Source organism: Cygnus atratus, chromosome 3, assembly GCF_013377495.2.
Source record: "Cygnus atratus isolate AKBS03 ecotype Queensland, Australia chromosome 3, CAtr_DNAZoo_HiC_assembly, whole genome shotgun sequence".
NCBI lineage: Eukaryota > Metazoa > Chordata > Aves > Anseriformes > Anatidae > Cygnus > Cygnus atratus.
The window spans coordinates 67,508,824-67,580,912 of NC_066364.1; the positions used below are offsets into that span (position 1 = coordinate 67,508,824).

A 72,089-nucleotide genomic window follows, 5' to 3' on the forward strand; every position below is an offset into this window, starting at 1 on the left:
AATTTCTTTTGTACCTTGAAAGAATAAAACTTTTGTATTTTATAATCTCAAAGGAGGCAAGCAGCCCTTGTGATCCAAGACAGCCTCCATTAAACTCTTGTAATGCGTACTAATGCAATTTTCCTAAGGGAATGCTGTAGTGATATTTATACTCGGCCTGCCTGCTAAGAAAACCACTGCCAAGGAGGAGAGCAGGCATCTGTATACATGGCTGAGTGGCATTTTTATGCTAGCAGATATTGGAAAGCTCTGAAAAGACTCAGTAGGAATTGAATATGAGAGAAACACCTGAGGAAAGGGCATTTGGCTTTTTTTTTTTTTTTTGAGTTTGGAGACATAATTTGACATTTAATATAATAAAACCATCTGTAAAACCATGCCTTGTCCAGGAGTTCCATTATGACAAGTCAAACTCTTCCAGATTAGATGAAAAAGCAAGTTAATTGTGATCTTAATAGATTTCCCAGGTGCTTGCTGTAATCAGACCTACCTTTTTAACAGCTTTCGTTGCTCATTAATTACATTTCCTCTCTTAATTTCTCTATTTCTTTCCTATTCCTTGAGGAGTACGGAAACTGGTACAACTAATCACCTCTGAATTATGCATGTGAACCATCCCAGAAACACGTAGTTGAGATCTTTCTCTAAGTCAAGAGGCTACTTCCGATACAGAATAATTTCTCATCTAATGGTAGGAACTTACTGTGAACTTCAATACAGCCAGAGGCTGTGTGTAACAACTAGTTTTGAGGCAGGAATTTTCATTCTAAACTAATTAACATGTCCTAAATCCTAAAATACTGTAAATGAGAAATAATTTGAGATGACTGACTCACCTGACAATTCTCTTTCTTATTAAATGTTTTGAAATTCTTTGAGAGCTCTGTCAACTGGACTTCAATTAACACCCTGACTGTTATGATTAGGTACTATCAGGATATTGCTTTTCTCTATACCATGTCATATTACCACATAAGTCTCAAGTTTAAACATTTTACTTGGCGCAATATATTATTCATATATGGTGTGATTGCAATGGAGTTGTGACATGCAAATGAGAATAAAATTAAAAGCAGAATGTGTCTAAAACCGGTACCTGCTTTTTTTTAATATACTGTTTCGATACAGTTTAGCAAATGTTTCATGTACAGCACCCTACTTTCAGCATGTCAAAACAGCACATTTATACATTTCTGTCCTGATCCACAGGCTTTTTGTTGTTGTTGTTTTGAATAAGATTCGGTTCATTTTTTCTCCCCATATAGGCCTTTCTTTGGCCTACCTGTGAAAACAGTGGTATATTCTATCTTCGTATCTATTCCCATTTCCTAACTGTGAGATTTTTTGGCCTAATATGAAAAATATCGTGGGTGATCATGATATATCTTCATTTTACTAGACCTAAAGGGCCAGTCATATATTCTTTGTGTACCTACAACTGCGACCTTGCAAGAATGTGGAACTTGTGAAGTCTACGGAGAACCCAGGCCTTGACTGTTACTTTCTTTTCTGTGGAACACAAAAGGAAAAGGAAAAGGAAAAGGAAAAGGAAAAGGAAAAGGAAAAGGAAAAGGAAAAGGAAAAGAATTGCATTTCTTTATAAGAAATTTTCTAAAGAGTATTGAGAGGTGAATTTCAGTGATGTAGTAACCCTGAAGGAAGCAGAAAATAAAGCTTACATTAACAGTGTTTATATATTATGCTGCAGGGTTCTTATCTGAATGTAATTTCCACTGGAATGTCCAAGATTTGCCAAGAATTAGAAAAACAGTTTTGTATGCAAGTGTGGGGGGAAATATGCAAATGCGTGTTGTTATATACATTGAATGAGTTAATAATAAACATGCAATAAAGTACAATTTCCCAATGGTATTTGATTTATCATGCAAGTAACATTGAAAATGGTACTACCAGGAAATATAAGAAATCATTATGTCCACAATACTTGTATGTACCTTCATACAATAATTTGCTACATAAACAATTACAGTGCCTTCCAACCAAGATGTGGCCACACAGATTGCGTGACTGAAGAAGGGGTCACATTTGTTTATTTTCTGTGTCCATAATAAAATTAATAACTCCAAAATTCTCTATGGTGTTTGTTACAAGTTCTCAGATTGTGTCTTGCCTTGACATATGTCAAAGGTAAAAATAGCTGCAACAACTATAGGCTGTGCATGATAAAAATTAAAATAAAAACAGTGTGCTTGTTGGCATCACAGTCAAATTTGACCATACAGTAGAAAGAAGTCAAATTAGAAAGATAAAAGTGGAGTTTTCTTTCCCAGCAGATAAAGGAATGATTGGGGTGAAGAAAAAAATAATAAAAAAAAAGTAATAATAACAAGTTGCTGACTCAAAGCCTATCTCTGAGAATAATTTCAGTTAATTTTGTTTCTAGCTTTTTATTCTACAGGGGAACGTAGAGTCCACTTCCCTTCCTCCTGCTTCCTTATTCTTGAATAAGTACTTACTGCAGAAGATGGAAAGAAGGAAACACTGCATATACCCTGGCTCCTGTGTTGTCAACTACCTACATTTTAATAAGCTATTGAAAACAATGAGTCTAGAATCATCAGAGAAGTATCACATGCCCTTGACAGTCTGTGCATGCAGTGTTTAAACGTGCATGCTACAATAATTCAGAGAAGTCATGGAAATGTATGGTCCTTCATTAAAGTAGAAAGAAAATGATGAATATGGGAAATACTTTGCTTGCAACACATTCGCCAAATATTTTCTAGACTGGAGATGGGTGACTGAGTAATTAAATAAATCATCTCCTAACCAAATAGAGTTATTTTGTAGTTCTTGTTTTCTGGCAGTCAATACAAGCAAAGGAAAAATAAAAATAAAATAAAATAAAAATAAAATAAAAATAAAATAAAAATAAAAAAAAAAAACATTTCTTCTGGGTTTCAGTGCAATCAGATTTAAGAAATCTAAATAAGTGTGTATGTGTTCAAACAACTTATTTTAAAATATTATGCCACTAACAAGTATAAATAAAGCATATGCTATTTTTCTGTTTACCTTTATTTGTTTTTATGTTGTTTTCTTGTAAAAAATCATTAGCAGTTTGTTCCAGTTCAAGTTTTTATCAAAGCTGCAGACAGCTAAGGACAAATGACATCTAGAAAAGCTATCCTTGTAACTTAATATTTGTATAATTTACTTAAAAATGAAATTCTTTAATCAATACAATTGTAAAAATCCATAATAGAAGATACAGTTTAAAAAGCAATAATAAAATTATGGATTTTTTTCCTTTTAGTTTTGTCATATCTAGGTAATTATTCCAGAAGTTGTATGATGTGTATTTAACATTACTACATGTAAACATAAAAACAACAACAAAACACAGAAGCTTTTCTGCAACACTTGATCTGGAAACCTCAGAAAACTAGATGTGGACAAACCTCTGTTTCTGAAGATGATGATATGAAAACTGGATACAATATCTTAATGTTAAACAATTATCAAATTAAGTAACAAATTTTATTTTTTTTTTAAGGACTTGAATTACTCTTTTTTCTTCAATAACAGATTCTCCAACAATGAATAACATTCCTCACATATTTTTGTTCCAACTACTGTAGTGTGATTTTATTCAGATAAATTGCAATGAGATACTCTTTTAAATTCCTTTCAAAGTCCATTAATACAAAGAAGCCTAAAATAATAATAGGTACTGAGGGAGATCCCTGAATATAAAGAAGTTCTCAACCAGTGCAGAGGAAGCTAAAAAAAAAAAAAAAAAAAAAAAAAACACAAACTTTATAAGCTTTGATATGTTTGTCATGTGGGCTGAATTTGGAAGACTGTAGTTCCCGAACCTCCTGGAGCTCCTCTATTAAGAGCACAGCTCTTAAAAATTGCAATCAAACAACCTAGATTACTGCAGACTAAATCTTCTTTAAAGCCAGTGTAGGGGTCCTTGAAACCATAATCTTTTCCACTGTGGCTGACCATTGCAGCAATGGAGAGTAAAGCTAGGGCAGAAGACCTTCTCCTTCAATTATGTTTTTTCACTTTTTAATAGAAAATAATTTGATAATCTGTATGCATTGTAATTATGTAGCATGCTGTTTTTACACTAAAGCATATCATTCACCAAACATAATATTAGTATAAAACACCATGTTTTTGAAACCAAATTTCTGATAGATTTCCTTTAGAGAACTGTTAAGCAGTAATGTAATTAGAAATGTAAAAGAGCACATTTATGTGGATTAGTCCTTATTACAAAGATAACTTGTCTATTGTCCATGTACTTATTTATTAATCATACCCTGAAAACATATTTTAAACAAATAGCCAAGAAAAAGTCCTATTGAAATGTCATTCTGTTTTTACCAGGTGAAGTTCTGTTTGTTCCATCGTTGAAAAGCAACCTAATTAACTCATATATTATTCCATTCCACTTCAGAATGTCACAAACGTGCAAAAGCTATTCAACTGTGCTAAGGCCGGGGAAATGAAATTTTGAATTAGCCATTCTTTGGGAAAATACGTTCAAATAGAGCCTAAAAGTTTGAGAACCTGCAATGCCGATTAAATTTGATCTTTACAGAATCAAACCCCTTCTCTATGAAAGAAGGGCACATTAAGCATTTGTATTCTCACCTGTACGGAACGAAGAATGAATCATAAATCAAAGAGCGATGGCCCAAGTAGTCCACCCAGATGGATTTCTTTATTCCTGCACAGCAGCAGACTAATAATACAGAAGGTAATCGCTGCAGTAATCCCTTTAGCTATGGATAAAAGGAGACCCTCAGCCCCTCGTCATCACTAGCACTGAACTTTGGCATAATATTTTTATACACATGACATAAACACACAAGTGAGTGCTTTCATGGCTCTCCTTCCTTCATCCTTTTGAAGCATTAACACTGGTGAGAGGCCAGTGTGTCACCTATACCACACATTACTCACAGAACAAGTCAAAGAACATAGAGCTCTCTTTATATTAGTCTCCTTGATAACCTGGTAGGGTTTTGCTGTGAATTGACATCTCCTCATTTCTCCTTCCTTAAGTTGGCAAAAGCCAGCAAAGGGCCATGGGTGCTCCAGCCCTTGGCCAGCTGCCCCATACTGCAGATGATGGAATGGCAGCATAAGGGTTGCATTCTTTGCCTCCTGCAACTGCAGGATTAAAAAAAAAAAAAAAAGTGAAATCAAAATGTAGGCTATAGCCACATAAAAGGATGCATTCAGAGATCTAGGTGAAACCACCTAACAACTTGGGCATCTGCCTGTTTAAGAATCCAGTTTTACTTTACAAGCATTTTAGGTTGGATTGAGTTTTTCTCCTTCTACCTGTCCCAGAAAAGCTGTCATATTTCACACCACTGGTGATTCCGTTTGGAAACCTGGAAGTGTTTGAGGAGCAACAAAATTTCCCGTCTGAAAAATCAACTCTTCCACAGCCCTCAGGAGAGGCCCTCAAAATTGCTGGTCACATCAATAGAGAAGTGACATTCAAAGCCATTTGATAACTTTGAAAGTGAAGCTGCATCTGTAAAACTGTATTTTAGGAGTGTTGAGCTCCAGCCATGGGGCTCTGTGAAATGCAGAGCTATTTGCGAGATGAGACTAGGTGGACTTTGTTTCTTTGGCCTAACAAAGCAAAGGCTGGGAAGTGAATGCAGTCTATAAATTCATCAAAGAATAAAACTCTCTGAGAAGAGTAATGGTACTCTTACGATGAGGATGTTAGGATAGTAATAAATGGTTTGTAAGGCATTTGTCAAACATCCAGGCATTGATTGGAATGAGGTTCCCAACAAGTACAGCCACTAGAATCAGAAAAAGCAGAAGGATGAGACAAACAACTAAACTGTGTTCCTGGTGTAGTTTAGGTTAATGAATGGACTTGCGTGATCTAGGTCCTCTGACTGCAAAAGCTCACTCTCTTTATTCTTAAAGCAAGAGTCTTATATCTACGGGAAACAAAAAGCCATATATGAACTAGGTTTAATATTAGGTACTTTTTTGAAGAGACACTCTCTATATTGTCTGCGATATTTCAATGCTTACTATGTCTTTTTTCTCTTTTTCACATGGCTCAGTTCTCAAGAAGAAAGCACCTACCTTCTGGAACCTGTATGCTTTGCCCGCAAGCTTTTTAAGCAGAATGTGAAGTACTGCTCTCAAAGAAATCACCAGCCAAGACTGATATCACCAGCACCAAATCTAGAATTTTTCAAACCTTTTAACCAAGATTCATTCTTTTGCGTAAATGGTATACCCTCAGCTTTGTCATGAACAATCTTCCTAGAATATAGCAGTTTTCTTTCTATACTCCCTAATAAGAGGCAGAATAGCTTACTTAAAGCTGTGTGCAGATGTTCTGACTGTGATTAAGAGAAGGGGGGTTGGCTGAAAGACAATGATAAAGAGCTGTGTTAGAATAGCAGCAAATGGCAATAAGGCATCTGTTAAACATACTTGTGAACACTTCAAGAAAAAACCGCTCAGTAGTATATGAAATAAGCAAACAGCTAGCAACCATCCAGACTCCATGCAGCTGATTTCTGCTCTATGAAAAGCTGATGTGCCTGACACCTCCTACTGTTTGGTAAGGCACCAACACTAACAGGTAATTTTACAAGCACAACTAGAGAAAATTCTGTCTTTGTCCTACCCAATGAATAGCCTGTCTATTTTATATGCCATTGGAAAAAAAAAAAAAAAGAAAAAAAAAACTGCTCTGTTTACATAGAGAAGTTTTCACTGATCCAGTAATCTAATAATAGGAGAAAGTGACCGTTTCTAGCTTCAATTCTCCTTTGCCCCCATGCCAAAAAGAGGATATGTGTTGTACATGAACAAATTTCTAACTTGACAGCTATAAAACAGTAAGATCAACATTAAAAAAAAAAAATAAATAATAATTTATATCCTGTGTTTGGAAGCAACTTAGTTTCCTAGGTGCTATCGTCTCACTGAAAGCAAATGTGAAATAAGGTTTTTAAATGTCCAGGCCAGTTCTGAAAATGTATCTTAGACAACAAACTCATGCACAAATATCTTCATATTATCCTATGAAAAACTGCATCTATGATCAAATAGATCATTCACTCAGTGGGAGAGGACAAGATCTTTTTTATTTTTTTTTCCTTCATTGTTGAAACATTCCCCATTTTTTTCCCCAAACCATGCTCTATGGAGGATATTATTCTCACCACAAAATTTCAATAAAAGAAACTTCTTTTTTTCCACAGTAGAATAATGATGCATGCAACTTTCAGCTTAATTTTTGAATAATAATATTTGTGTTTATTTCATATTTTTATTTATAGATATGTATTTAATATTTTGAACAATTGCTATTGAAAATACTTATGATAATGAGGGAAAGTTTTCCCCCTTCCTAATAAGTGACCTGCATATATCTGTGTATAAAACTGAAGAAAAAAATCCCTCTTTGTTTACTTCAGAAGTAGAAGACACATCAAATTATTTTTCAAGTGTTTTAAAAGGCTGATGTAAACAAGCAGTATCTAGTTTTCTACTTCTAATCCTAAACCAGCTTGTCAATCTGGCAAGTGATGTATTTGTGACTGTTCCAAAGCAGAATGGAGAAAAGTTGAAAATATTGCAGTTGCCTAAGCCAGCAGGAGAGGCAGGAGGCTACCCATCCTGTTTGATGTATCCAAGGAAAGGTCAGCCTTCTGCGTCAGTCACAAACCAAATGGAAAACCTCCAGTGGGAAGTAAGGGCAAGCAAGTAAAGTGTTCCTGCATACACACACCTTTTCCCAAAAGAAATCCCATATGCATGAAGTCGTATCTATGCTTAGGACCCAAGCTACGCATTTTCACATTTTTAAACAGAAATTTTGTCTGAGATTTTCAGGTGTAGAAGAAATTTTCATTAGTCCCTCAAGTCCATTTAAAATATTGGAGGAGTTCTTAACATTACGTATATTTAAACAAAAATCTCTGTGTATGAAGACATTGCACAGTTTTTTTTTTTTCTTGTTTTTTTTTGTCATTAAGATTTTATAATACATGTTAACACAGAAATCCTAACAAAATTCAAACTACACCAAAGAAAATTCTCAGTTAAATACTACTACACCATCCATCTATTAGTGTGCTTCAAGTGTCTTCAGAGGCAATTTTCCACTCAAATTTTCATAATGAGATAAGAAGTGAGAGTGGACAACCATTAGAAGACCAGTTTTCGAGACAAGGCTTTAAAATTGTATGTCTAACTTTTGAGAACCATTCACTAGTTTAAACTAAAATTAGTTCAGTCAACACTAGGTGGAAACAGCCATAATAATATCTGATCTGTGCAAATTGGTTTTCACTTGATGTATATATGCCAATATTCAAAAAAATTGTAAACCAGAAGGCTGCAAATTTATGAGAACTAGTCCCCATAAATTTAAAATTTTATCATGTGTGAAGCTTCCTTTTAAATGAGAGCAGTAAACTTGTAAGTGAAACTTGTAAATCATTTTGATCACTATCTGTTCCATATGTGTGATATATAAATATACTTGAAAGTCCACATTGAACTTTGTAGGTAGGTCTGAATTTTTTTTACTTCAATTTTTGTCTCATTTTAGGATATGGGAGGGTGTTCATAGGAACTCTAGTATCATACATGAATATGCATTTCATAACTTGTGTATGCAGTGCTGCAGTGCTGCTTTACATACTGCAGGAAGTAAATAATTCTTTAGGAAATGATCCAACTACTTAAATCTAGAATCTTTACAAAATACAACTGAATTCTGATTCATAGCAACTGTGAATCAGCTTCAAATTTCCAGTTTCTTACTAAGATATGTTTCTATAAAGCTTACTTGCTTTGTGTTTTTAATTTAACAAAACAATATTTATAGCATACCTCAGTGTATAAATATCTTCCTCTACTAATATAGTAGAGACAGAACTAACTGGGACCTCTACCCTTTTTCAGATAACTGTAGCACTGATTCAAACCAATAAGTTTGCCATGATAACAAAAAGATTTATTGTCTGCATATTTTGTAAGTTACATTCATTCTGAAAAAATAGTAAAGTTTCTTCAGATATTTTTTTATATATAAGGAATAGTTTCATCATCAAAGCTACAAACAACCAAATGTAGAATAACCAGTGACTTTAGACATCAAACAAGAAAAGGGACTGTGTTTTTCTCTGTATGCTTTGGCAGTTCCAAAGTATTGCATTCAAAACACCACTAAAAACATGGGATACATTTCTGGTTCTAATATAAATTGTATATCGTGAACTATTAAAAATGTGAGTAAAAAGGAAAGATGCAGTCGAAGGTCAAAGAATTTGTAATACTTTTTTTTTTTTCTCTGATTGGCAAGCTGCTATTAAAAAACATACTCTTTTGCTCAGTAGTAAACTTCAGATTTTTTTATAATGCAATTTTAGACCCTTCGCACATTCTTTTCCTCACATTTTCACACTTGTTTATGAAGCTGTCTGCACATGTATCCGTCTTATCATACAGTCTTATCTGACTTTGTACCACACCTAAAATAAGCCAATTGACTAGTAATGATGGGCTCTTTTCAGCTGCACGCTCTTTTTCAAATGAATTTATTGAAGTAAAGGATTTACAGCATATGGACTCACAGACTTCTCATAATTTTAACTGGCATCCATATGTACAGCTTTCAGTAGAGAACTCTAGAGTAGTATTTACAATGTAAATATCAACTTTTATTACATAAGAAACAAATATATCACAACTTTCACTTCACAACATATTTGTTCTGGTTTGATGACTAAAGTCGTCTCTTTGAAATACTACATGGAACTCAAAAATAACGTGTTCTTGTTGTAGACTTTACCAGGTGCCTTTCAGAGGTCCTGAAATGCAAAGGAGAAATATGTTTTAAAAATCATTTTGGTAAGCAATTGCATCATGAGGTATATAAAAGCAGACAGGAGACAAGAATTAACAATGGTAAAAAACAGCCACTGTTTTTAGGACTCAGAAGGGGCTCTTCGCAGGAGCTTCGTGGTCATTACAACTGGCAGACAAGGTTGTAGGACCAAGAATAAAGGTTGAAGATTTATTGTAAAATTGTTACTGCACATTGTCCTACAGTGCTGAACAGCTCACTTTGAAAATATCTGTATCCTTCAGACAGATTGAATTCAGGCTGCTTGATAAACACTGTCAAGAACTGGGCACTATGACGAAATGACCAATAACAGCCAATATTAAGTAAACTTTTCATCTGTAGGAAGATCTGAATCAGCAGTACAGTCGATAAAAAAGGAAAGGACCAAAAATATTTCCAAGTGAATACGATCAACCCACTGCATAATCCAGAAGCAGATATTTTTTGAATAACATTGTCCAGAAAGAATCTTTTCTGAATCCCATCAAATAGAAATAATTCTGTTCCTTCAAGCATAAGCCATTATTGTCCTTTCTAATATTTGGGGGCCTTTAGAGGAATAGCCAAATTTGTGGAAAAGAAAAAAAAATTTCTTTCATTCTCTGAAATAAATAACAGTTTGGAGAAAATTGTTTTTTATTTCCCTGAAAATATTATCTTCAGAATTATAGTTTTCATCTTACTTGTAGCTCTGACACAGCTGAATGGCAAAAAATAACACCCAAAAGAACAACAACAAAACTATCAACAATTTCTTAACACAATTTTAAGAATAACAAGCCTGATAAGTTTTTACATTACCCTTTCAATTTTATGTCCCTGCAAGTGCTGTGATGTAAAAGGATTTACGTCTAAGTAAATCAAAGAAATGTTTGTGAATGAGCTTTGAAAAATAGTAACAGCTAAATGGAAAACAGTAACTGCAATATTTGCCTGCCCAACGATCCATCTACACCACATTTCAGATGGGAGCCAAGAACTTCCTTAACGCTTAGGGTTCACATTTCTGATTCTCTTAGTTCTAGGGGCAACTGAGGTAGATGATGTTAAACAAAATGGGTAGTTTTTTTTTTTTTTTTTTAATTAAAAGAAGTATCACTGAGTTTGTTCTCTGAAGAAATAATAATCTTTATAATTAAAAATGAGTCAATTCTGATTTTATGCCATGGTGCATACAGGTTGAAACACCCAAGTGAGTTAGGTACATTATTAACAGTGCCGTTTAATCAGGAACTTTCAATAACAGCAATCATGGGATAGTTTAATTATTCTTATTAAAATGATTATTATATTCACACACAATCCCTATAGAAAGAAGTAGCATTTTATGGAACATGGCTTTTTATGCTTTTCTGATGTGCCACATTTCATGTATGACTGATCTCGCTTTATGAGTAAAGTTAGCTAACAGCATAAGGAAAGAAAATCTGGGCATACCAGGGGGAGGTGGCTCAGCAGCTCATCTACAGAAACATCATCATAGTTTTCTGAAAAGGAAGGTTCAAGAATTTCTGCTTCATCACGAAGTTTAGAGGGGTTTAGCTCTTCCTGGCTGTTGTGGATCAAAAACAAGTTTTATTGCCTTCAGAAGAAAAAGCAAACAAGAAGCAAAGCCTTGTTCTGACTTTATCTATTGTACATTTTGTTAAACTTATACAGAAGTGTTATGAATAACATGAATTAGCACATTTAGAAGAGGTGAAGAGACAAGATATTTAGAAGAGGTTGTCTGAGTGAATATACAAGAGAATAAGCCCTAAAAAACATACTGGTACTTCTCACCTATACTGATTAGGACATATGATCTTTAGGGGACTTCTGAATTTTTTGTATTTACTTAAAGATAGATTTTCATCAAATAATGTGTTTCCCTTAAAAAAAAAAAAAAAAGTTGTTGATGTTCCATAGCTATGTGATTTCTTCTTTAAGAGGCTTTTTTTACACATAAAATCAATTTAAGAATATGTCAGAAGCTTTTTAAGATTACTAGATGCTATCTCCTCGTTATTCTTTTACTCTAATCTGATTGTAGCCTCTGTTTCAGAATTGAAGAAAATGCTGTATGTATTTGAAAGTCATGTTATAAACTATGTTAAAAAGTCATTAATGTTCATTGTCATTTGTTTGTCCTCTTTACATATGTATATATAAGTGGTCATAAATTTTTTATGTTTAGTACTATACATCTATGGAAATAAATATGTTTTCTTTATTGTAGTACCTTCTTTTTCCAGTTAAAACTGAGTTTAAATATTTCTTCACAGCCATTTGCTTCCGAAAGCGGCTGTAGTTGTCGGTGAAGACAGCATCAGAGTGGCGTTTGACAGGACTGTCCTGGGAACTGGCAACATACAACAATCATGAAGGAAAAATTAATAGACAATAACAGTTTAAAAGAAGATACTATTAAATAGGTAAAATAAACTTTACAATGTTGAGCTAAATAAAATCTAATTTTCATTTCGGCTTTCATTTACAGCTATGACTTTGGATCTTTCTGCACTTGAAAAGTCATTGCCTCTATTGCTTTATTTGTATCGTAATATCAAGGACCGATTTCTCAATTCTCAATGACTTCCAGAGCTCCTGTCACAGGAGGTCTGCAGGATCAAGTGGCTGTGCAAGAATTTTACAATTTTGTCCTATGTGTTCTCATAGCCCCCATTACTCTTTAACAAACCGACTTTATTCTGTTTTCTTTCATTTGCTTAAATACATTTTAGTCCAATACCAAGGTGAAGACTAGTTTAAGTCAGAGTAACCTCTTAAAAGGCCTGGTCTCTGTTCACGTTTAACTCAGTGAGGACTGAGCCTGCCTCTGAGGAAAGGGAGAGCGTAACATTACATATATAGCTGCAAAAGTTTGTTTTAAGGAAGTATCAGAAGAATAAAACACAATTTGTGAAATCCAAACTTGAAGGTGTATTTTTCATGCATGGTCTTGGGACACCTCAGGGTGTTCTGATTTCAGTGATCTATGTTACTTTATAGCATAAGAGAAACTGGCCCTATAAGTTCTGGAACAAAGGCAGCATTGACATAAATAGGTCAAAATGGAGGACCTAATTTTCACTCAGCTTTTAAGCAGTAAGTAGGCATTAATAGGAACTGTCATATTGGTTCAGACCAAAGTATCTTATTATTCTGTTCCCAAGAATGCCCAATAGCTGCTGCCTAGGGATACTGAAAGAAAGAGAAGTACAGGGTGATCCTTCTCAGCACCCTGAGACCATTCGTTCACGAACTCCCTGCTCTGAAAATTGCATCCAGACCCCTTGTCTACAGATTTGCCTCATTCTTTTTTGAATCCTTCTACAATGCAGATCTCCCAAAGTGCTCTGGCAATGGTTTCTACAGTAGCAAAAATATCATCCCTTTTTGTTGTCACTGTAAACCAGTTGTTTCTTAACTTCATTGAATATCCCCCTGTTGTTACATAAGTATTGAGTAATCATTCAGCTTTTGTTTGCTTTTTCCAGTCATTCACCAAGCCAGTAAAATCATTATCAAAAAAAAAAAAAAAAGCAAATTTGGCATGGTAATCATTATACTATTACCAGTATTTATTAACAGCTATGTGCAGTGCCTGTTGCTATATCCCTCACAGGTGTATCAGAAATAAATAGTAATGTATGCATTCAGTAACAAAACCCACTAAGTTATCATATAGGATTTTTGACTCCCCCATTATTATATCAATTGCCCTTTCATTACCTCTCAATTACAAAAATGAGAACTTAGGTACAGAAGGGTGAAAAATTGCCAATGAAGCCAGCTAGGAAAAAACTCTACCTAATGCAAGTGTCACCTCACCTAACTCGTTTTCTAATAAGCGAATGCAGATATCTCTTCACAGCAAGTTTAGCCAAAAGATGGCTGTAGACACTGGTGAAAATTCCATCAGCATGCCTTGCATTTCTGAAATGGACAATAAATAAACTCTACAATACAACCTGGGTTTATATCATTTTGATAATGTTCATTTTGTAAACATACTGCTTTCCTTAAGTTATCTCTTGCACATATTAAATTAAGCTAGTTTCATAAAACACCTTCCAGATTTTCACAATATGTATATATATATTTTTACCCTTCCTGGGAAGTGAATGAACTCATCATGCCAGAAAGGCAATGCAATCAACATTTCTGCAGACATTCCTACTGCTACAAGTATTCAACCAGAGCGTGTGTGTTGTTTTTTCAATACTTGATTCTTCCTTTCCTATATCTGTTTGAAAAATGTAACAGATCTTTTGACATAAGTCAAGCAATGCATCACCATTTGCATTTATGACAATAAAGAAACTCACCTATCAATAATTCTGGACAGATCAAAATAGAATTTCTCATTTTCAGGTAGTGTGTTCTGCAAAATGTCTGATTCAGACTTTAAAGACCCATGGGCACGGTCAGGTTCACTGGCTGCATCAAATGGCATTCTGTTTCCCAATCTGTTGGAGAAGAAAACCACATGAAGTGCAGTTGACTGAGGATATGCAACATTTCATTGTAACTTAGCATTCTGTTTTGTGGTAAAAAAAATCTCTACCTACTTCTTTAATCTGTAAGCCATTTTAAAGTAGTCTGGATAAAACAAAAATCATTTTCACGTTTAATCCATGCTCAGTGATAAAGTAACTAGCCTAACAGATCTCCTTTCTCTGTAATGCGTGCATTTGAGAAATATGTTGTCATTGCACACAATTAACTCCAGTGAACAGTGCATAATGTATGGCAATTCCAGCTCAAGTGGCAAACACTTTTCATAACAGCTATATTTTATATGAACAAGGAATGAAATTGCCCACTTTTGCCCATGCAAATTGAAAAGAGTTCCTGTAAAGTACTTACCTTCCAATTAAGACTTAAACACTGAAGTGCATATGAAACAGTTCTTAGGCCTCTTCTATAGGAAGGCAAACACACCCTCCAGAACTTCAAACCAAATACGAAGTGCAGTCACATAACTCTAATGCTTTTTTATTGTCCTCCATTTAAATTAATTTACTAGTTGCAAGTTAAAAACTGTTCACAAACCTTTCAAATGTATCACTGCAAGTGCTCTGTATAAACCGATTTACATTTACTTCCCATTCTTGTAAACTGCTGTTTCTTATGATGTGTCATATTTTATCGAGGACAACCTGACTGAATAGCAGTAGTTTGGCATCAGATGTTTTGTCTATCTGCTGTTGTGTTCTGTGGCAGCCTACCATTCCTATGGTAAACCCATGCGTGTGGTGATGTGAAAAAAGCACATGTGAAAAATGAAAAAGATAAATTTCCTCGCGAGCTTACAGTTATTATAGCTATTAGTAAGACTTACATACTTGAGGCTTGTAAGACCTCTCTGGTTAAAATAAATAAATAAATAAATAAATAAATAAAGTTGTTGCTGTGTAAAGCAAACTAACTCAAGTCTTGGAAATAAATCACTGTGCTGTATTCATATATCTTTTTTCTGTATTGTTTTCACACTTTATGTTCCTCCAACCCACATGTGAAACACTATAACACCTGATTTAATTTAGTTAGATAACTAATAAAAAATTCAGCAATTCAAAACATGTAGCGGTACAAAACCTATATATCGATCCATACAGACCACATCCCCTCATTCATGATTTGGGAATTTTTAATCTATTTATTTATTTATTTATTTACTTTTCTCCTATGGATATCTATGCTTTTGAAAAGAAAAAAGACAGCAGTTCAGCTATCCACTTAGCCGACCTGTGGAAATGAAGGGGCTTTCCCACAAGAAAAGCAGAGTGTTTTGCTGGACACCCACTATTCCCCAGAGCGCATTTTAGCATATATCCTCTACGCCTTTCACAAGTACAGCGGTCACCGCTATTCGGTTCATGGGGCGGCATTGTCAACAGTGCCTCTGAGGATGCGTGCTTGCCTCGGGGGCTTTTAAAGACGGGGCGAGACCGGGCTTCCCCAGCCACGTTTTACCAAAGCCTCAGTTCCGAGCGCGCCCCCGGTGACCTCTCGGGGTCCCATCCCCGAGCAAGCAGAGCAGCCCCCCAGCCGCCCTCGGTCCTTACCGCGGCACGGCAGGGAAGGCGGCCCCCCGGGGGGGCAGCGCCCTTGCCCGCCAGCAGAGAGCGCTGAGGAGGGCGAGGGCGAGGAGGAGCGGGGAGGCTCCGCGGTGCTCCATGGCCGCCACCTGCGGAGGGAAGAGCGCAGCCGTCACCGCACCGCTCCGCACAGCGCGGGGTCCGCGAGGGGAGAGGGATGCTGCCAGCAGCAGCGTCGACGGGGCGGAGGAGATGCCAGAGGGGAAGGGAGAGGAAGAAGCCCTCGAAGCTGCAGAGGGCAGTGGTTCCCGGGACGTAGCAGTTAAAGCTTAAATATATAAGGTGTATGGTAAAGACAGAAGGGCATCTCCCCGGCTACCCAGGGCGGTCAGAGCCACTCTCCGCCGCTTCCCTAAAGGGCCGGGAGGGCAGAAGGAGACTGGTGCCGGGGCCACCCTCCTCACCCGCTGGGAAGTTGCCGCTGCGGTGGAGGGAAAGTTACTCACGGAGCCGCGAGTCCGTCGGTGGGGCTGGCTGGGCTGGCAAGGGGTGCTGCGCTGCGCTGCGCTGCTGGGGACGGCGGCCTGCGCCCTGCCCCGCTGCCGGGCTGAGAGGCTGCAGGAGACGGCGGCGGAGGGCGAGGAGGACGAGGAGGAGGAGAAGAGGAGAGCTCCGTCCCGCCGCACGATCTGAGCTGCCCGCCGCTCCGCCGCGTTTTATAGCGTTTACACGTTTCTGCTTCCGAAGAAGCAATCACGTTACTGGGGAGACGTCACCCTTCCCAAGGGGACGGTCGCTTTGTTCAGGACAGTCAGAGACTTATATTTAATTCATGAGCAGACGCGCACCCTGCCTCCCCCCTCATCCCCCTCTTCCATTATTTGATTTATATTAATGAGTTAGTTTTGCGGGGAGCAGGGCCCCGTCGGCAGCCTGATTCCTCCTCGCAAGGCAGGAGAGCAGGCGGCCAGTGGCTGCTCCGGGAGGGGGGAGCTGGGAACCGCCACCCCCGGGGCCCTTCCCTCCCCGCCGAGTCTCCCCCTTGCCCCTCCATCCCATAGCCGGCGCTTTTAGGCTCACCCGGTCCCTTTCTGCCCCCAGCAGGTCCCCATCCCCGCCGGGGTGCGTGCCCGGGGCGCGCCGTCGGATGATCTTTCTTATTTATTTATTTATTTATTCATTCATTCTTTCATCGATTGATTTATTTTAAGCGGGGTGTTCGCCAGCCTTTGCTTTTTCGTTGAAGCTGTGTGTGTTCCCGGGTAAAAAATCGCCCCCCCATAAGCAAGCAGCGAGGGCGCTTGCGACGTTTCGGCGGCTCCCAGCGCGGGCACCCCGGGGGCTAATTCCCAGGGGCTTGGGTCACTGCCACAGCCGAGGGTTTCGACATGGAGCTCTCCCTGCCTCAAAGAGATCCGTGGGCAGCGGGGAAAGAAACGCGGGGAAGGTGGGCGTGGGACCCGCGGGTTCCTGCGAGCACCTCTTCGGTGTCTCACCAAGCCCTGCCCTGAAGTACCTGCCAAAGAATCACGGCAAGAACTGGATCGAAGAACGCCATTACCCTCTTTTCCTCCCCCCTCCCCACCTGTTTTTCCTTGGGCTTTTCTGTGCCTCTGGTCCTCCTGCTCAGAAGTTAACGATTGTACCCAGTCCTTGCAGACGGTTTCACTATTTCCTCTTACTTCTAACAAGTTTCTTTGTTCCATGTTTCGCTAAAGGTTAGGCAGGCTCAACGGCGAAGATTCTGCGATGCTTAATCACATTTTCTAATCCAGTTACATAAAAATTAAGTGAATTAGATTAAAAATGCCTGGAAATTTGTTTCTCGGATGACAGCCGTGACTAAAACCAGAGTTCCTGCAGTAGTCTAATTTCAGGAAATTTTCCCCTTGTTACTACATAACTAGAGGTCGAGGAAGCAATTCAGTTCTGGAATGGCGAGATGAGCATCAATAGCACCGTAATCCCCTCACCCCCGAAATATCCATCCAAGGTGTTTCGGCGTCGTGCTGCGTGCACGACCTGCTGGACTTCACCGAAGTGCCTGAGAGACGAGAGGGGAGGCGAAATCTGTCTCCTGGGTGTTGAAGAGCAGAACAGAGAAGCGGAGCTCTGCCCCTGCAAAGGCTGCGGCTGCTCAGCCTCCCGGCTGGGGGGAGCGGGCAGGGGGCTCAGGGCACTCCCCGGCCCCGCTCCTTCACCCCGTCACTGCCGAGGATGAGGCCGCGCTCTGCCATGGGAAAAGCCCAAGGGCAGCCGGAGGCAGGAGCCGGAGGGAAAAAAAAGACATTGCCTTTCAGCTTGTTCATTTTAGCTGATGCAGGAGAGCGGGGCGTAGTGGCAGGCTGTGGGCCCTGGGAAGGAGGGGGGGAGCTGCGGGCTGCTCGCCCCTAAGGGGTGCGGGAAACGCAAGCCGGCTGTCAGTCGCTACGTACGTGCTGTATGGGAGGCTGCATAGAAAACGTGTATAGTTTTCACTGCCAAAAAAATGAGGATCACTGGTACTTTTTTAGTACTTTTTAACCATACCATACCATACCCACTTATTTACTGTATCTGGTAAATCTGGTTTGTCATATAATTTTTTTTTTCCTTTTTGACAGATAATAAAAAATCACCTGTTCACTGGAACAGGTTGCCCAGAGAAGCTGCGGATGCCCCATCCCTGGAGGTGTTCAAGGCCAGGTTGTATGGGGCTTTGGGCAACATGATCTAGTGGGTGGCATCCCTAACCATGGCAGGAGGGTTGAAACTACATGATCTTTAAGGTGTCTTCCAAGCCAAGCCATTCTATGATTGTACGCATAAAATAGATTGGAGAAGTGAGAAACATTCTGCACGGTTGGATAAAATGGCCTTCAGAACCACTCTATAGATGGCAGTATTCCTGAAAAAAATATATAAATAAAAATAAATAAAACAAAATAAAATAAAATAAAATAAAATAATAAAATAAAAATAAAATAAAATAAAATAAAGTAAAATAAAATAAAATAAAATAAAATAAAATAAAAATAAAATAAAATAAAATAAAATAAAGTAAAGTAAAATAAAATAAAATAAAATAATAAAATAAAAAAATAAAATAAAATAAAATTAAATTAAAATAAAATAAAATAAAAAAACACCTCTGTAGCCTCTTTTTCATGATTTAAGCTACCTTCAGCATATTCATTCTTAGCACATCAACTATTTTTGCTATTCTATAGACAGGAAACTGAGTCACAGGGAGATCAAGTGGATTTCCCATGTTTATGCAGGAAATCTGTAGCAGAGCCTTGGAATGACCCCAGACACTTTTCAATTGCAATAACAATTGTTCCTTTAACACCCTGTTGTACTTGCCATCTCCTCCTCCTCGGGAATCAAAGTAAGCTGAAGAGGAGGAGATGCTACCTCCTTCTTTTTTTTAGTTCTCCCTCTCATTTCCCAAGACAATTTTCACAGAAGGAGGTTTTGAGATGACTGAGAAGGGTGTGGGGTGACAATCCAAATTCTAGTCACTTCCTTTTTTTGTTTGTTTTTTTTGTTTGTTTGTTTTAATGAAATACTGTATTAGTTCTGCATCATTTTGAGATGTTTTGACAGGAGCAAGTCATTAAAAAAGAAAATAAGATCTTCATAAAGAAACAGATGGAGGAAAGCCTACTTTCTAAAATAGTCCTAAGTGAATGCTCTAAGATCTAGGCAAATTGACCCTTTTACAATGGTAAATCTTACTGTCCCCTACTGAAAGAAAGTCTATCCTTTCAGAAAACTGTCCCTTGGACAACAATACCACGTCGGAGCTTCTTAATTAAAATATTTATTAATATTTAGACATAGGCAACTTTCAGATAGTCAAGTATTTTGCAGTGGCTGTTGCAGGAATCCTGATGTATAACAGCTGCACATTGACTGAACCTTTATCTTTAGTTTATGTTATCAAGCATCTTTTAGTTATTCTTCCTTCAAACTTTATTTTCCACTTAACAAATCCAAGATTATGACTGTAAAATGTGCAATACTTAGGAATGATGGAAACTCCATTATACATGATTGAACAAAGAGGAGTAGAAGCTGTCTGAAAACTCATCTTACTTACCATTTGTATATAAACTTGTGTGTTGCATGTTGTAGATCAAGTATGATCTAAAATGGCCACCTCATTCTGGGGAAGGAGATTTGGAAGTTTTTAGTTTTGATAGTTACATTTGATTATTATTATTATTTTTAACATATAAAATTGCGCTGAAATTGACGGACTAAATAACTCTTCAAGCCAAATCCTTAGATAGGGAAATCTGCTTAACTCTATTGAGGACCCACTTAACATTTACCAGATTTATCATGTAGTTGTGTTTAAAAAAAAAAAGAGAGAGAAATTACATCAGCAGTATAGTTTTACTGTTGAAAAAAAAAAGAAAAAAAAAAGAAGAGAAAAGAGAAGAGAAGAGAAGAGAAGAGAAGAGAAGAGAAGAGAAGAGAAGAGAAGAGAAGAGAAGAGAAGAGAAGAGAAGAGAGGAAAGGAAAGGAAAGGAAAGGAAAGGAAAGGAAAGGAAAGGAAAGGAAAGGAAAGGAAAGGAAAGGAAAGGAAAGGAAAGGAAAGGAAAGGAAAGGAAAGGAAAGGAAAGGAAAGGAAAGGAAAGGAAAGGAAAGGAAAGGAAAGGAAAGGAAAGGAAAGGAAAGGAAAGGAAAGGAAAGGAAAGGAAGGGAAAGGAAGGGAAAGGGAAAGGGAAAGGGAAAGGGAAAGGGAAAGGGAAAGGGAAGGGAAGGGAAGGGAAGGGAAGGGAAGGGAAGGGAAGGGAAGGGAAGGGAAGGGAAGGGAAGGGAAGGGAAGGGAAGGGAAGGGAAGGGAAGGGAAGGGAAGGGAAGGGAAGGGAAGGGAAGGGAAGGGAAGGGAAGGGAAGGGAAGGGAAGGGAAGGGAAGGGAAGGGAAGGGAAGGGAAGGGAAGGGAAAGAAGAAAAAAGAAAAGAAGAAAAGAAAAGAAAAGAAAAGAAAAGAAAAGAAAAGAAAAGAAAAGAAAAGAAAAGAAAAGAAAAGAAAAGACAGTTGTCTAAGGACTTGCATATTATATCAGAAAAGGAAACTTCTACTGACTCATGAGCTCTGCCTCACGAATCATTGGGTCTGCAGAATCTCCCTTGTGCATTACAGCTCTTGTTCCTGTAGACGAGTTCAGAAACTCTGCCTTTGATCCCATAGCCATATAACATTGATCCATGAGTTTTTTAGAGCTTATAGAGCAGATTGATGGAGCACTACCATTCAGCTTTTCTGATTTCCACAAAAGAGATAACAGAAGAGATGTCAAAAAACTGTACAGCCAGAATAAATGATTAAAATCAAAAGTAATACACTAATCTGCTCTTTTCTAACCCTTAAAAAGCATGAGTGGCAGCACCCCCAGTTTATTCTCTCAGCATCGTTACCTTGCTTGGTCCCACTTTCCTGTAAACACTTATATTCCTCAACACCACCTGGCTCGAAAAAATGGATGGGGTCACATGCTGAAACTTGTCCCAGCTTCACTCTCTTTGACTTGTCCCAGCTTCACTCTTTGCAGATATCTCTGAATGCTTCTCTGGATAAATAAGAAAAATATTATTTCATTCTTTTAGATAAGTTTTATTTCAAAAGGACAGTTCCCATTCAATCATACCTTTAGCATGAGTCAGTTTTACAACTCAGAAATGTGGTAGTAAATAGAATAAAACACTGACAAATATTTTGCAATTGAAAACTCATGACTTCCCTCCTGCAACAGAAACATTCATTGGAAGAGTGCTTGTGTCCTCAGTTCCCAGATCATTAGGAGATTATGCAAGTGGAACAGGGAAGCCTTCATTTCCTCTCATGCTCATCTTGAGTCCTGCTCTCAGGTCATAAGTGTGTATCCTCTAAGCAGAGCGATTGATTAACTGTAGTAAACTACTGCAACAGGTAAACTGTAGTAACAAATATGCTTACTCTGTATAACACTTGTACAAGTTTATCCTGTTCCAGGTGATGCCTTTGCATTATGACTCTGTGTGGGTTAACAGTTTTCAAAATCAATTTTCAAAATCATTGGAACATTTGGATTATACTCATTACTTCTGAACACTCTTCCACCTCTTGCATTAGTAGTCTTGAAAAGCCATTCAAACAGACTTCTTTTCAATTAACATATTGAACATGCTTGATTAAAACTGTCTGGTGGATACCATGATGTGCAAAAGACATGTTGGAGACCTGTTGAATACAATAGTATTCCCAGGGGTCTTCTTCCCTTGTCTGTCATGCCATCTAGAAAAGCTGTTATTGCTTGTAGTTTGATTTCATACATACTGTTCCTCACTCCAAAATGCTATCTCAGCTTCTTATAACAGCTCAAAAAATGTTCGGGGTAGATATTGTTATCTCCAGTTTATGCTGTTTGGCGTGTGTTTGAACTACTGGTTCTTGTTTGGTTCATGGTATGCATCTATCCTAGAAGTGTCCATCCAAATTCCTTCTCATTCTTTAAAGAGGATATGATGCTTTTGCCAACCCTCTCTCAATGTTGGACACATGTTCTGCACTCATTCCCCAGGAAGATCTGTGAATATACAAGCTTTAACAGTAGCTTTAATATTTTGGGCTTTCTTTCAACACAATCTCCTTTTAATGTTTCAGCCTAAACTGTTTGAATGATTTAATTCACCTCAAAACCTGGCATAGTATGTGGTAATACAAAGCTTGTCAGGAAGGCAGAGTAGTTTGTGGTCTGGTCATGTTGTGTGTTTGTTTTTAACAAGCTATCTGAAATATGTCCTATTCCTATATATATATATATATATGTACACACACACATACATATAACTCTCTTATAAACTTCAACCTTCAGAAAAGGATCAAATGATATTTTCATCACCAGAAATATGATTCCCCTCACTGCAGCTACCCCAGACCATTCCTCTTCTCTGAAAATCTAAAATTACCTCTGTATATGTCATGAATGTATGTCTCCAAAATGCTACAAAATCCAGATTCAGCTTCTCATCCATATGCAGCTAACTCAAAACAACACCCTTTGCTTTCGTAGAGTTTAGAGATTTTTTTTTTCTATAAATTGATTTGTCTATACAAAACTGGATTTTCTACAGTAAACCTTTGAAAAATCACTTTATTTTAATAATATTTTGACATATGTCAGTTTAGAGCTGGATATTAAGAACTACCTTTCAGACTTATGTTCCAACGTTTTCCTCATGTTTCCTGCTTGTCACCTGTATTATATGATGTCCTTTTGCTTCTAACTGTACAAATCAATACAAAATGGAAAAAAATAAGTCCATAATCCCTTCAGGTTACTTGTTAAAAGTAAAACCCAAATAACAGCACCACATTGGAGCTCATAAGGCAGAGGAAAATCCAGAGAGCAAAGGATTGTCAGGGACATGTTATCTTACTCTAAATCACTGTTGCCTCTAACCTTCTGAAGTAGGTCTGTAAGTTCATCAAAAGCTTCATGAACAAACTATTGATGCTACTGGCTTGGAACACATCTCCAGATGCAGCACAACTGTTGAAAGTCACTTTGCCTTCCTTCTTGCTTCCTATACTAAATGAAAAAATAAATAAATAAATAAATAAAAAGACAAGAAATATCACAGAATTTAGTCCATTTGTAACTAAATGATTGGAGACTTTCATGGGCTGAATAGAATGACACCTTTGGGATGACTGGGATGCTTCTCTGATTTTGCATAGATTGCATTTCCTGTGTCTAGTACAAGATCCTGGTTCTAGACTGTGTACATGGCCAAATTCCTTCTGTATTCCCCAGTGAATATTGTTACTATTGCACTGTCTGGAAGCTTGTGGGAGCAGGCATATCATCTTGGGATACAGAAGAACCCATGTCAGTTGTGTTGGAAGGCACATTTTAAGATGCTAATTATGCCAGGATAACTTTATCCCTTGAACTGACCTAATCATCACAAGTTCTTTATTTACTGAGCTGAAAAAAGCAACAATCTAAAAGCTATGGCAGGAAAAAAAAAAAAAAAAAGAGAGAGAGAAAAAAAAAGCTAAAAATGCTTCAGTCTCAAGCAATTACCACTATTGTCTTTATGGAAAAAGAGCTGAGAGAAGTTTTCTAAAATTGTCCATGTGCATAAAGGGCATAGTGTAACGTGCTGTCTCTGAGCACTATTCTAAGCCTAGCATACGTGCTAATGGCTGAGAAAATCTACATTCATATTTAATTTCCATAAAGAAGTCATATAGAAAGAAGAAAGTATCAACCTCTAGTTTACTGTCCTTACATGTACTGATATAAAATATATAATTTGGACTTAACTGCTTTCAATATTATTTAAGGAAGAACTTTATTATTGTTCATGGACAAGAGAGATACAGTTCCAACATAGTTTATCATTTAGTTCAACTCCACAGGTCACTGGAACAAATAATAAACTCCTACATTTTGTTAAATTTGCTTCTTGGCCAATACATCAATGGCTCATTATTCTTATGTCCTACGTAAAGCATGAAGAACATTCCAGTGAATGTAACACCAGAGTCAATATATTCCACTTTATTAAGTACACATAAATAGATCTAATACCAATAGGATTTTAAGGGATTTGGGGAGGCTGTGCAGATCATCACAGAGATAGAAAAGATTGATAGGACAGCAACACTTTTGATAGCCATCATGTATACTGTCATCATATGCGTGATGCGTGTATCATTACATTCAGCTTTTTTTTTTTTTTAAAGTTAACAGTTGAATAAAAGTGTTTTCTTCAGAAACTAATGAAACATTCAGCACCTGTGCTAAAAGAACTGACACCATTTTCAATTCTATTGAATGATATTAAAAAGTTGCTAGCTGTTGGTTAGTGACGAGTTGAACATAAACCTTGGACCTTAGCACTTTAAATTTGCTAAATGTCATACTCAAATTATAATAAAGTCTGAATTTATAAATTATCAATCTAGATGTAAATCTTGTTCCTGGTGACTATTGGTAAATCATGCAGCTACATCAATAGCTGCTCAGTAAAAACAAATGTATTTCTATTACAACTTTATTTCAGCATGTAACTAGATTAATATATATACTTATTTTTAATTTCATGGCAGCAGTTTTTTTTCCTATTATCTTTAAGTATTATTGTGTCTCTCCAAGTCACATATAATTGTTTTGTTTTATTTAAACCATTTTCTGTTTCGATAGAAAAAAATATTTCAGTGCTGATTTGAATCCTCTGTAGATACATGTCAAGTATTCCAGTGACATTCTCTACAACCATGTCTTCCAGTGAGTTATCAACTACATCGCTATTCTTTGGTGACACATTGACCCATTCTGACATTGCTCAAGGAAAAGACACAAATGAGAAACCCTGTTATTCAAACTTGCATTTACTGTTTATTCATAGAAGCCATTTTCTCTCATTCATCTGAGCACTCCATGCACGTGTTCATCAAGTGTATCACAAGATGAGTAGCCACAGACAATTCTAGAGTATTTCTGAAAACTATCTGGAATTAACTAGAAGATAACTAGAGCAACAGGCAGGATGATCCCTATAGGATGTGGAAAAGAACTTTGTGTTCATTGTCTTCATGAGAAAGGACTGATCTGTAAGTACTTTGGAGTCTACTTTTATCAGCATCATTGCACTATATATCCTTCTCAATGTTTTTTTAATGACACAAAATTATGTTTTATTATCGAGTGGTTTAGAGTTCCATTTTTTATTTTATTTTTTTCCCTAGGAAAATTTAAATATAGGTATTGATGAAATCTTGAGGCACAGGTGAAGATTTCTTGTAGGTCCCTATAGACCTATGAGACCTTCTTTTTAAGACAGTAAATCCTTCTGAAGTAAGGAGATAAGGAGACACCAGGAAGAATATGAGGTTGTTCTGGCTCATTTGTGTTGCAGAAAGCCTCTTAATTGTTCATTGTCTCAGAACTGGGTTTTATTGACCATTACTAGCTGAGAAACTTAATTTAAATCAAACTCAAGTGTTCTGCCACAAAAGAATGGGCCACACTGATACCAACTAATATGGAGATATGTAATGATTTAACCAATCTGATTGGTTCAATATTCTGAAAGTGAACTTTTTGTAGTAGAGGTTAAAATGCTCCTATCAACAAATAAAACAAAATCATCTGTCTGTTTTTATTGTCAAGGATGCTAAACTTGAACTAACTGGATATCCACGGAGAACTTAAGTTGACTGCCATGAAACACCAACCAGTGCAAATTGTGTTAGTGATTTACAAAGGTGTAACTTTTGTTGTTTTTGTTGATGGAGGAAGCAGCTTGACGTTGATTGAAGGCATAATGGAGCCATGGAGGATTTGACTTGCAGACTTGAACTCAGAAAACCTTTCCACAGAGACTCATTCTTCATTCTTTATCTACTTCCATTTGCATGATAATAAATAAATAAATAAATAATAAAAATGTAATTACCAGCACAAACTCTTAGGCTAAGGACATAGTTTACAAAATCAAGCTAAGCAGTTAGAAGCTTCATGTAACTAAACATTGTGTGTGGAAAGGGCAACAAAGTTCACCTGTCACAGGTATACTTTCTTGCTCTTCTTTCAAAAGATATTCTCAGTTTGCTTCCAGTTGCACCAGTTCATGTGGGAGAATAAAATAACATTTAATTCTCTATTAACATTACTCAATGAGTATTGACATTTTTAAAACTGAGTTCAAAGAAAGCCTTCAGAATGAAGGGGTAACACAACAGTTGACTCAAGCAGGTTTATCCTACTCTCAGCTCTTGGAAGATATAGGTGTCAGATGACACCAAGTTGAGTGGTGTAGTCAACATGTTGGAGGGAAGGGATGCCATCCACAGGGACCTCAACAGACTTGGCAGATAGGCCCATGCAAATCTCATAAAATTCAGCAAATCCAAGTGCAAAGTCCTTCACCTGGGTTGGGGCAATCCCAAACATGAATAAAAAAATACCATGAGTGGATTGAGAGCAGCCCTGAGGAGAAGGACTTGGGGGTATTTGTGAAAAAAAGACACAGAATGTGAGCCAGCAGAGCACACTTGCATCCCAGAAAGCCAATCATATCCTGGGCTACATCAAAAGAAGTGACCAGCAGGTCAAGGAAGGTGATTATCCCCCTCTACTCCATTCTCATGAGACACCCAACTAGAATACTTTGTTCAGTCTAGATCTCCCAGCATAAGAAAGACATAGACCTGTTAGAGAATGTCCAGAAGATGGCCACAAAGATGATCAGAGGGCTTGAGCACCTGTCCTATGATGACACGCTGAGGGAGATGGGGTTGTTAAGTTTAGAGAAGTGAAGGCTCCAGGGAGACATTTTAGTGCTCTTCCAATACTTAAAAAAGGTCTACAGGAAAGACAGGGAGGGACTTTATTAGGGAGTGTAATGATAGGACAAGGGGTAATGGTTTTAAGAGAGGGTAGATTTGGATTAGATATTAGGAAGAAATTCTCTACTATGAGTGTGGTGAGGCACAGGGACAGGGTTACCAGAGGAGCTGTGGATGCCTCATCTCCTGAAGTGTTCAAGGCCAGGTTGGATGGGGCTTTGAGCATCATTACTGATAGCATAAACTGAGGCCAAATCCATAGCTCTGTCTTGGCCTCTGTTCCCTGACCCATGACACTCCATTCAGAGTTTAGTGGCTCAGAAAGCTCATACTCAGAACAACCTGTGGTCCTGTGGTGCTGTTGCCCATGAGTGATAAATGTTAAGGATCAGCCTTTCCCGAGAACAAACAAGGGCTGCATCTCCCCTCTCGGCTTGACTGACAATTATTTATCTAAGAAAAATTCCCTGATTTTCTACTTGAGAGCTTAATATCTTTTTCATGCTTAACTTAGTCATCTTTTAGTCCTAGCTATCTATTATGTACATTACCTGGTTAAAAAAAAAAAAAAAAAGTGTACTCATCCTGTTTCATAAAATTCTGCTTGCAGACTTCGTGCACAAAGTACGATATGCTAATAAAAGTTCCCTAATAGTGGAAAGGTTACAAGGTCACTCAGCAATGAATGTCATGTACAAATTTAAGAATCTGAAAATAAACCACTAACAGAAGTCACCAAAACAATTCCAGATTCCTTTCTGCCTCATCTTCCTGTCAGCTTAAGACAAAGGTGAATCCAAAGTGAGATCTCTTGGGATCTATCACAATAAAAGGCATTTTATCAATTCCTTAAGTAGTCTAGAGGCAGAAGAGATTGGAGGCAATGTTTCTCTAAGTCTGTAAGAGATTGTCCTGCTGGGGACTGTTTGTCTTCAGACAGTCTTGATTACAAGCAAGATTAATGCAATGTTGGCCTCAACTGCCAGAGGAGACTGATTTCCCGATTCCAGAACTGTCTTTGCTCAGTTTTGTTTTCCAACCCCACTTCTAAAACACCCCACACCACCCCAAATGGTGCCCAGAAGTATCTGTAAAAACTTCTCTTTACTCTTTCCTGATGTTTCTCATTTCATAGGCACATCATCTAGATAGGCGAGATGAGATGATGAGGTATTCTGCAAAAAAAACATCACTGTCAACAGAAGTGCTGAGACTCGAGCAAAGATGTGATTCAGGATTTCCTAGCACTACATCAAATAACAGATAGGAGTGGCCAACCAATGATTCACCATGCCCTCCGTGGTCAGTCCCTCATGTGTCTTCATAAGGACGTAAGGATCACCACTACATTCTCACAGAACATTTTACATGCTCAAGAAATGACTGGGGAGGTGAGATGAGCAGAGTAGGCATCTGTTTTCACAAAGAGGAATCTTTCAACAAAGAGAAATCACTTAGCAAATACAAAATATGCTCTTAAATTAAGCACTAGAATAGTGTGGCATATGCAATTATATTTTGATTCAACAGTTATTAAGCATATGAGTAATCTCTCTGCAGTGAATAATAAAGCAATAGAGATTAAATCATCAATGGTCAGTCAATGCATTCAGAGAATTAAGGTAATTGTGAAGCAATATGTTTTTCTGGATTGGTCTTGGATAGCAAGACCCTCACTTGTATGACTAGCTTACCCCATTTGCAAATATACGTCTAAAGAACAGCAATGTATAACATGGTATAACTTTCATATTCTTTTGATCCACCATTTTGATTTACTAATAACTGAACAGTTAACCTTGAAATTCTTTTTATCAGTAATAACTCAGATTTTGAGTACAATGTCAAGCTAAGCAAGATTGCCTGAAACATTCTCAGTCTGTTTTTATATCTTTTGTAATGTCCAAAACTGGAAGAAACTTTAAAATCGTCTAGCCATTCAGTGTCTTACAGATGCTTTAAAAGAAGTAGAAACACCTGCTTATATCCTCTGTGATCCTAGTAAATGCATTTAAATGTATTTAAGGATGTCTAGGACTCTGTGCAATGCTAACAATTTATCAGAAAATTTGTCAAAGAATATGTAGCACTTGTGAATTGTCTTATGTGAAGATTTTGATTTGCTATTGTCCTGATCATTGCACTCCAAAGCTCTCCTCATCTAAAACCAAAAAGTGGGCAATAGATACCTGTTGAATAGGTGGATGAAATGTCAGTTCTAGGAGGAGACATAGGGCATATTATTTACTTTCTGACTCCATACCTTTTATTAAAACAGAAACTGATAAATGTTCTGTACCCATAAAATGTCTGTGAGAGGGCATGTAGATGCATGGGCCTTGTTACAGATTAGGGAACACTGAACCAGGAGAAACCCTTTCAGGAACACTATTAGGACAATAAACACAATCACACTTTCACTAACTTCGCAAAGTCATAGTAAATCAGCTATTCTCTAATTGATTTATGTTAGTAGAAGCCCATCTTTACCTACACTGAGCTTTCTCAGTCCTTTCTCTCTTCAATATTTCTAGTTTTACTGGGAATATTTCTGTCCTAGAACAGGTTCCTTCAAGTGAAAGAGATTAAAATCTACAAATGCCTAACTTTAGTGTTTCAGGAAGAATTTAGTTTTTGTTTGTTTGTTTGTTTGTTTTAAAGTTCATATATTTCAGTCATGGTTAGATGCTATAGGAATGTGTTAATGTTCAACTTCCTTTTCAGAAGTGATTCAATGTCTAGGAGCACTATCACCTTTAGAAGAGTTTATTTAATGTTTATACAAGCACACAAACATCTATATATTTTTTGAGCATGTGGGAATTTTTATAAGAGTCAGTTTTATGCTACTCAAAATTTTCAAAAGTATCAGCATCATGAATCAGTGTATTGCAGATTTATAAGAATTTTGCAAGGCAATTCTGAGTTTCACTAAATGATACCTGTTATTTAGTATGGACAAAAAGATGTTTGTCCTTTTCATGACTCGAGGGATTAAAGGGGAAAAAAAAAGACAAAAATAAAACCCAAAAAACAAAAAACAGTGCTTAGATGCTGGCAAACTAGTGCTGGAGAGCTTATCTCATACAACCCAATCAATTCATAGGAGTGATTCTCTGGATAACAGTCATCTTTTCTGTTACTTGGCAGAACAACAAAAGAATGGGATAGACCTGTGTACTTTTATACTTGATCCATAGAGAGAGAGATGGAACTTACTATGGAACTAAATAGATGAGCACTGAACGAAAAAAAAACAAATTTTACTACCCATCTAGTAATTATCTTGTAATCTAAAAGGAGTTATTCCCTCCTCCAAAAATAACTTCAAAAGGTCACCAAGATATACAGCACAGGAGCAGAGCATAATCATAGAATGGTTCTCTCCCATTCTTTGCTTCAATGGAGCTCTAATGTGCTTCAAGTCAAGCCCTGGACTGGTCAGCGCTGAGTTTGAAGTTTCATGCTGTTTCAGCGCACATCTGGTCGTTGGCAACTTCTCCATGTATGTCCAAAAGAATGCAAATTACTGCCAGCTGTGATATGCACTCTTGTCTGTTTGAAACAAGAGGGTGGCATCAGCTGTCCTGTGTAGTCATCAATATGCCATCATAAACTAGTGGATTGATGTTGATGCAGATCAGCCCTGAACAAGATATGGATGATTTCACATTCCAGTGCCTTTCCATACTGTCTGTACACACAAGACAGTTATGTCCTAAATTAGCAAATCCAATTTCTTGCTGTCTTGGGGACATCACTCTGTTTAGCCCCTTTCACAATTAATTGTCTCTTATTTGAAATAACTCCTTGATCTAAAATTGTGCAATTGCTCTTTCTCAGCCCTCAAAGCACAGTCGCTTGATTTTGCTACTTAACAGATGAAAAAAAAGGTCTCTTTTGAAGAATGTCACAGAGCAAGCAGACAGGAAACATGTTTGTAGAATTAACTCCATGATCCAGTCCATGCCTATCAGACACTGCAACCCTCCTGCAGTTACATTGTCACAAATCTGATGGGAGCCAAAAGCTTCCATAAAAAAATAAAAAGAGAAATGAGACACACAAACCAGACTCCTCTGTCGAGTTGTGTCCGCAGACTCTAAACTGTTTGGAAGCAAAAGCACAGGATGAGACACAGCCACCACTTATCATAGTGAGATCAGAGATCCTCGGTGGGGTCACTGGTCCAATTTCTAAAATTCTGCTCTCTGCTTTGTGAACTTGTATCAGCAGTGTTTTCTCTATTCTGCTCTGAACTTGACACGTAAATTTTCAACTAGTGTTTTCTTTCTATTTTTTTTCCAGAAGCTGTACTGCATCAGAGACATCACCTAATTTTATCAAGTGCCTATAGGTCAGGGATCTGGCATGTATCATTTCATCTCTGAGAGGATATTTCCAGTAAATGGGGTTTTCAGTTTATGCTTAAGAATGGATGTTGAGATGACTCAAAAACTTCATGGTAAATTGCAACTGAACTTTAAAAATTTAATTTGGCAAGGATTCTGCATGTTCAGTGTTTTATAGTATGAAAATCAGTAGCTATCTGAAGAGGTGATCAGAAATTCTTCAGTAAGGAAAGGTCAAGGAATATAGCAAAAGCTACTTTTGTAAATACATTGGAACATAACTAGTCTCAGACAGAGCTGGTAAGTTTTGTCTTCTGTATGAAACTAGAACTGGAGCAATATTTGTTGTGCATATTGGCAGTAATAAACAGGTTTTTCTATGAAAAGAATTAGCTCTGTTCACTTCAGGACAGGAGGTCAGGATATCTAGAGGATGATCGGAGTTTTGCATAGCTCACCCTGTGTGATTCTGGTCATATCCTTTAATCACCGCCTCTCACCATTAAAAAGTATTATATGCAAAACTGTTGTAAAGTTTAATTCATTGCTTGTAAATGCTTTGAAATAAGCAAAAATACATTTTTTTAGTTTTTTTTTAGAAATCAACTTTTCCTCCCAGTATTTTAAATTAAAACCAAAGGTATAAAAGGCCACTACAATGAACAATTATAATCTTTTGCTTATCAAACACTTGTTGATCCCTGAATCCTACAATTGAATTTGAAGTTTGATCATATGCAATGTGTTTTGGTCCTAGTTCAATTAAATGTGCATGAGCCCATTTTAGCATGAATTCTATAATGATTGCCCATGTGCTTAAAGCAAGCATTTTCTCACTTTGTGGATTGAAGTCAAATTACTGGGAAAACACTGAATTTTAAATCTGTAATCACATTATTTGTAAGAGAAATTCATAGTGCTCATAAGTGGTGGAAAATCTGCTATATCATCTGATGACCACTCATTGTATTACAAAAATATTTAATTCCTGTTAACATAAGTAAGCAAAGCAATTTCCTAATAATATCCAGTTTAGTTTCTACTTCTAACCTCTGGAAGGTGGTCTCATATGGCACATTCCAATGAGGACTTCATGTAAGATCATCAGCCATGGTCTGTCTCCTCACAGGGCAGAGGAGGGGCCAAGCCTTCATTCACACTCCCAACTATATCAGCTTGAAGAATTAAAGATAATGCTCTTCCATTTAAAGTATTATTTTTATACAAGTCAACATATTTATCTTTTAAAAGAGAGAAAGAGAGAGGGAGAGAGAGAGAGAGAGATCATAACATCTGTCTTTATTTCACATTCTGAAGCCTCTAGAGAGCTTGCAAAACATTCATTTCAGACATTGCTTAAACTGGTATCTGACAGCCAAACTGGTTATGCACCAAACAACCTGTGTTTTTAATTCCCCTAATCTGGGGGACATAAAAAATATTTTGATATCCAGTGCAGATTTCAGGAAGAAAAAAATACAGTACATTTAAGCTTCCCTTTCTACATTGTTTACTAAATATAGTATAAGAAAAGCAATAATATGCTGTGGAAAGTTCTACTATAATGTAATGTGCATTTATAAACTGGGAGCAAAAAATCACTCATCTAAAATGATTTCTCTCAAGGAGTAAGCAATTTTGGCCTCCTGGGTACACACTGTAGGCCAAGTTGTCTCTTCAAACAGTCCACCAAACTGTAAGGAAAGGGAGCAGGCTTGAACTCTGCTCTTTGTAGGCATGTCAGAATAGGTGTCTTCACCTATTCTAGATCCAGCACACTGTGAAAGCCCTTGTGAATGCAACGAAATTCATCAGACTCAATAAAACTGTAAATGAAAAAAATATTATTAAAGAACAAATTAACACAGCTTTCTTTCTCCATAGGACTACTGTTTTAAATCCATAGTCTGTGACCAGACAAATGCAGTTTTACAGTCTTATCAGCAAGTCTTCAGTGTACTAGAACCCATAGTGTCTGCAGTGAAACTATGTAAACGCTGTAAGTGGTTGTTCTTCTAGCAATCACATACATCCCTCTAGAAGGGAAAATGTTGTACGCTAAAAATAAAGCAGCAAAAAACAGTAAATAAATGCAAAATAATTTGACTTTACAATAAAGAATAATTGTAGTTTATAATAACTAATGCTTGCAAGCTCATGTTTGTAACAATATTTGCAAGTGGAAAGGTATGGAGCTGGAAGATTGCAGTTAAGAGATCAGTAGTGGTGTTGCATGAGGGATGCTGAACTCTGTAGAGAGATGCATTCTGCTAGTCACCAAAAGCCTGCAAAGTAAAATATTAAACATTTTGCCTGTTCTAGAAAGCTGCTGAATCCTTGTCTCACCCAGAGGAAAGGTGAGGACTCAGGCTCTCTGCTGAAGCATAGGAGTCAGGGGTCCTGTAACTGGTAGTTGCCCAACACTTTTAGGAATAAAAGGCTTATTTCTAAGCAAGGAGAAGGACTGTTCTTCTACTTATGGAAATTCTTTTCCCTTTATTTGAACATGAAATACTTATCAGAAAACTCATATAATAAAACCTAAAACAGTCCCTATCTGTCTGTGCTATTTCTAAATCCTGAACTTCTTACATTGGTGCAATTAGCCTCTACTAAACGAGGGGTTAGCTTGACATAATATGTGTATAACAATCAAGTTAACCTCAAGTAAATATTCCATCTGTATCTTAATATTCTAGCTAATTGTACAATCCCAGTATTCAGCTATAGATGTCTAAAATCTTGTGTTAGTGAAATACAACATTTCAGTGAATAACTTGCCAGGAAGAATTGAACTATGGTACAATCTGAGAAATACAATTTGAAATAAGGAAATGAGTAATCGCATAGCAAAACAGGTAACTTAATTAAAAAAAAAAAAAGTTGTCATTCATGCAATGCTTATCTTGATAATCAGAACTAGAAAATGAAACATCAGGATTTCTGCTGTCATACAACCTTACTGGTTTTTAAAATGTTAAAATAACTACATGTTTTGCAGACTGCAGACAGAAAAATCTTTATAATTGTTACCAAGCATTTACTATGCCGTTCAAAACTTTTTACATGAAGCATAGTATATCTCACCATCTTTCCCATACTGTGGGGAATTTCATACAAACAGCCCTAATATGGAGTGTTTTAAGGTCCTTTACAGTCACCAGAACAGGATACCTATTACCACGGACTGGACTGTGATGTTAAATCTCCTATGAGGTCTTTGTATAAAGTTTCTTAGAAGCTGTTCTGAGGTTAGAGCAAGAATTTGGTTAAATTGAGGTTTTCAGTGAAAGTTTAATATCCTTGGAAAAATGCATAGAGCCAGAACATGTTTTTTGTTTGTTTGCTTGTTTTGTTTGTTTGTTTGTTTGTTTGTTTTTAAAGGAATAGAATAGTGAATTTTGCAGAAATCTGTATATGAGTAATTCCTAACATTATATTTCTCAAAGAAATTATCTTTTTTATTTTATTTATTTATTTATTTTTAATGCGGCAGCATTTTCTTTCCTCTAAAGTAAAAGATACAATGGTTATAATACAGTGATAGAAATATGTAAGCATGTTGCAAGGCAGTAAATCAGAGCAGGCAACACAAAGACAAGTGATTCCTTGGACAGTGGGACATAGTGCTCTAAAAAATCAGCACTACCCGCCTCCTGGCAATGTACGTCCCCTCTGCAACGTGTCACAGCAGCTGGAGACTTCTTAGTGATTTTCAGCATGCACAGAAAATTGAGACATTCGCGGTTCCTCCTAAAATGTCCATGTGCATTTGTAACAAGGACCTGGCTCAAGAGTCAGGGAACGCTTTTATGATGGTTTCATAGGCAGGAGGAGGGGTTTGTGTGGAGTGGCAGATGCGGAGGCTGTTGTTAGACCAGTGGAACTCGGGTCGACTTAAGCTGTTGGTGGTGCTTCCCACAAAGGTTGTGGTCGTGTTGGTGGGAGTGAGGGTGATCAGCTGACTGTTCGTCTCCACAGGGAGGGGAGGGCACTGCAAAAAAGGGTGAAAGGTGGACCCACGGAAGCTTGACTTCCTGGGGAAAGAGTTGGCTTGCTCCAAGGAGGCTTGCCGCTGGAAGGTGAGGCTGGCCAGGCTGAGGTTGCTCCGACGTTCACAGCTGCTGTTACGGTAAAATCCAGTCCTGCCAGTAGTTTGGCTGTGAGAGGCAGGTCTGGACCGACGGCTGAAAGCTGAGGAGCTCCCCTGGGAAATGTGGGCACTAGCTCTGCGACGGGACAAGCAAGTGAACAAGGCCCAGATGACCCCTCCAATCACCAGTCCGATCACCATGGACACTGTGAAGGCTATTGTTATCTGTTCTGAAATACAGCAAAAATACACAGCAGAGTTAATTCATCAGTCCTGAAGAATATCCCTGCTTGAAGATGATTTGAACATGGCAGCCTCCTTAAAAGATGAGCACACACTAAGATTTTTGTGTGTAAGACGTGAATCTTACAGCATAAACACAGCAATTCATACTGTTATAGTATGATAAAATCATAGAATGTCTTGGGTTGCAAGGGACATTATAGATCATCTAGTTCCAACACCCCTGCCATAGGCAGGGATGCCACCCACTAGATCAGGTTGCTCAGGGCCTCATCCAACCTGGCCTTGAACACCTCCAGGGATGAGGCATCCACAGCTTCTCTGGGCAACCTGAGCCAGTGCCCCACCACCCTTATTGTGAAGAATTTCCTCCTAAACTGTAATCTAAATCTCCCCTCTTTTAGTTTAAGACCATTTCCCCTTGTCCTGTCATTACATGACTGAGCAAAAAGTTGCTCTTCATCTTTTTTATAATCCCCTTTTAAGTATTGAAAAGCTGCAATACGGTCACCCTGGAGCCTTCTCTTCTCTGGGCTGAACAGCCACATGTCTCTCTGCCTTTCTTCATAAGAGAGGTGCTCCAACCCTCTGATCAACTTCGTGGCCCTCCCCTGAGCTTTTTCTAAGAGATCAACATCCTTCTTGTGCTGTGCTATATTTTTTTTTCTTTAATTTGCTTAATTCAACAACATCCAGAAAGTAGACTGCACTTCCTACCAGTCTCTGGTATGATGCAAAGATTTTAGTCTATCCCAGAAATGGCCACCCACTAGCACCAAGGTGTGCTGTAAAACCGCCAAACATTTGCTTCTGTGAACACTATAAAGTATGGATTAATGAAGACTGGAGGACTTTTTAATAGATATTTATATTCTACATGTACGTGTTTGCTAACTCACCTATTACAACTGAGATGTAGCTTCTGCCATGTTCTTAATGGATTAAGCCTTGTATTTATTACAACATGAGAACACGTCCCAGCCTTTTACTGCTGAGTAAAAGACACTTTAAATCCTCTTAGTAATTAATGTGAATTACCATATCCTAAATGATTTAGGTCAGAGATAACCATTAGTAATACTAAGTCCCTTACATATTTCCCATCCCCCACAACTAATTTGAAGATGCATTAATCTGCCATTAGGAAAAGTATATTTCTAGCTCTTTTATACCTGTTTTCTAGCACTAAGAGATCAGAAAATGAAAAAAAAAAAAGAGCATGACTAGGGTCGTTTTCTCCCCCACATGGTATCACTGGGTAGAAGAATAAGAATTTTTCCTCATATATTTCTAAGAATAGGTTAGTTGCTTCAGAAAATGTAGAAAACTTCATTTACAGTTACTTCAGAAAACTTCATTTACAACTCAGCACCAGCTTTTTTTGGCGTACTAAAAAATTTAGACGTATATTTTTGATCATGGATGAGTCTTGAAATGAATGCAAAACCTTTATATATTCCCTAAAAATACAAATAGGGGTTGGATCACAAACAAGATGAAACTATGCGTTGACTACCAGTGGAGCAAAGAGGAAACGAGTGAAAAAGAGCCATGGAAAGATTTGAAACATTTATTCTGTTTGTGGTATTGTCTCTGTTATGTTATGATGTTTGTGAAACATTCCTGTTAAAAAGGAAATTGGAAAGGAGTAATGAAAGGAATTCCTTATCTACCTTCTTTCTTCTTTCACCCTTCAGTGAAGGGTTTTAGACGGAATAACATTATCACATATTATTGACATCATTGTGAATCTCCTACCCAAGTTTATTCACTCTGTATTTTTCATGAAAGATATGAAGTTTCAGGATGCCCAGAAAATGTAAGTTCTAATTAAACCACTGGCATTTTGGATGCCTATAGAATCCTAATGTTGCTGGTGTCTGACCACTAGACTTTGCAAAAGGCAGAATAAAGTAAAGGCTGGGGGCATAAAGCATTGGGTATTGTTGCAGAGCACAGCTCGCTGTGAGGAACACTTTATTGTCCCTCAGATCAGAGGTGGACCAGACTTGACCCAAAATACAATTTTTTTTCTTTAATCCCTCATTTTTTACAACTAAGAAACTCTTGATTGGGTATTCTGCAGGCAAAGGTCAATTGTCTGGCCTGCTTTTTGCAGGAACCCACAGGCAGCAGCATCCTGCACTACAACTCCGGACCACAGATCAGAACCCCATCACCATCAGCAGCCTTCTGATAAATGCATAATGATTCTGCCCTTTATAAAAACATCTTCAGAGACACAGCAGGCCTTACTGTGCCACTTTTTTTTTTTTTTTTTTTTTTTTTTTTGGTCAGGAGCAGGCTATTATGATGTTTTAATGTGTCTAACACCTTCTGTTACTGCAAATTCCTCCTCATACCGGGAGGAAGAGAGAGACAGATTTTGGTGGCCTCCAGTGAGGAGAGCCCAGGAGCTGTCCTAATGACAGCACTTTGCAGGGGCCTGAGCTGCTGTATGAATGCCCCTACTTCCATCCTTCTATGGCCATGAGAAAGTAGAGCAAGAGCTAATCCTTTCTTAGGTTGATTTATTTCACACCTTAGCTAGAATGCTAGGTACATTGTTATGTTTTGAGACTGCCAAGGAATCTCCCAGGCACAGGGGGCTGTGCTGCTTCCAAGTATCCCCGCTCCTGCTTGGTATCTTGACTCCAGCAGGGAGGAAGAGAAGGGGCCCTCTATGGGACTCAGCATCCTCCAGTGTAAGCAGAAGCGCAGCAAGCTGCACCAGCATACCTGATTCTGGGGCTGCTATGCACCATGGTGAGAATTTGTCTCTGCATCCCTCTAGGCATAATTTTCACCACCTGCACGATCAAATTGGCATTTCACACTGTTAAAAGCAGATGAGGGAATTGACAAAAGTATTGAGTGTAGCTCTTCAGTCCTTCCCACGTGCTCTTCCCCTGTGCTGGTGGTACAGCACAAACAATTATCCCTTTTCATAATGTCTTCATTTACTTTAACTTCTTTGATTCTTTTATTTTTCTACCTCTGTATTTGAATGCAAAAATAGAGGGTCAAATTATTCCCTGGGAAAACTCAGCTGGGTTGACACTGATTATTGCAGTCCCCATGCAGTACCCCATATGCTCTCATTTCAGTTTGTACCTACATTTAATCCTTCTGGTTCCTATTATAGAAATATCACTAGACCCATGGGTTACAGGCACTTTATTCTTTCTATTCCCAGACTCTCCCTGACATCAGTGGGAACTGTGGGGGCACACTAATAAGCCAAACTTACTTTTTGTTGACTCCCTGCAGAGGACGAATTTCACTGAAATGTAATTCAGGTCTAAAAACTTACACTGAAGAATTGTAAATCTATGCCCATTGATTTCCTCTTTAGAACGTCCAGTGATCACAGCCCTGAGGTGCATTGGAGAAAATACTACAAAACAGAGGAAAAGATCAAAGGCAGGGAGGGACTTGCTGCACCTGGGATTTTGAGGGGAACAGCTGGCTTCCACAGAGTTGTTTTTCTCTTCCTTAATCGGGGCAGTGCCAGGACAGAACCAGTCTTTCAAGAAAGTCAGAGCAATACTACCAGGATGTATCTCCTAGGGAGCCATTATAATACCCTATAGTTTGCTGAGAGCTGTGCAAGTCATTCTGTCCCCTTCTTTTTAGAAGAAAAGGGAGGAAAAAAAAATAGGGATGAGGTAGGAATGCTGACAATAACTCCTTTGGTGCTGGTCCCCTAAATATGTTTTGATCTGTATGTTTCTCAGGCTGCTCACACTTTCCACTTTATTTGCTTATGTTACAATTGAAAAGATTGGGTACATCATCTCACCAATTTTACCAACTCTGACCCCTAACACCTGACCCCTAACACTAGCTGAAGTGAAGAATAAAGATATATATAGTTTTTTTAAAAATAAGAAAGGACAGACTTTGAGGTACAAAGCCAGAAATAAAAGGATAAAAAGAAATAAACATAACACAAGCCTGCTGCATGTTTAACAATTGAATATCTGAGCTACATCACTTTTCTTATCTGTGGTCCTTCCAGTATGTCCATGTCAAAAGGTGGAAGGTTTGGAACCCACGGTCTCCCATGTCTCCTAGAGGTTACCCCTAGATCTGAATGCCAAGCTAGCATGTGTCTATCAGCCCAACTTTTGTCCACATTGGGCAATTCCTGAATTCTTTCTGTTCTCTCCTCATGAATTTCTACATGCAGAATCAAAGGGAGTACTACAGATTTGCAAGGCTTTTTTTTTTTCTTCTCTCTCTCTCTCTATTTTTTTCTTTTTCTTTTTCTATACAATGCAAGGTTTTTCTATGCAAAGTTTTTTCTTGGTTGTTGTAGCTGGCTTTAAGCCTTTTATAAAATTCCATGACCTGTATGTATGAAGTGTTAGTATACATCCTATGAAGTTGATAGTCTTTAACACTCTGTAGAACCACACAGAAGAAATTTGGACATGTTATTAGTAAAGATGATAGACTGGCTGATAAGGTGCTTTTCCTAGTTATGGCCCTGAAATAAGTTCTTTCCATCCAATTTGGGCATCAGTAGCAAGGCCAGCCAAAGAGGGCTTATACTAATCTGTAAATCTTCTGAGAAGGTATACCTTGGGGTATACCTCATCAAAAATTAACATAATCTCTACTTTGACCTGTCAGTCCCTGGATCAGCCAAACTCTTCAGGAAATAGATTTTCTTTTCATGATGGAGGATCCTGCCTCTATCATGGAGCTTAACAGGATCCTTGCATATGTACTCAGGTCAATATCTTATTTCTGTGAGGCTTTCATTTTCCTTTCATTTTCATGAACCACAACAGATAGCAAGACATCCCTTTGAATTTAAAACACATTTGCATTGAGGATTCATTCAAATTTCACTCTGGATTTTGCTCCACTAAAATGTAAGAATTTTCCCAAGGAAAATTTTCTCTTGTCATTATCTCTGGCTGTATAAAGGCTGGAGCAACATGCTGCTCCCTGAACTCAGGAAATCCCCTGGACCTGCATATTTCCTATAGCCTTATTATGATCAATTAGCCAGTGTGAAAAGTTAAGGCAGACACAAGATTTTCCTTACCCTGCAAGGAAATACACATTTGCAAATTTTTCAACTGGACAAGTACATGAAGGGTTAAGTAGTATCTTTCAAAATCATGAAAGCAGCAACTTCAGTGAGAGCTTCCAAGGGTAAGAATCATTGGGGAGGGGGGGCGGGGGGGGAGCAAAAGGTATTGAATGCAGGTAGCAGAGAGATAGAAACCATTTAGCCAGGCTGTGTATGTATGACTTGAATCTGAACTGCATCATTGCCAATAATAACTAATAAAGAACCAGCCAGCCTTCCTAGCATCTGTTCTGCTCATGCTATTGCTAAGCACAAGGATGTAGAAAACACCCCTACAATGAGATGATGCCTACACATTTGATGTCTAGTAGATGTCTAGTAGATCATTAATTTCTAGTAGACGACTTACAAATATTGTAATCTACTTTATGTTTCGGGGCTATTAATATTTTGATGTTGTTGTTGCTTTATTAAAGCTGAAATAATTAAGTAGATTTATCTTAAAGTTATGATACCTGGTAAGGTAGTTTGTCAGTCAAGTATGGCATTGTTCTGCATCCAAACTCAGGTTTTTATAGAGATGCTTTACTCATATTATGTTAGTGCAAGATCCTTTCTATTTACTTCAGCAACTGAGAGTAGTTTTCCCATTTGCTTTTTCTTCCACCTACTTAAAACTAGGATGAGGCATTTTATACATGACATGCAAACTTTATTTTATGGGGACACCAGCAAATTTGTTTACAGAACACATCACATACAAGCTGCTTGATTTCAACTCTATAAGAAATTATGGAATCATAGAATGGCTTGGGTTGGAAGGGACCTCATCTAGGGATCATCTAGTTCCAACACCCCCAACATGGCCAGGGATGCCACCCACTAGATCAAGTTATCCAGGGCCCCAGACAACCTGGCCTTAAACACCTTTAGGGACAGAGCATCCACAACCGCTCTGGGAAACCTGGTCCAGTACCTTACTGGTACACAGAGGGTGCTCTGAGTAAAGAATTTCTTCCTGATATCTAACCTAAATTTCTCCTCTTTTAGTTTAAAACCATTCCCCTTTGTCCTATCACTATCTGCCTGTGTAAAAAAAATCACTTTCCATCTTTTCTATAAGCCCCCTTTAAGTACCGAAAGACCACAGTGAGGTCTCCCCAGAGCTCTCTCTTTTCCAAGCTGAACATCCCCAGCTCTCTCAGCTTGTCTTCACAGAAGAGGGGCCCCAGCTCTCTGATCAACTTCGTGGCCCTCCTCTGGACCCGCTCTAACAGGTCCACATCCTTCTTGTGCTGGGGGCCCCAGACCTGGATGTAGTACTCCAAGAGAGGCCTCACAAGACGCAGAGCAGAGGGGGACAATCCCCTTCTTCAACCTGCTGGCCACTCTGTTGATGCAGTGACATGAGATGCCTGACTGCCATTGAAGAATGGCAAGAGGCAAAGAATTAGTTGAGCACCTCAGCCTCCTCCATGTCTGTTGTTACCAGTACTCCCTTCTCATTTATCTGAAGGGGTACGCTCTCCTTGGCCTTTCTTTTTTGACCCATGTAACTATAGAATTCTTTCCTGTTATTCTTTGAATCCCTCATCAATTTTAGTTCCTTCTGTGCCTTGGTTTTCCTGATCCCATCTCTGCACATCCAGACAGCATCCCTGTACTCTTCCCAGGCCACATGTCCCTGCTTCTACTGCCTGTGCATTTCCTTCTTGTACCTCAGTTTGACCAGCAGGTCCCTGCTCAGCCATCCCGGGTTCCTGTCCTCCCTGCCCACTTTCTTATGCAGGGGAATGGAGAGTTCTTGTGCTCTAAGAAAAGCATCCTTAAAGAGTTACTAGCTCTTACCAGTTCCCCTGTCTGTAAGGACAGTGTCTGGGGGGATCTCATCCGCTATTCCTAAAGCATCTGGAAGTTCTCTCTTTAGAAGTTGTGGGCGCTGACTTTGCTCTTTGCCAGGTATATATTCCTTGAGATCAAAAATTTAACCAGGGTGTAGGTGCTGCAGTCTAGACAGCCGCCAGTCTTAAACTCTTTCATGACTTTATTTGCACTGGTGAGCACTGGGTCCAGTAACACTTCTCCTCTGATCAGTTTGTCAATTCCTGGCCCAGGAAGCTGTCCTCAACACACTCCAGGAGTCTTCTGGATTGCTTGCAGCCTCCTGCGCTGCTTTCCCAGCAGACATCCAGGTGGCTGAAATCCCCCATCAGGATGAGAGCGTGTGAGTATGGTGCTTCTTGTAGCTGAAGCAGGAAGGCCTCAGCAACAGGGTTCCCTTGATCAGGCAGCCTGTAATAGACCCCAACCACATGGTATCCTTTATTGGTCCAGTCCTTAACTTTTACCCTTAGGCTCTCAACCTGTTTGTGGTTGTTTCTGAGGTAGCTCTTTGCAATCTATCCACTCCTTAACATAGGGGGAAACATCCTTATCTCTCATTTCCTCTCTGTTATGAAAAGTTTGTAGACCTCAATTACAGTGCTGCAGTTGTGTGATTTGTCCCACCACATTTCTGTGATACCAATTAGGTCACAGTTTCGTGAGCACACTGTGGTTTCCAACTCCTCCTGCTCATTTTCCATGCTGCGTGCATTGGTATAGAGACACTTCAGCTGAGTTAATGGCCGCATCACCTTTTTAGAGGAGCCCTCCCTAGTTCTTCTGGGACAATTCACAGGTATTTTCTTGTTGCTTCGTAAAGTGTGAATGTTTCTCGGTTCTTCTCCGTCCCTCAGAAGTGACAGAGAAGTGACAAACATGAAAAGTATCAGAACATACTACCATGTTGTATGGTGGAAATGAGATATTTTTGTATTTTCCATCCAAACAGGAGAATTCTAAATTTTGTTCCATTTTAATTCTTTCCATCTCACATTTTTATTAACTTTCCTTTATGCCATGCCACATGCCAGTGACTCAAAACTTGTCCAAATAATTAAGCAGTCGTTCCCCTACATGCACACATGCTTACACACACATGCACTGCCTTGTCCCTGAGGTGAAAGACCTTGACAACTGGCAGAGACTTTGATGTCAGACATGGAGAAATCCAGCTCAGCTTTTGTCTCACCCTATGTTTTTTTTTTTTTCCCAAATGAACACTTAGTGACAAAAAATGGTATAAAAACTTACAAATCAGAATGGGAATACATTCCTGACCATTGCACAGCTTAGCGTTGAGCACCAGCTAGTGTATTTAGGTATGAATTGCACTTACTTATGAATGACAAATCTAGTAACCTGACTAGTAAGAATGGTTGAGATACTGTTTTACTGGAGTCTTGGTGACTTTTGATGTGAAGTTCATCACAGTCAACAGTGCATGTTTGTAACTTAGCCCAGTTGGTGCAAAACCAAACAGCAGTAGCCAAGATCTGTCAAAATTTTAACAAACTCATAGAATCTTCCTGCAGCTATAGCAAATCACAGAATCATAGAATGACTTAGGTTGGAAGGGACCTTAGAGATCATCTAGTTCCAGCCCCCCTGCCACAGGTAGACACCTCCCACTAGATCAGGTTGCTCAAAGTCCCATCCAACCTGGTCTTGAACACCTCCAGGGATGGGGCTTCCACAGCTTCTCCGGGCAACTTGTGCCAGTGTCTCAACACCCTCTGAGTAAAGAACTTCCCCCTAAAATAAAATCTAAACCACACCTCCCTTAGTTTAAAACCATTCCCTTTTGTCCTATCACTAGCTGCCTATGTAAAAAGTCACTCTCCATCTTTTTTTGTAAGCCCCCTTTAAATGTGCAGGTGTAAGCTGGAGAGGCTGCAGCTATTCCTCCTCATGCATCCCAGGCAGTGAGTGTGGAAAGGGAGAATACCCTACACCCAAAGAGCCACCATTTTTTCCCAGCACAGAAGATCTCAACTGATTTGAAGTACCGAAGATTTTATACTGGCTCTAGGAACTCCAAGAAAATTTAACTTGAGGCTGGGGCTGGCAGTAGAAACCAACTCTTGTGCTGCTGTTGTCATGCTGAGTTCAGAAAAAAAAATTTCTCTGTAACTGACAAGTGTTGACATTACTATCTTCCTGATCGTTGTCACTAATTGTATTAGCAAACCAGCCTCTCATTAATCATTTGTAGGCAGCCCATGATTCAGCTGGGTGGGCGAATCACTTGCTTTGTGTAAGCAGCCAGCTGTGATCTTAGTCATGGCAAATGTTAAGAAAGGTCACACAGCACATGTGAAAAGGGGGAGAGGAATTGTCTACAGCACAAGGTGATTCAGGTAACTGTAACATCCAGAAAGCAACCAGATGAAGATAGTGAGGTCTAGAAAACAGAATATGGCGGGGGGGGGGGAAGCTGAAAGGCAGACTGTGTGGGACACAAGAACTAATAAAACAAGATAGTTAGGCTGTCAGAATGTCAGAAATGTCAGCTTGTGCTATTGCTAGATCCTTTTCTGCAGCAATTAAAAGTAATTCTCCCACTTCTATTAAATGAACTGTTTCTGCAAATAAAGTTTCTGTGTCTTCTACAGATCACGTAAAAAGTACTGGGTTTAAAATAAAGCAAAGGAAATTCAGATTAAAAGTACAAAATGTGTTTCTATCTATGAGGACAGGTAAGAACTATTCCAGGTGGGTAACACATCTACACACATTAAAGACTCTAAAAATATATATTAATCAAGGGTTTTTGTAATGTAGTTAATCCTGTCTTGGAGAAACAAAACAAAACAACAAAAGTAATGTAGATGACAGCTCAAGGCCCATACAGATGTTATTTTTTTGCAGTTTCTAAAATATTCTTTGAGAAGTTAAGATAAGTTCCAGAAGTGTCTGAAAATTTATTAAGTAAATGACAAGGAAAAAAAAATTGCATAGTCCATGCCCTTGGATTAATCCCCCTTTTGAATTGCAGAAGGAACAGCTGTTTACTAGTAGGCTTATTTCTCAAATGAGCCACCAACGTAGGAACAAGATTGCCCTCTGCTGGAAATTCATGGTGGAAATCTAAACAGTACGTAAAATACCTTAACTCTAATAAAATAGGGTGTCAGAAAACCTAACAATGAGCATTTGATGAAGGGTAAAGGAGAACTTAATAGCATCTGAAAACTCAGACACTGAATTATGCTGCCATAAGCACTTTAGAACTAACATTTTGCAGAGGCATTGAAAGTAGGGTGTACTGTGGCACAACAGAAATAAATATTTATAAGCCTAGTGAAGTACAGTTCGTACAGATTTGTTTTTCTTTGCAAATATGTGTACTTATTGTGAAACATGATGTTAATTCTGTTCTTAAATTCCTCTTTCTTGCTATCCAGCTATTTCCAGAATGAACTCCATGCATTAGAGGACATCTTCTTTGTTTACTAATACCGTCATTCATCATGATAAAAATCCAGAACAGTGGGATACGCTATCTCAAAATCCTATAAACCAACTCAGAGTTAATAATGGTCCATTGATATTACTGGCAGTTGAGTTTTACTGGAATGATAAATAAAGAGTAACTGTAATAATCAGAAGGAAATATCTAAGATGGAGATGTCGGCATATTTAATCTCATACCTTTGGCATAACTATATAAAACAAAGCAAAGATTTCTTTGTGCAGAGATAGAAACTTTGTTACTGTGTGGTTTCATTATAATTCCTAATGCACTACAAAGACAGTAATGTAATTGCGATCTTTTTTGCTTGTGCAGCAAACAGTATTCTGGCAAGGCATTCTTATCATACTCACAAAACCAGAGCATAGGCCTAAGCTATATGTCCTCTGCATAAACCTAAGCTAAACAGTAAAACACAATTTGCCAGAGTGCAATATGATTTTATAGTTATTATGTAATTGATAAGATTATTTTACAGATCCTGAGAATAAAATCTTTTCCTATATGGTCAGAGCATGAGTGACTAGAGTGATATCCTAATATTATAAGGACAATTTCTTGAAATTCCTAAAGTTAAGGAGGAAATGTTAAAGAAAAGAAAAGAAAGCTACATTCAAGAAAGCAGAAGAAATCCAAAGTTAGAACAAAGTTCTTAACTTTTTTTTTCCAAGTTATTAGGAAGTCTGTAGCACAAGGAATAATTTATAATCATCCTCAGTCCCACCACAGCAATTCTGCTGCATGTGGTCTGAGACCAAAGAAACACAAATCAGGACAAACTTGTTCTTACTGTGAAAATACACAAAAAGACAAGTGTTCATACTGATAACTTAAGTCTTACTAGAACATAAAGTAGAATATTTTAAAAGGGAGAAAACTCAGAGTAACAAGGTGTGTTCAAAAAAAAAACACTAACGTAACCACATTTCAGCCTGTCTCATAAATCCTACAAATAGTGGTTCTCAATGCAGAATGTTTTCAAAGTGCTGCAACCTCTACACATTTGCTGCTGGGGCATAAGTGCCTCCTTCTGTTGGCAAGAAGCCTTGTTTCTGCTCCTTGTTGCTCAGGGCTGCCCAGCTGCTTCCAGGAGTATAGGAATCTCCTTTTTACAGTTCCATCTCTTTTAGTCTCTATTGTAAATGTCCATCATATATGCTAGTGCTGACAAAATGAAAGAAACAGATACATATGTGCATCTTGGCAGAAGCTGTAGGAAATCTAATGAGGCCCAAAATGGTAAAGTTTCTCAAAAGCAGCTCTTCTCACTCAAAACTCTACTGTCTTTGAGATACTGGCACAGAATATTCTGCTTTCTGCTGACAGCTTTAACTTGTGTATTGCTTTATTGCTTGTTCAAAAATAGCCTTTAATTAAAATAGTATTTATTGTTCTATTTGTAGTCGCTCTCCTTTTTTTTTTTTTTTTTTTTGAGATTGCTAAAACTATGTCCTTCTTTGGGTGGAAATGAAGAAAGTTGTACAAAGTTGAAGAATGGAAGGAAGAGGAGCTGTTTGTGAACTTTTATGAATAATAATCTAAAGTATCCTAAAGTATTCAATAAACACGTGTTCAAGTAGCAGGAAGAGGGATCTCTATTTAAATAATATTTTCCTACATTTTTCATTACAGAAATACTTGAACTGTATCCAATAATGCAAAATAAATAAAAAAATAAATCTCCTGCTACATTTATCTTCCTCAGGGAACAAATATTGCTGTGAATATGTAATTTTGAGAATACCTAAGTGTGTTCATATGTGGTAGTACTGTACTCTGCAGTTACCTATCTGTAGTTCAGAAATTTGAGCTTTATTTCTCCCAGTACTTCCTGTGTGACAATATGGTTCTGAAATTTCTCCTTTATCAAGTATGGGTATGAGTATCTACTTCAGTTTGGTCTAGGAGATCTAGTTAAGTGGTACTGACAAAAATCTGTGCAACCACAAGCTGATAAATGTTGGTGTGATTTCTAAGTGGGATTATTATTGATCTGGACTTTTAGTCAACTCTTGATGATCCAGGGCAGATGATTCAGGATGGAGATTTGGTGTGCAGTGGGACATTGACATTTGTCTCACATGAGCCAGCAGTGTCTGGAAGGCTATGCTTGCACTGGGCTCTGTTTGCTCCAGGTACAGGGTCTGGTCCAAGCTTTGCTTACCAGAGACTCCTGCACATCTCAATCAGCTGAGCCATCAACGGTCTCCTTCTTCATTTGTATTCTGCCTGCATTACTCTGGGTAACTGAGAGATGGCATCAGTATAAGATAACTTTTAAAACAAAGGGTTCAAAATGAGGAGAGGACAGTTAAATGGTCAAATATCACATAAGTGTGTGTTAAGGCATCGGATTGGGAATTCAAATCTCTGAGTCAGTGAATTTATTTTCTTCAGCAAATAAGATGACTGAATCAAGTAGAGGCCTCTGTTGAGAAGCAGAAAATGCCTTGGTTGTTTCCTTTAGCAAACACGTGCAAAACCCTTAAGAAGTTTTTGCATTGCATTGAACTGTCTGTTTGTTTGTTTTCCTTTTCTTTTTCTCTCCCAACTATTTTGCTGAAAATTTTCTAGCCATCATTTCATAACAATGCTGTATATATTTGTATTGTTGATATAGTTTTGATTGAAGCTATGTAACAAATAAGTGAAGTTAAAACTGTCCTGTTTTTCAATACATAAAAATCAAACTCTCCTAACTCTCTTTTCTATTTCCTCAGATAAAAAGGGATTCATTAATCATATTGGAAACAAATCTACTGCATCCCAAGAATGCAATAAATTACATTTACATTGGTTAAGAGTTTTTAGGAGCACAACCTTGAATTGGTTGTTAAAACTTAAGTATTTTATAGTATATGTACCTTTTATTAAGGCTGTGTAGAAAGTGAAACTTCTGCTTTGAAAAGTAAGAAAATGTGCCATAGTCAGTATGAACCGTAATGTATAGGTTTTTTTTTTTATTATTATTATTTTTTCCTAGCCAAAGGCATAAGGTTATAAAATGAAGATAATCCTACAAAGACAAAAAGGGTCATTCTTGAATCTTGGTTTTATTTTGTGCTCTTTTTTTGATTGTGGACAACTCATGCCATCTGCAAACTTCATATTAATCTCCTGTGCAAGGAAGATGACATCACTCAAACCATTCATTTGGCTCACAAAGGTTTTCAGCTCCTGGTTGAATAAGCTACAATGGCAAAATGGGAAATTGAGTATAAAATATAAATAAAGAGTATTTGCCTCTAACAGTTTCTACAAGAAGAACTGAGACAGAGTCTCAGCACACCCAGAATTTGCTGAGACTAACACTTCTGAATCAAAATCTTGCTATGCTCTAACAGCTGAGCATACAGCTACGTGGGGTTTGTCTTTAGCAAAAAGTACACAAGGAAGATACTTTTATTATGTCTTTGCTGATATCAACTCATTCACTGCCGTGGTGGTTGGAAGAAGAAATATACATAATTTCCTGAAGATTAGATTTCTGGGTTCAGTGGATAAATAAAACATGATTTTCTTGGCAGCTAGCTCATGTGACAACAAGCAGCAATACACAGTCAATATAGTGGGTGTACCTGCCAAAATGTGTATACACTTTGTGTTTGATTAATTAAATAATACTATGAAGAAACTTTGCCTCTTCACTCAACTACCTTAGATCTGTATCCTTCCTGCCAAACATAGTTAAGCAGTTGATAAATCAGTGGTTGTATAGTGGGGGGAGAGGAAAGGAGGAAAGAAGCAGTAATTAGGAGGCAACAAAACACAGCCTGAGGATGACAGATTCACTTTAAAAGAATAATTTATATACAGGGAAGAAATCGTGCTCTGAATAGACAGCATGTAAGTATAAGACTGGTCTCATCTCCTCAGTTTGTTGCTTTTATCCGTCTGCAGTAATACGTATTTCTTTGGGCTTGCCAGAAGAATGACAAGGAAAAAAATCGGTCCCTCATTAATATATACTTTTATCTCTCTGACAAGCCTGCACATAAGATCTTGGAATGGATTTACATATTAGCTCCCTGAATGCAAGGACTGATTATTGATATAAAACCTTTTGCTTCAGTAATGCGAGAGATTGTTTCACATGCTTGTCAAAACTTTTACTTAACTGACAACAAAATAAATGTAATTATGTTAAAATTGGAATAGTGTGGTCAGCCTGAACCTTGTGAAGAAAGTATATGATTTATCTGATAAATTCTTATATGGGGTTTATATAAAATGGTAATGGTCCAGTAGTCGATAGAAAACAGTAACTTCAGAATATAGCCAGATAGCCAAAAAATAAAGCATGGCATAAGGCTAAGACATACTTCTGTTTCCTAGAGAAATTATTTTGGAAAGAGTATGTTTAGATTTGGTATATGACCTTGACTCCTGTCCCTGATGAAACAGAGAGGAAGTGTTGGCTTCCTGCAGTAGTCTGGCACCAGCATAAACATTAGAAGGTACAGCAGAACATCTCTGGCCTAGTTGTTTTAGGTGCTCTTCAACAACACTGGAAGAAAACGAAGCACAAAAGCACAGCAGTTCCGGCAAAATTGCCACATGAATAAGAAATCTAGTTGAAAATCTGTCATTCAAATCATTTATTCTCAAATAAAGCTGAGGAAGACAGAGACATGTTATATACTGAAGATGAAATGGGGAAGATGAGCAACACCCTCCTTTTTATTACATAATACCTCATAGATTATTTTCTCATTTTTTATGGGCATATTCCTCAAGAACTTCACAGAAGGAGCTGGAGACCCCAAGTGTTACAGAACAAAAGGATTAATTGCTGTCATTGTTGCCGCTGAAGGACTGATGTTCACACAATGCTGTTTGCTATTATTGCTAATGCCTCACCATCACATGCTATACTTTTTCTTCTTTCAGTTAAACCCACAACCTTGTTGCCATTTCTCTCAGCATTAGCGCTATTTATATGAACGCTTTGTCCTGTCTGAGTCACTATCCCAGGCTGCTCTGCTGATGCCTCATAACACATCCCAAGTCAGCTCAGGCTGTGGTCAGGCTAACCAGAAACAGGAAGATCTGCTAATGACCTTGACCTGGTAGATCCCTCTTTCTTACAGAGATCTTAACAGCTTCAGCCAGAGGAGAGGTGGCACATTTGGGTCTTCCTTGCCCCAGTAGTCCTCTAGTTACCATGATCATTATCAAATTTGTGTGGACTACTTAAATCAGCTTCTGGCCACTTGAGTACTTGAGAAGTACCAGGGGTTTTAGTTATGTGACGTTTTCTACATTTCTATCAGAGGATTTTCATATGGTTTAGTATTTAGTCAACCACAATGAAAGGGGAAAAAAAAAATTGCCATTAGTCCGGGGAAATCTCTGTTGCTCCCAAAGCCATGCAGCATAAATTATTCTGAAACTTCTGGGTGTGGGAGGATGCACAACCCTACAGCCCTTTCCAAGGGGAGAAAAAGAAGCCTGTCTTGGTTCCTATACAGATGAAGCTGAGATTTATCAGTGTTACCATTATTTATTCATTTCTCTGTTCTGTGTTCTTGGAATCTGACTGAGGTCCCACTGTGTGGCATTTGTGATGGACAAAAAATAAAACTGGTCCATGTCGTGATGAGCTATATAGGATTTTCACAGTCCTGATTTCTGCAATTTCACCATGCAAATATATTGCAATTATTCTTCATCAGTATGAAAAAAATGTTACTCATTGAAATGAAATCTTTGGTTAAATGGTCTGAAAATAAGACACCACTATTAAACACCACTATTAAATTTCTGGTATCATAATGTTTCACTGAGGAGCTGGAGAAAGACCTTGTAGGCACATTCAATTTAAGACTGATAATAAGAAACAAAACATTAAAAAGATGTAACTAATATTAATATAGAGATCTCATTGTCTTTCATAGATTTGTTTAAATGTGTCATATTTTATACCTGTGTTGTACACCTAGTCCTCAGACAAATGTACTTGAAAAAATATATGTATTTACAGGAAACATTTACAAAAACAGAATCAGCTTTCTGTCTGATTCTGTGTCACACTTTTCCTCAATGTCTTATCTTCACAATTTTCATGCAAAGCAGCACAGGGTAGTTTTCTCTACTTTTTCAAATAAGCACCTAAAATGTGAAAAAAAATAGCTGTATTATCTTCCAGAAACCCTACTAAAAATCTGCCTCCCATTATGCTTATTTTCAGTAATGTCTTTTCGAGGTGCCACTCTGCTCTATGTTCAAGCTAATCATAGGAAAATAAAGCACTTCTAGTTTCTCAGTGAATTTGGGAAGAATCAATGTATTCTACTCCATGTTAGGATAGCTACCTCAGGAGTCTAAACACAATTTGAAATGGATACAAATTTGGGGCAGCACTGGGCACTTTCTTGGTGGAGGAAGAGGAAGATGCTACGTGTCACCGTTACCTTTACTCTGCACAGCTAAGCAAACACTTAACCAGGTATGTTTGCAGACATGCTATTTGATAGAGCCAGGGAAATCTGCATACACAAGGACTGGTCTGTCCATACCAGACCGTAACAAAGGGCTGTAAGCATACTCTACATTTTTCGGTACTGTAGGCAATGTTATGCAATTATACCATTCACACAAACAACAGAATTTTCTAGTGCAGACAATATTTTGCACATATTTTAGAGGAAAAATGCTCTAATTAGAGCACCTGATCAATACTTTCTGGGCTGAAAACAGGGGAAAGATTTCAAGGGTATAATTTTCCACCAGTTTAATTTTTCAGCCATTTAAAGCAGCGAATGTTGAGACCTTTCTGACTAAGACAGAAATTGAAACACTCTTTTTATTTATTATTTTATGTATTAGACTACATTTATATTAGGTTGTCCAAGTTCACATGCCACTGACATATACTAGAACCAATCAATGGCATCATTGGATTCCATGCTATTCAAAACAAGCTCTATTTTCTGCAGTTAGAATATATACTTTGCTTTGAAATGGGACTGAAAGAAAAGCTGCCATTTGTTACTAGAGGTCTTAAGGGTATGTCTATGGAAAGGTAGCTTTGGAGATGTACAACTTTTGCTTTTTCAGGTCTTCAGATTGAATAAATAAAGGAGAAAACATTAGCCAGAAGATAGAGAGTTAGGTAAACAATAAACACACAGCAGGACTCTGGAAAATCTATAATAAAAAACCTGGAAGTTTGAGCCTTTTATTTGATTGGAAAAGATAAGTGGGAGAGGTGGATGGAGAGGTTGTTTACATGCAATCGTCTCTTATACTAACACCATCATGAAATCAGAAATCTGCTCATGGGTTGAGTTTTTTACTGTCACACATCATGTGACAAGTAAATGTTGCAAGCCCAGAGTGCAAGTCCTAAGCAATAGTTCAGTATTCCTGATGAGCCAGATATCAGGTTCTGAAATTCAAGTCTTAAGTAAACCACAGACTCATTAAGGCAGTGCATGACAGGGTACTCTGGGAAGTCTGAGTGGCAAAGTTGTCACTCTAGACTTAGTCATTGTTTGCCAGGAGGGGGGATGCAGACTCAGTATGAAGACTGCATTTTCTTTATATATGTCTGTCTGTGACGTAAGCAAGGCATCAGTACAAACTCCTTGATCTGACTTGTATTCTTTCAGATATGTTTGACTTCACCAAATCAATACGGATTAATCATTCTTCTGGTAACTGTTAACGGTACCATTCTGCTCATTTCCCTCTCACTCAAGCTGTATTGAAGAGTTTGGCTTTTAGTTTTTATCCTCACTGGATATTTTTCTCTACTATTTCTATATTGTCTTAACTAAATGAAAAAAAAAAAAAAAAAAAAAGAAAAAGACAACGTCATTAAAGAAATTCAGAACTAACAAAGTCTGCAAAGTCATCCTGCAAGTCTGCAATGCCCAGTCTTCCAGGATATAAGCTCTCTGGAATTCTCTATTTTATGCTGGTCTTTTGCAGCCATCAAATTAGGAAGAAGCTACCTGTTGAAGCTACTACTGCCAAATCTGCTGTCATGTGCTCCATGGCTAGCCTCAGCTTCTATCTTTGCATGTCCACATCTCCAGCAGGGCAGTTAAGGCAGCTCCTGGAGTTTTTACCTGGTGCTGCTCAGGCAAGACCAGAGGGATACTTGTCAAAGGGAGCACAGAGAATGAGGTGAGAACACCCAGTAAGTATGCCGTAAATGCCCTGTCACACCAGTCAGAGAGGAAGCCAACAGGCTTAACCTGGTCACCACAATTATCCAAATGCTACTATTCACACTTGCAACTTGAACTTGCTACTGTTACTTCTAGTCTACCACTGCTACAGACTCTGAAGGGATACTGGCACAGAAATCATGTCCCATGGCCACTTAGGTTGGAATTCTCAGAGTTTGAGAGCTGTGTCAATGCTGCCCTTTCACAAGTAGTATTTCAACTCATGAAAAGAATGACTCGAAGTCCTTAACCACCATTATTGCTAGACCAGTAACACAACACAGTATATTATAATATGCTCACTAATAGGTTGCCCAGAGGTGTTGTGGCGTCTCCCAACTTGTCAGTCTTCATAACGTGCCTGGACACAGTCCAGGGCAAGCAACTCTGGGTGTCCCTACTTGAGCAGGGAGGTGAAACAGATGACTTCCAGAGGTCCCTTCCAATCTCAACCATTCTGTGATTCTGTGAACTATTGTCCATATTTTCCAGCAGAGTATATAGACTGACTTCTTTCAAGCAAACAAACATGTGTTAATAGAGGGAAGACCATTGGGTAAAGACAAGGGAGAGAAAAGGCAAAATTTGGCATTATATTTAAAACCATGAGTGTGTTTGTAGCTTACAGAAGTCAAGTGATAATGCTTAAATTGACAATACCAGACAGTTCTCAATCTTAAAATGTTGAAAGCCAGCTGGCATACAATATTTTTCCATATACCAGACAAATAACATCCTGGATTCTGATTCAGGGGCAAAAAAATACTGGCTTAATGTTTTTAAGGTATTAAATTGTAGTGTTGCATTTCTTAAATAGATACTTGAGTAAAACTAGACTGAAGGATTGTCTAGGGATTCATGTTTATGCTGATTAATACCTGCTCACACTTTTTCACTCTGCTGTTGTTGTATTCTTCAAATGTAATATTTAAATTGAATTTCCTGATCTGAAAGTATTTTACCGCTTACACTGGAGGAACAGTATTGTCTAAAAGCCATTTATTGTATTTAATTCTGTGTGACTGAAAATGCTTTTAGGAATTACAAGAAATGCACTGCTGGTTGAAATGGAAATATCTTTGTTTCCTCTGTTAACTTACAAATCAAAATGAACTCAATAAAGACTATATTAAAACAGTAAAAAATGAGATTAGTAGCTGATGGATGGATACCAAACCCTGAATTTCTCACTGAGCTAATGCCAAAACAAATCTCCCTTTGAGACTACCAATAAAAAATAAAAAAAAAGCAGATTCTCTGTCTGCATTCCCATGAGATACCAATGGTGCTGAAGCTCAGCAGAGGCTGCCTTTAAAAGCTTCTACCTCTGCCAAAGTAATGTACTATGGGGTTACATAGCTTCATAAAAGCTGGCACCTGAAAGAGATGTTCTGCATTCTCCAGTAGCTCAGCCAACTTCTCTGAAAAAAAAATAGGTATGTGTTAGTAGACTGTGCAACCTCTGTAGTAGGGAACAATGGCTAACAAAGCAGGAATCAGAATCCCAGGGGCTGCAACAACCTACATGAACTCCAGCATGTCTGCCTTTATGCTTGCTGTATATTACACAGAAGATATTTGCTCACAAGGTCAGGAGTTCTATCATGAAACTCATTAACTTAAACTAGAAGAAAACATTAACACTTTAACATTCCTTTCCCACAACATTTATTTTAGGCCAGCAAAACTGCTGCTTCTGTTTTACATTGCTGCATAATTTAGCATTTCAAAAATGTAACAGAATGATGACAGTGAAGCCTGAATTTAACAGAAGAGTTAAGATTCCTTGGCCTGCAGGATCGAAAAGTAAGCATGCTATTGACTCTCCAGGCCTCTAAAATGAGCCTGCAAAAAAAGTGTTCAATTGTTTAGTTTTTGTTTGTTTGTTTTTTTGTGTGTTTTTTTTTTTTTTGGTTTTGTTTTTATTAATGTGTTAAGGAATTGGTATGAATTGAGATAGAAGATTTAGACTACTTAGGCAATTCACATAGTATGATTTATGCTATGTTATCTTACGTATGAATATATATATATTTTTTTCCTTTTCTTTTCTATGCAGCTTTATTCCTACAAATTTTTAACATGAGATAGTGGCCTGGGGCAGTTGTAAAATGATTTATGTGTGTAAATTTATGATTTACATAATTATAGGGCAAATTAGTTTCTTCAAAAAATTCTTAGATGCTTTGAGTGAAGTTACCATTGGAAACCAGACAGCTTTAGAAAACAGGATGCCTGTATATTTTCCAGAGTAGGGAACCAGTTCTTAGACAATAGGTGGTTCAGGAAGTTACAAGAAATTAAATATCATTACGAATATCTTCTCTAACAATTTTTACAGCACCTATTTTTTCTCCGCAAAGTAATTTTCTCTCAGCAAGCTGTTACATACATGCTAAAATTTACACATTGGCTGAGTCCAGGAGAGCTACTGAGAAGTCACCCACACAAGGAAAAGGATTTGCATCTTGGTAATGTATTCATACATGGTGGGTGGCTTAGAAAAACAGTGTAACAGACTGGAAAACGTTTTCTGAAAAACAAAACAAAACAAAACAAAAAAACCCACCATAGTTTCAAACCCTATCTTGAAGCATCATAGTTTCAAATATTGCGTTCTCATTTAATAAAAAATATATATTTATATCTATTATGCACAGTTTTATTTTTACCTCATGTATCTCCAAGGATGTCAACAAATACTAGAACTGTAGTTCTAGTAGTTACAAAGATAGAACTTCTTTGTAAGAGATGTTTTCTTACAGTGAGGTTACATCAGTCATTTTGTTCTGATGCTGATTATATACTTAACTAGATTGTGTTCCTCCCTAGTCTAATGTATATGATATATCTAAAGGAAAGGAAGGATAAATGTTATTAACTCTTCTAACTGTATCAGAAAATACAAGAACCCAAGAGATCTCTACTTCCCAGGATGGTGTGAGCTCTTTACAAAGTTTCATCTGCTGTTAGAGTGCAGGCAAATGGGAGGTAATCAGGGCTAGGGACAATATTTGTCCCTGGCAAGCCAGGTGGGTAATGCTGGTGAGAGGTAATACTGGCCTTTTCAACATTAAGGTGCTCATGCATGTGTTGCTTTTTGTTGTCAAATACAGCTCTTCATATTGAAAGACCAGTGTTTGGCACACTGAGAGGTACCTTAAAGTGTGTAACAGCAGCACCAGTGGAGCCAGTTCCATGCTCTGCATGCTGTGAAAATTAAATATTCACTTTTTAAGTACCTTTTGTATACTTCTTTTTTTTGACGGTTCATGAAAATGGAGAACACCTTGCCCACAATCTGAGTGTTATAGCTCATTCTTAGAGTTTCTTATAACTTTGCTGTTTCATGTGAATATTTACTTGAGAGTGAAAGAATAATTAATCTCAGAATAAAATTAAGTCTGCATTAACAAGGGACAGCAACTTTTACACAAAGATTCTTAACGTACAGATGAAAGCCCTTCAGTTTTTTGTTCTGAAAGAAACATTTTAGTATTATATGTAGTTCCACTCTACAAAAATTATAGTTATTCTTCAAATTCCATCAGGCAATAAGAAACTAAACATTAATAACAGTATTTTTTTCTTCAGTTAATCTCTAAGTATTTCTCAAAGATATTCAGTATGATTATCCCACTTTCTAGCCCAAGACACAAAGATGAAATGAGTTGCTCATGGTGTCCCAATAGGAAAATATATGTGTCAGTGCAGGAAACATGTGGCTGGCATTCCACAGACTCTTGCTTCATATGCTAAGGAAATAAAGGAACTTCTTTAAATCTTCTTGTATTGTTATTTTCCACTCTTTTCCCAGGGCGCTTCTATATAACAAAAGCCGCGTTTTGCTAATGAATATTATTTTTTAGCTTTAGATATTGCACAGATTCTTGAAAGGGTCACTGCTCAATAACAATAATAAAATAGACATAAATATGATCCACATAATATATAAGATGATGCACACTAACAATACCCACTAATTCTAAATGTTAATACATATTAATGCTAAATATATCTTGATAGAGCATTTTGAATGGAAATAGTCTCCACGGAATCTGGATTCCACAGAATCCACAGATCAGGTCACCGAATCTGATTACCTCAAATGAATTTCAGTATAAAATATCTTACCAGTACACACTCTATACATATCAGTTAATGCACCATTTCCAGGTCTGGGTGAAGGAAAACAGTCATAATAGAGGATTATCAAAATATACATAGAGGAAAAAGTAAGGAAAATCTGATCGTGAGACACCACAAAAATTACCACTCATTTTACATTCTGGAAGATAAAGAGTGTATTCCAGAGGTTGCAACATGTTTAGTGTTTGCCATTTCTTTTTTGTCAGAAGATGAAACAAATCATGTCTACCATTTAAGGACATCTATTAAACAGTTGAGAATGTCTTCCTGATCTGAAACACACTGAAGTCAATAGATACCTTTTCACTGGCTTCAGTAATGGACTTTGTCAAATGATCAGTTCTGTCCTGGAGGTTTCTGCTGTCTTGATTTGTCAAAAATCATGATAAAACATTGTCGAATAAATATTTGGAAAACAACACTTCACATTGCTAGAAATACGGACAAAATTTATTCATTACCTTTTGTTTCAAACTTAAGGCTTGCAGTCTCTAGATGTATTTCTTAAGGCAATTAACAGTGAAACTCACCATCTACTTTAATGATATTCTAGAAAAAGAAACAGAAAGCTTACCCCAAAACTTTGGTGGCCATGTGGTCAGAGAGTAAGTACTGTTTTTATCCATAACATCCAAATGATAGATACAAAACAATATCTCCACAGTGTAGCAATGAGTTTCTGAACGTTTGAGATTTAGCGGTAGAAGCAATGCTTTTGTGCTGCCAGGGAACTGTTTTGTTTGTCTGAAAGGAAATAGATGTATCACATTTCCTGCTTGTGGACTCAAATTAGCAATTGCTTGCCTTATCTTAGAGCCCCACATGGTTCCTGAGACAGAGGAATAGTTTCCTTCTCGTCATTTCCTCAGCCTGAGTGAATTGACTTAGAACAATACCAAATCTGCTCCTGCCCCAAAACTTTTTGAGCCCCAAAACTGTTGGAGATAGAGAGATGCAAATTCTTTTTTCTACTCTTTACTGATTTTTTGTCTTAAAGATGTTCTTTAAAAAATTCAGAAGTACTTATATTCAGTGAGAATTTTCTATAAGGAATAAATATTTGAAAGAAGTTTCTAATAAACGCCGTTTCACTAGTGTACTGATACAGGGTATGAACATTTTTAAGTATTTCCCATTGTTCCTCAGCTAGTCTGAGGAACTAGCTAGGCCTGACAGTGTAACTGTAGGTATTGCTATTTTAATGAGTGTACTTCAAATTTCCTCTGCTGATTCTTTTCCTTTCCACACCCCATTCTAAATTATGAGCTCTCTGGAACACAAACAGGCTTTGAGCTAACTGTTTGAATAGTTTTAATACAATGTACTGGTAAATCTCAGGTGGAATTTGTAGGCAATACTGCTAAATATAACATATAGCAATAGTAACATTCCTTAATAATAATAATAATATTAAAAAAAAAAAAAGCACCCAAGATATTTGAGGATACAGACACATAATTAATATAAAATGTATGGGAATCAATAAAATATATGGCTTTGTATATATGTGAAAAAATCTGTAGAACCTGATTTTAACTATCTCCCTCTTAAATATACTGCTGATAATAGATGCAAGTCTCTAGATATATCTTTAAGGCAATTAACAAACTTTTTGTGGTGAATTTCAAAACTCTGTTTTCTGAAAAGTTGTGTAAGGTTTTGGTTTGCTCATTGTTAAAAAACAGAATCAGCTACATCTGATTTTCACCACGAATATCAGGAAACTCAAAAATTTAGGGATATTCTAATCCTAAGATTTGGATCTAGCATAATTTTATTACTGATTTTTTTTTCATTTAATAGATATAAAAATACTTAGCAAAAATACAGTGATGATTAATTGAAGACTAACAGTTTTCAAAGTTGGTGCTTAAAATGACATATCCAAATATTGATTTAATCTAGTTGAAAAGCATCTGGAAAGACATGGACACTTATGCAAATAATTAAATCTTCCACGTTATCAAATGTATGAAATATCAACGTTAGTACTTTGTGAGAAAGTCAACAACAATGAAAAGGATGAGTTTTACTCTGGACAGGGTATTCCAAATAGAAATTCTTTCTTTTTCCTCAGAAACACACAGCTGATATTGGCAGTTGTTAGCAACAGTAGATCAGAGAAGAACCACTGAAAGTTATTTGGAGCATACCCCTGCAATGCTTATCATCAAGTTACACCAAATAAAATTTTAAATGAATCAAGATAATGTGGGCTTACAATGGTTTGCTAAGCAAGAGGCTCTCTCAGATCTGTTTAACAATCTTTCCAATGTGTATTCTTGCCTGAAAAGAGAACTAAGTTTGTGCAACAGAACTTGCCAAAAACAGATAAAATGTCTGATCAGATGTCTTAATTAAAATGGTAGCTTTTTTTTTTTCCAAAAAGCTAAAGCAGATTGATGTATAATAAATAAATCTTGCCTTAATTTATTATTTCAAATATTATATTAATTATTTTATTTTATGCTTGAGAGTACTGCAAGAATCTGTTCCCATTATTCCTATTAGTTCTTTCATTTTTCTCCCTTGAGAAGTATCTTTTTCTGAAAAAATAATTGCTGCAACCCAAGATAAGCTTATGGATAAAAATGTTCCTCACCATGCATTATAATGACAAGTATAACACACTGTCACTTCTGACTGGTGGGAGACAGAGGTATGTAGAGGACAAGCTGTCAAATGCATTACTGATGTGAGTTCAAATGAGCAGTCTTTTTTACCCCTTGAAAAAGAGGAGCTGAATTCTGTTTTTAAACTTTTTGAATTTATTGATTAAATGAGGGGAGATGCTTTGAATTTACATCAGCACAAATATTAATCAGTGAAGAAAGAGAAGATCTTCCAGGGGATATAAATGTGACGTGTATCTTCATGTGTTAAATAAATAAATAAATAAATAACAGTAATAAAATCATGGGTAAACCAACAGTAGGTACACAGTGTAGTTCTGGCAGGTAAAGAATCACTTTCTGGCTTGCAAGCTAGTGTGAGGAAATGTAGAGGAAAGAAAGTTCTAATGGGTTTCTGAAACCTTGAGGAGTCTCTTCCTGCCTCAGGGCTGTGTAGTCCCTTCCTGCAGGTCCAGCGGGGCAAAGATTTCTGAGAGGCATTCATACTTTCTCCACTGGTATACTGTGACTCCTCTCTTTTTCTTTGCCCTCCAGTGATTGGCTATATGTTTTTCATTTAACAAAATACTTACAGAGGAGAGATACTTTACTGGGTGTGTAGATATTAATTTAGTTGAAACCTTTTTTTTTAAATAAAAAAATAAAAAATTGCTGGCCAGGGCTCGTGGTGATGATGGTTGAATATGATCTGAAACAAACAGAACCCAGATCTTAGCTAGAGTCAGTCAGTGCCAGACAAGAGTCATACCACTGTCACTGGCAGCAGAAAATGATCACTCTGTCAGAATTTTAAAGCAACTTGTTGTAAACAACTTTTCAGTTTTTCAGTTGCTTTACTGTTATTGGCGTTTCTCAAGAAAATAAGATATATATGTTGAATTCTCCTGAGTGAACCCACAAAAAAAATTTATTTCAAACATAAACAGAGTTCACCAAAAACAGACAATGAAAAAGTGGAATGAACATCCAGTGAAACTTCTTTTTTTGACACTTTCCATTTGGAGATTATGATTTAGGCTGGGATTTCCTTTAATTGTTTCATGTTTCAGCAGCCTCATATTTGTCCTTGGTTAGTTTTACAGCTCTCCGGATGCATGAATTAAAACTCAGGAATTCTTTGACCACTGATGAAAAATATTCCTGTCCCCCATCAAACTACCCCTTTTAAGGGCTGCTCATAATGTGACAAAAGACAGAAACTACTGCCTGAATTTAGTCTTTAATGACTCACTTTCATCTTCATCAATATTAAACTGTGGAATTCTTCAGTTTTCCTGCTACAGATCACAGTCTCCAGTGAAAGGGTTAAATAGCCTACTTCCAAGTGCTGACTGTATCAGAATACACCTTTTGATATGATATACCTGCTATGATATGGCTTCAGTAGTGTCAATATTTGGAGGAGGCAAAGATGAGCTTTTGGGGGCTAATAGAAAGTCAGGCACTGCTCTTCTGGCACTGTTTTGTATCTAACAGCGTAATGCTTTGTGTATATGTGTAGCCCATATGGAGCTAGCAGCTTGGACTCCGACTTCAAAACTCCAGACTTAGACTTTCATTTTGTCAGAAGACAAAATTGTGAATAACCAATTCAGAACAGAAAACAAGGTACTGTCATTGTCTGAGGTTTCCTCACTCACAAGGAATTCATTGGATAAAATGGAGGCACAAACCCACCTAGCTTCAGCCCTAAAGTTGAAGCTTGATAAATTACAGAATAGGATTACATGACATGGTTGCTTATTAGGGGTAGAGATCAACAGCCAGAGTAATCCTTCTTCGTTCTTCATTCTCCTACAAAAGCATCCTGTGAACCACTTCCCATTCAGCAGATGAAGATGAAATCGCCCATATGTTTTCCAAAAAGTGAAAACTTTCATCCAATGGCCAAATTTGCCATTTGTACACAAATTTACAATCTAAGAAAGAGACTTGGCATTATGTCTTCAGAGTACAACTTCTCCTTGTGCTAGAGGTAAAAGGGGCAGGGCAACAATAGACCTGCATCTGCCTAGTTGTACATCCCTGAATCTCCTGGGACATGAAGTACTGAAGCATGACATTTAGTAGACTCATTATCTTAATTCAGATTAACATCCTATTCTTTCTAGTATTCATTAAGAAAGGGACCAAGTAAGGGGACAGAAAGAATCAACATCCTTAGTTCAATATAACCACAAAATTAAATTGTTTTAACATTTTCATAGTAACTGATAGAGCTCCACAACTGAGCTGCAAATTTTGCATCATATATCAGCATTGGATAAAAAGTCTTCCCTTGACATTATATTCTCTCCTGCCTGCTGTTAAAAAGATGGAATGAAACTGCATCTGTTCTTCTCACTCCCTAAGGAGGTCTGAAATTTTAAATTGCATTGATAAATAATATTCACAGATATATTTATATTTGTTCACACTGAGAACATTTATTGTCTTTCACAGACATCAGTTTGCTGATATGAGCAGCAGGTGTCTGAGTTACTTTTAAAGTGCATGAACTATTTAGGATCAGAATTGTATTTGTCCCAAGTTGCCAACATAACATTTAATGGACTTGACACGACGTGTGACATTGTTTTAGAACAGGCAAAAATATTCCAGTGTGTTACCGTGTGCATGTGGACTTTTACATCAATGTACCCTTGTGGACACCAGTACCTCTGCAGTGTTGCTGTTCTTAGATGGGCAAAGACTATTATTTGTAGATAATCTTTTATTGAGTTGTAAACTATGACTTACCATTGAAATTGTCTTCATCTTATTACACTGTTAGCAATACCAAGATATACAGCACACTGGATTCAAAGTACATTTCTGAGACCCAGTTTTATTTTTATTTTAACGGAAGCAGGACCCTACTGCCATTTCATTACATGTGTAAGATAAAAACCTAATCAAAATACATGGAAGCTAGTGAAAACATCCCTATATATACTGAGGTAGGTGCAGCTTGGGCAGATAAATATTTAGAAAGTATTTATATCTCCTGTATATCTGAAATCTCTTCCAGAAATGAGATGGGAAGCTTGGTAAGAATTAAATCTTTAGAGTCCATAGGGTTTTATGACTGTTTCCAAAGCTAATACCTCTATAGACTCCAATACTGAAAAAAAAAAAAAAAAAGAATAAAATATATATATATATATATAAAAAAATCCAGAACCACTTTATAACATGGCTTGTCCCAGTCTAATGCGATACACCTGGATTACTTCATTATTCTTTCCAGACTATATCCAGTCTACCAGGCTTGTCACAAAAATAAAATAAAATTAAAATAAAATAAAATAAAATAATTAAATAGTTTTAAAAAATCTTTGTGGAATTAAATGTTAGAAGACACACCATTTTGGTCTGACTTATTTAGGGTTCTTGTGAGTATACTGCTTAATTTTCATGACTGTATTTTTTTGATAGGAGAGCAAATTGAAAATTCCTCTTTCATTTTCCAAGGCAAATGTCTTGTGACAGTAAATGCCTGGTTTCCATGTCACACCAGAGGCAAGGAAGTAATGTGAAGTGAAATAATGACAAACATTTGATCACTATGGCCAGGTCCATCAGTTTACTAACACTAAAAAAAATAATAATCTAGGAAAACAAAACCTTTTCTGAATTTTTTTAGGAAGAGGAAATCCTATAGGGAAGGTTAAGAATGAAGACATGATAAACAATTGAAGGAAATTGCCTTTCATCAGTTCTGAATGTTTAATTTCTTCCTCTGATTGACAGATTTTTGATCACACTGCTGTCATTGAGTATTCATTGATTTTTACAAATCAAACAAGCCTGGAATGCAATTAATGAGAAAAATAACTGGATTTGTATCTCCCTGTTATTATAGTTCAGATTTACCCAAGGAAAATTAAAATATACATGATGTCAGAATGTTTTAAAATATGTAAAGCCTTGATTAATCACCCAGAAAAGTACAAAGATTGCACCAATACTTTGTAACACCATAAGCAATGTTTTAAGGGACTATAAAGTCCATAGGTAATGCCCTGTATGCTAACTTAGGTTGTGTGGTTTTATTTTTATTTATCATTCTTCGTACAGTTTCCCCGAGGCATCCCATCTGGATCACAGCTCTGTTGTACATAAGCACTGTACAAACAGGTTATGTTAAGACTAGGTGATTTGCATTCCTTTGTTGTGCAAATGATTGCTTCCTGTACTCTCAGAAGAATATCATATAGAAAAGAAAAGAGCCAAGCCTCCTCTCGTGGACTGGTATTTTTCCAAGTGTGTCTTTGGCAGGTCTGTCATCCTCACTTTGCATGTCAAGATGCAGTTCCTCAGGGCAGGCCCATTAACAACTGCTGTGAAGACAAGATACTGGCAGCAAGCTCCTGGTCTGTCCTACCTCTGCTAAAGTAGAAGTAGGCAAAAGGTTTTTAGTGGGAAAAAGATAACAGTGGTCTGTCAAGGAAACTGTATTTCTCTTAGCATACCCAAGAGTCCCAGTAGTTGTTGCTTCCACATATCTTTTCCTTCTTATTGAAGCAATTCTAGGCATCCTATCACTCTTCAGAGGCACTAAATGTTCAAACCTTTGTCATCATCCTTACCCATACAGACACCTGAGCCACTGACAATTCTTGCTACTCTCTTTGTAACTCCATGTAGCTAAGCCCTCAACAAGCTAATAAGAGAGCTTCACAGAGAATGAAGATGCAGTAACAATCCTTTGGAAAATGATGAATAATTAATGTGACCATTTCCTATTACAGGTCATTCATTTTTACTGCTCTCAGATGGCTTGCTATTATAGATACTAAACTTAATAAATCTTGAGCCAAAAAGGGCAGAAATTCTGGACAAAGGCATCCAACACAGAGTGACTGCAGAAACTCCAGATGTAGAAAAGTAAGTTCGAGAAGCTTAATACTACTTTCATGTACATTTTCATGAACACTTTCAGTTTTACTTTCTTGAAAAGGAAAAGACTGGGGGACAAGCACTTCTAAGACATAAGATTTCTGAAACAGACTTTTAGCTTATAGAAATCCATGACAGTAAACCTTGACTTATAATGATGATCTGAACAATTAAAAATATCAGGAAATAAAATGATGAGAGATGATGAAAATGTGAGGGTACACACAGTTTACAAAAGTAAAGCAGAAAACAACATTACTATTTGATATGGGCCACTCAAAATTAAGAAAACAAACATTTGTTAAGACTACAATGTGGAATTGAGGGACACAGAGTAGCAATGATTGCTGACCCTTGCAATTATGATCACCTAATCTTAACAAAAGAGTTCTGGACTAATCCAGGAACAGTCCTAAGGCATAAATAAGACTGGCATGAAAGGGCATGGATTGAGATATAAAAAAGTAGGCAGTTCTGTGGAGAATTCTGACTAGACAACAGTCAAAGATGATAAGGGGAAACAGTAGTAGGGGAGTTAGTGCCAACAGAAATGTTTCTACTTGAAGATGAAGATGGTATAGACAAAGACAGTCATATGTCTTTTGAAAGAAATACAGCTGGATCTCAGAAATATGAAAGATTCTGGTTTGATGATGTCAACTTACATCTGGTCTTCATATAGTATCAGAGAAAATATATCAGAGAAAATATCTGCTCTGACTGGCTGATTTATCAGTTCCTGTGGCCTTGTTTAGAACAGCAGTCAGTAAACTAAACAGAAAGACTTCAAATTCCTACTGAATGACAAAAATAAATCTGTATGGATTTTTCTTAGGATGTGTTGAGTTGACTGGAGCTGGGCTTGGGAATTTTGAGATGAGAGAAGAGAAAAAAATGGGAAGCATATAATATGATTTTTGTCAGGAGACGACAGGAAAAAAAAATACCAAGGATGTAAAGGGGCTCAACTCTCTGTCCTCCCTAGTCTACTCTGAAAACTCTCAGGTGGCTCATCTCTAAAGCTGCAAGCTAAGAAATAGATTAGGGGCCAGAAGAACATGGTAGGATTCAGAGTTCAGGTTCAGCTGGATCAACAGAGACGTTTGTTGGACTACAGAGGGTGCAAGATTGTTGGACTGCTGGACACATTGTCTGTTTTGTGGTTAAAAATTCAGTGTAGTTTCAAAGCCTTGTACTCATGTAACCCATGTTCTTGAAAAACTGGCAAAACAAAAATATTTTGGAGTTGGTCAGGAGAGCATCTGAATCAAAAGGTAGACAAAATCAATTAATTTATTAATTAAAAATACCTCAATGACATTTCATTCTGCATCATATTCAAAGGCCTGATGCTTATAAGATTGAAAAACAGAAGAACAGAAAGTCACAGAGTGACTTGGAATCATCAAAACCTCACCAGAAACAAAATGACCAGAAAGAGTTCATTGAAAAAGGTAGAGATTTCCAGCTCTAGGTAACACACTCCCACTTGTGTAAGCCTCTACTGGTTTTATTGATAGTTCTTTGCTGTGTGCAGAAGACAGAAGCCTGTAGCAAGTCTTCACTGCATAGTACTGGTGTTCCAGATAAATCTGCAGCAGGTTACCCTTTTATTTCTGGAGTGCTTCACTTCACACTCAGAGGTGTTAATCAAATCAATCACTATTATAGCCATCCACATCAATGTAAACTGTACACAAAATCAGGCCATTCTGATGTGGTCATTTTATACCCACCCTGAAGTTCCTTTGTACTGACAAAGGCGTGTAAAAAACATCAACAATGAAATATCCATCTCTGGAGAACTCACAGACAATTTATGAAATCTCCAGAGGAGCCAGAAACTGTAATCCCTATAGATTTGACTCAGACTTTGCCAGATGTCTGTAAATAGTCCTACTGAAATCAATGTGTGTAGGCCTCCCCATAATATAGAGGACCAGTTTTATAAAAGGTGCATTTGCTGAATTTAAGTAAAACATTGTAAGGATATGAATCATCAGTGGGTTTTCTGGGTTTCTCTTGCAGTTATACATCTTAATTTTTTGGAGTTTGGAGAGACACAAAAAAGTTGAGGTACTTTTGGCAAGAGAAGCACATTTACAAAATCTTATTCATCCTCCCAAGCACATCATTTAGCAATGGTTTGCTCTAGAAAGAAGACATTAACCCAAAGCCTTGAGATAGATAGAAAGACTTCCCCTTAGGGATTTTTTTGTCCTATTAGAGGAGCATACTTACTGAATAATTACTATGAGGAATTTTAACTATATTCTGTATTGTAGCACAGTATTTTCCTGAAATAAACATCGCAGTACAAAACAGCTGCAGCGTTGAAACTGCCTAATTTACTCCTACTCAGGGTTGAACATAGGAGACTTGCAGAGAAAAAAAAAAAAAAAAAACACATTGCAGAGATGAATGAGTCACAATTTGCAAGATTGCATACGCATATGAAATGCAGCCACCTTCAGGATAAAGCACAACACTGTAAAACAGTGCACAGTTAAAGCCAAAAGATGAGTAATGTGTAATTTTGGAAAGCAAAGAAAGAAATTTTGTAGGCACGTTAACTTATTCTTTCAATGATTATTGGCCTTTCTATGGACCAGTTACAAATCTTATAATTTCATCCTTACATTTGATCTATCAATTCAAAAAGTGTTTGTTCTTAGTCAAATACCTGTCTTTTCCTTTGTATGTGAGGTTTGTGCAACATTATTTTTATCTACCTTTCTATTCTGCTGTATCATTTTTGTTAAAACACTTATAAAATAAGCATTATTTTTACAAGTTTGAATTTAAAAAGTCTACATATGTTGCAGCTTCTCATAGAAAACTTAAAACTTCTTCACTGTGATAATTGAAAAGACGGACAGTTTCACATTGTTGAATGAAAATATTCATGATGAAAAGTATGGATTTCTCATAGAAAAATCCTAATGTTGTTCAGAAGAACTTCTGGTGCTACCAGAAGTTTTGGGAGATGAGTGGCTGGAAAGCTGCCTGGCCGAGAAGGACCTGGGAGTATTGGTTGATAGTCGGCTGAATATGAGCCAGCAGTGTGCTCAGGTGGCCAAGAAGGCCAACAGCATCCTGGCCTGTATAAGAAGCAGTGTGGCCAGCAGGTCTAGGGAAGTGATTGTGCCCCTGTACTCGGCTCTGGTGAGGCCGTACCTTGAGTACTGTGTTCAGTTTTGGGCCCCTCGCTACAGGAAGGACATGGACGTGCTCGAGCGAGTCCAGAGAAGGGCGACCAAGCTGGTGAGGGGTCTGGAGAACAAGTCTTACGAGGAGCGGCTGAGGGAGCTGGGCTTGTTCAGCCTGGAGAAGAGGAGGCTCAGGGGCGACCTTATCGCTCTCTACAGTTACCTTAAAGGAGGCTGTAGTGAGGTGGGGGTTGGCCTGTTCTCCCACGTGCCTGGTGACAGGACGAGGGGGAATGGGCGAAAGTTGCGACAGGGGAGTTTTAGGTTGGATGTTAGGAAGTACTTCTTTACCGAAAGGGTTATTAAGCATGGGAACGGGCTGCCCAGGGAGGTGGTGGAGTCACCATCCCTGGAGGTCTTTAAAAGACGTTTAGATGTAGAGCTTAGCGATATGGTTTAGTGGAGTACTTAGTGTTAGGTCGGAGGTTGGACTCGATGATCTTGAGGTCTCTTCCAACCTAGAAATCTGTGTCTGTGTCTGTGTCTGTGTCTACCTGTCAACATCAAAAGGTAGAAAAAAAAATATCAGTAAGATTCATTGCACAGCAGTGACAGATTTCTGATCTTGGAAGTTCTCATGAATACCAAGATGCTATTCTTATCTAAGGAGTTTAAGAAATATTCAAAATGATGTCAGGAAAAACTAGATAAATTCTTTCTCTCACACATAGCATGCAGTGGCTCAGATACATGCCTTGACTTTTGAAATATTTAACATATTTTAAATATTTAAATTTATTTTTATAGTTCTTTGATGCATTTCATAACAAGACTAATATAGAAGTCAGAAAATGAAGATTTGGAACCTCAAGTATAACAACAGTGGCAGGGGACATCGTGGCAACACCACGGAACCAGTGATTCCTCCGGGTAGATACTGGATGATCAGAGAGATAAGACCATTCTAGACCTGTACACTGCTTTTTTGGGAAATCCACATTTGTAAGGTCACAGAAAATGGAGCACTCATATAAAAGATATCCTTATGGAGGGTGACTCTTTGCAAATGACATAAAGATTGAATAAGTAATAAGAAATGAACAGAATGTGAGAAGATGAGGAGGGGTTGGAGGTTAGAGAGTACCTGCGTCCTGTTCACTTAGAAGTTGCATTTCAAAAATACCCCAAAACTTGGAGCAAGTTTTAATTGAATTTTTGCTAAGTGTACCTGGACTAGTAAGAGAGAGAGACTTTTCTACACTCCTCTCTTTTCCTCCCACATGAGGTAGAGTGAAGGGAACAATAGATACATTAGAAGTTGAGGAGGTATCTCATAAGGTCTAATCTAAAATAAAATGAAGAGGAAGCATGGGATTTAATAAGGGGCAGGAAGCTTGCTGTGTCACCTGAGGCAGCTACAGCACCTGACAGGAACAAACCTGATGTTTCCTAGACATAAGGAGGAAGATGAAATCAATGACTATTCCTTGGGAAAATACTATTATTTTAGAATAATTGGTTTTTGAACCTCTTGGCTTTTTGTTCAATTGTTCCTCATCCATAAGTGACAGAATCAAGGAGATCAATGCTAACTTCATATTCCAAAAGTGCTTTTCGAATTCTCATTTTTCACAGAAAAGCTTCAAAGCATGTCACACAAGTGTGTGTAGAGGAGTGAAATACAAATAATTTGATCAGTCATGTCTATAAAAATGAATTATTTTGGAAGATTTATTTAAGGTTCTTGAACATCTGAGGTTGACAGCAACACCTCTTGTTCCTCCTTTTTCCATCTTCTACAAATGTGTCTCTTAACCCAGCTGTTTTTTAGCCTCCTATATAGTTCATTTCCCCAAATCTCTTTCCTGTTCATTCCCTTCCTCCTCTCATGCTTACTGCCCATTACCTCATGCAATGCCATGTTCTAGGAATATTCCTCTGGCAGTGCTGCTTTCCTGTGTTCTTTTTAGTCCTTTGTGTTACACACTAGTGTCACTGCACAGCCTAGCTGGAGAAACACAATAACCCAGCTGTCAGGACTTTACAAAAGCAGCTCCCATGCCTATTTGAGCTAATTAACATGACAGCTGATGCAGAAGCAGCAGAGAGTAGGGGGCTACAGTTTGCTCAGAGGCATTGGTGGATTAGCCTGTGGTGTATCTCTTCTCTGTACTTCCTCATTTTACAATAACTAGGAGGAAAGAGGAAATGTATCTATTGCACCCTTTACTCTACTTCATGTGGGAGGAGAAGAGAGGAGTGTAGAAAAGTCTCCCTCTTGCTAGTTCAACATGTCTCTAACATGCCTGTCAGCCCTTTCTTCCTAGCAGGTTACACTTTTCCTTCAGTGTCCAGATCATGTTTTACTGTCTGTGGTTTCACTGTTGTTTATTATTTTTACAAGGAGCAATGGATGTTTGACTGTAATATTCTACTTCAGAGAAATAGTTATTTAAATGTCTGACTTATTTTAAGCTAAATAATTTTTCTGTTCTTGAATGTAGTTCCAAACAGGTAAGTAAAATGAATTATTCCACAAATAAACCCAGAAGGATTAGTTCCTCTGCCTAATAAGAAGCTAATTCACAAAAGTTTTTATATATATATTTTTTTTCTGATAGGATATTTGTTCATTTTTGAGTTTGGTGCTAAGTTTTTCAGCTGAAACTCTGCCTAGTACTGATCAAAGACATCCTGTCTCTACCAGAGTGTAAACAAATTCAGAATAACTTCAGATTTGCTAGTTGAAAGTTTCTTGT

The 72,089-nt window shown here is 37.6% G+C and overlaps 2 protein-coding genes across 2 annotated transcripts; both read right to left on the minus strand.

Moving 5' to 3' along the window:
- Window positions 1–9,747: 9,747 nt before the first annotated feature.
- Window positions 9,748–16,058, minus strand: VIP (vasoactive intestinal peptide). The gene is made up of 6 exons (XM_035538857.2): window positions 15,943–16,058; window positions 14,200–14,340; window positions 13,703–13,807; window positions 12,111–12,230; window positions 11,327–11,441; window positions 9,748–9,851 (listed from the first exon to the last, which is right to left on the minus strand). Exons 1-6 carry the CDS (start codon window positions 16,053–16,055, stop codon window positions 9,843–9,845), a joined length of 603 nt encoding a protein of 200 aa, XP_035394750.1. The 5' UTR covers window positions 16,056–16,058; the 3' UTR covers window positions 9,748–9,842.
- A 19,113-nt stretch (window positions 16,059–35,171) lies between these two features.
- MYCT1 (MYC target 1) lies at window positions 35,172–59,412 on the minus strand. The gene is made up of 2 exons (XM_035538858.2): window positions 59,242–59,412; window positions 35,172–35,925 (listed from the first exon to the last, which is right to left on the minus strand). Exons 1-2 carry the CDS (start codon window positions 59,291–59,293, stop codon window positions 35,393–35,395), a joined length of 585 nt encoding a protein of 194 aa, XP_035394751.1. The 5' UTR covers window positions 59,294–59,412; the 3' UTR covers window positions 35,172–35,392.
- Between the last annotated feature and the right edge of the window lie 12,677 nt (window positions 59,413–72,089).

What these genes read in the sequence shown, in the direction of transcription:
- VIP (XM_035538857.2), bottom strand. Translation starts at nt 16,055, where the DNA reads ATGGAGCACCGCGGAGCCTCCCCGCTCCTCCTCGCCCTCGCCCTCCTC. An exon ending in GCCTTCCCTGCCGTGCCGCG is followed by an intron (nt 14,341 to 15,942) that starts GTAAGGACCGAG and finishes CTTCTCCAACAG; the next exon opens with ATTGGGAAACAGAATGCCAT. An exon ending in GTTTTAACTGGAAAAAGAAG is followed by an intron (nt 11,442 to 12,110) that starts GTACTACAATAA and finishes GATCCACAACAG; the next exon opens with CCAGGAAGAGCTAAACCCCT.
- MYCT1 (XM_035538858.2), bottom strand. Translation starts at nt 59,293, where the DNA reads ATGGATAAAAACAGTACTTACTCTCTGACCACATGGCCACCAAAGTTT. An exon ending in ATGGCCACCAAAGTTTTGGG is followed by an intron (nt 35,926 to 59,241) that starts GTAAGCTTTCTG and finishes GCTGTATTTCAG; the next exon opens with AACAGATAACAATAGCCTTC.